The sequence below is a fragment of the Mustela nivalis genome (assembly GCF_964662115.1).
Source record: "Mustela nivalis genome assembly, chromosome: 12".
NCBI lineage: Eukaryota > Metazoa > Chordata > Mammalia > Carnivora > Mustelidae > Mustela > Mustela nivalis.
In genome coordinates this window covers 8,737,837-8,809,925 of record NC_139031.1, presented here as the reverse complement: position 1 = coordinate 8,809,925, position 72,089 = coordinate 8,737,837, and the positions used below count along the sequence as shown (strand labels likewise).

The following is a 72,089-nucleotide window of genomic DNA, read 5'->3' as shown; positions in this document are numbered from 1 at the left end:
TCGATGAGGTAGAAACCAGCGATATAGTAGAACATATCAACAAAACTAGAAGCTGGTTTTTTGAAAGAATCAATAAGATCGATAAACCATTGGCAACACTAATCCAAAAGAAAAGAGAGAAAGGTCAAATACATAAAATTATGAATGAAAAGGGAGAGATCACAACGAACACCAAGGAAGTAGAAACAATCATCAGAAGTTATTATCAACAGTTATATGTCAATAAGCTAAGCAACCTAGATGAAATGGATGCATTCCTGGAAAACTATGCTTTATTTTTTTAAAAACTGTGTTAAGTGATATCATCAAGATGGTGTCTCCTGTTCCTCTGGACTCCAATCCTCCACTCAAGAAGACCAACTAGCAACTATACATGGACAAAACACCAGAATTAAAATCCTAGAACACAGGTGTGAGACGGAAACAATCCCCTGGCCAACAGAGACTAAGAAGGACCACAATGGAAGGAGAGAATTGGGACACAGAGATCCGCACAGAATACAATGTGAAGACACACAGGGACAAGATGGCCTGCTATAAGCCATAAAAAGAGGTCTGGAACAGATTCCCTTTCTCAGCCCTCAGATGTCAACCCTCTGACACCTTATCTCGGACTTCTATTCTCCAGAACTGTGAAAAACCATGTCTGTGTCCAATGTAGTGTCCATGAGTGTTTATATTATTGCTGGTCTTTCTACCATGTTAGACATATCATTTTAAAACATTCAATATTTCATGGAATATTTCAGATCAATTGTATATGGGAGGGGAAAAAAATAAGGAGAAAATATTCCTCCAGCCTGGACTCAAGGAAGTCCTGTGTCAGCATTCCATGTTGACTCCAAAAAGCAAAATGGTTCTGAATCTGCAACTCTACAGTATGACACTCAACGATATGTCATAGTTAGACAAAATGAGACATGTGAGCAAATAAAATCAGCTTCCAAAGGCTGAGGGAAATTTTTTGCTCATTACTCCATCATTTTTGTGGAATATTTGTCAATGGATAACCTCCTTAACAATCAAGAAGTAATTCAAAATAAGAAATAACTCTAAACATTTATACTGATGTTTCCTCATCTCTGAAGAACAAGTATCATCTCAATGTGTTCATATTAAATAAAAACCCACATATATATATATATATATATGTATATACATAAAGTTAAATAAATATTGATTCTTTACCTTTTTTCTGTGTATAGCCACCTACTATAAATATCTGTAAAAACTTTGTAAATTCTAAATGTAATTTTTTTCCGTCTTTCTCTAAGCCTACATCAACATCTTGGGCATCTATTTGAAAACCTACAAATTTAAATCCCTATATTGAACAAATAAAAATGTTTCCCATAAAGTTCATACAAATTTTCCATCACAATATGTATTAATTATATGTAGGTGATAGCATTTTTGTAGATGTAAGAGGTAGCTCTTATGTCCATTCTTCAAGATTTGAAAAGCTTCTTAAAAGTTTATTTCAAAGACCTATAATCATTTCTAACTGCTTGAGCATTGGTTCATAGATAGTTCTCTTCAAACAACTCCAACATTGATTTTGAAATAAAAGGTTCCCAATGGGATTCAGAAGGTTTTACAGGGACTCAGTGTGAAGCAATAAACCTGAACTTTTAGGAATTTGTTTTATAACCTTGAGGTGTCTTAGACATACACGCTTGTAACCCTGGTTGATAGACCCTGTTGACACTGAAGCACTCAATTTGTTCTATCTTTTTTCTTTAGGGGACCAAGCTGATTCACCCTGAGAAACAAGTTTATTTGATTTAGCTGGATCCTATTGTGCCTTACATTTACAGATCCAAACACACACACACAAATGCCTTTTAAATAATTGCGCCCTTCAGACAACTCCTCTTGGTCTCAATTGCTTTGACAATTTAAGCATATAATAAAATAATTAAACAATCATCAAGAATATTTTTAGTATTAAATTCATTTGAGGAATGTACAGCTATAAAATGTCTTCAAATGCTTATTTAAATTGATACATTTTATATTTAAATTATTTGCATGTTATTTATGTCATGCTAAAAATAATTTTTTTAATTTTTTTCTTTTAAATTTATTTTTTTTCAGTGTTCTAAGATTCATTGTTTATGTACCACACCTAGTGTTCAATCCAATACGTGCCCTCCTTAATACCTACCACCAGGCTCACCCAACCCTCCCCTCAAAAGCCCTCAGTTTGTTTTTCAGTGTTCATAGTCTCTCATGGTTTGTCTCTGCCTCTGATTCCCACAACTCACTTCTCTTCTCCTTCTCCCAATGTCCTCCATGTTATTAAAATAAAATTTTTAAAGTGTTGAAGATTTTTTAAAAATACAGTAAAAAGAAAGAAAAAAATGAGATTTCCCTCATTATTCATTTAATGCAAAATTTATAAAGGAAAAAGTGATTTTACAAGAAAGTCATCTAATAGTATTTTGTTAAAGAAAATATAGTAAAATTGATAAAATAGGCATAAATGTTGACATATAAATGTATGATACATATTTTCTCTGCACCATTAGCCAGAAAATAATAGATCCTATCTATGTTTTATTATGAGATAATAATAATTTACATTATTGTCAAAAAGCAGTAACTAAGAAAAATAAAAAAGCAATGGGCAAGAAAGATATAAATTGACTTTTTTTGGTGCTCAATGTAGATGCAACTGGAAGGTATTATATGCTAAGTGAAATAAGTCAATCAGAGAAAGACAATTATCATATGATCTTTTTCATATGAAGAATTTGAGATGCAGGTCAGGGGGTTGTGGGGGGAAGGGAGGGGAAAAAAATGAAACAAGATGGGACAGGAAACAAACTGAGGTTTGCTGGAGGCGAAGAGTGGGGAAAGGGATAGGGTACTGGGTGATGAATACTGTGGAGGGAATGGGTTGTAGTGAGCACTGGGTATTCTATAAGACTGATGAATCATAGGGCCGTACTTCTGAAATAAAAATTATATATTAATTAATTGAATTTAAATTAGAAAAGCATAGATAATAAATAAGTAAAAAGCAAGACTTGAATAACTGGACAGATATGATGGCAAAATACTAGATGTCTCAAAGTACAACTCCAACAAAATTTCGATCTAGAAGTATAATAAATAACACCAAAAAACTCTGTAATGAGATATAAAATATAGACAAATTTTTTTAGAAAAAAACTACACTTAAAGGGAGACAAACTTAAAGATATATTAGTCCAGATAAAGAAGATTAAAAAATGATGATAAAAGATCTCATGATACCATGATAAAAGATCTTATGAGAAATGGGCAGAAGACATGAACAGACACCTTCTCCAAAGACATACAAATGGCTAACAGACACATGAAAAAATGTTCAACACAAGTTAGAATGGCCAAAATTAACAAGACAGAGAACCAGCAAATGTTGGCGAGGATTTGGAGAAAGAGAAACACTCTTACACTGTTGGTAGGAATGGAAGCTGGTACAGACACTGGAAAACAGTGTGTAGGTTCCTCAAGAAGTTAAAAATAGAGCTTCCCTATGATCTTGCAATTGCACTACTGAGTACTTATCACAAAGATACAGATGTAGTGAAAAGAAGGGACACGTTCACCCCAATGTTCATAGCAGCAATGTCCACAAAAGCCAAACTGTGGAAGGAGCCAAGATGTCCTGAGATGAATGGATCAAGAAGATGTGGTCCATATACACAATGGAATACTATGCAGCCATCAGAAAAGATGAATGCCTACCATTTGCACTGACATGGATGGAACTGGCGGGTATTATGCTAAGTGAAATAAGTCAAACAATGAAAGACAATTATCATAAAGTCTCACTAATATGTGGAATAAAATGAATAGCAGAGAAGACCATAGCGAAAGGGAGGGAAAACTGAACAGGAAGAAATCAGAGAGGGAGACAAACCATGAAAGACTCTGGACTCCAGGGAACAAACTGAGGGTTACAGAATGGAGGAGGGTGGGGGATAACAGGTTGATGGGCATTTAAGGCAGGCAGGTGATGTGATGAGCACTGGGTGTTATATGCAACTAATGAATCACTGAACTTTACATCAAAAACTAATGCAGTACTATATGTTGGCTAGTTGAACTTAATTTAAAAAATAGATCTTATGAGGACTATATAATTACATAAAATATACACAAAATTTCATGGGGTTATGGACATTGAGGAGGGTATGTGCTATGGTGAGTGCTGTGAAGTGTGTAAACCTGGAGATTCACAGACCCGTACCCCTGGGGTTAATAATACATTATATGTTTATAAAAAAAAAAAAGAAGTTATTTTTAAAAATGTACACAAAATTTCAAAAAGAAAGTTTTATTATATGTAAAACAGATACAAACACTTTGAGGAATTGAAAATCCAGCATCACTCAGAGAGATTTCAACACTAGTCCCTCAATTATAATTACATGCTAGATACACAAGATATTGAAGATATGGGAGACTTGAACATCACAATAAACAAGTCTTATCCATTGGCCATAAACAGAGCTAATTTCAGCCGTCATCTCTGGGTAGGTTATACATTCCTCAGCTGTTGTGACTAAACTTACATTTTGGTTGGCTAGATCAACACACCACTGGTTTTCACATATTTTGTATATTGTCTCTGAGCAATATGTAAAACCCAATATATGAAGATTATATTCTTTAATGAATATATAGAATATCTAAAGTATCACCACAAAATTTAGGCCATTGAGATATCAACACATTTTATTAATATCAACTCATCAGTATTGTTAAACCATGTCTTCTTAATAAAAATGCCATCAAATTAGAAATGAATTTGAAAAATAACACTGAGGGGCGCCTGGGTGACTCAAGGAGTTAAGCCTCTGCCTTCAGCTCAGGTCACAGTCCCAGGGTCTGGGACTGAGCTCCACATCAGTCTCTCTGCTCAGCAGGAGCGTGCTTCCCCCTCTCTCTCTGCCTGCTGCTCTGCCTACTTGTGATCTCTCTCTGTGTCAAAAAATAAAGTCTTTAAAAAAAAAAAGGAAAAATAACACTGAATAATTATGAAATGAAAATACTTCTAAATGTCTCATAAATTCAAAAATAAATCATAATTTTAATTTTAATTAAAGGGAGTTTTCAGTAAATGTGATAATTACTGACAATGAAAAAAAATTGCAAATGGAAAACAGAGGCACAGGAACCAACACCGTCTTCAGAGATCAGAATATTTTTTTAAATATTACTTTGAAAAACTCTGGAAGGAAGAGAAGAAATTGCTCAAGAAGGAGTGGAGCATACATGAGACACCTAATGCAGAATATATGGCAAGATAATTATTTACTTGTTTTTTGTTTCCTGCTTTTTCTCATCCAGTAGCAATTATTTTATTGGGAAAGATTAGATTTTTTTTAGGATTGGAAAAAAAAAAGTCTTTTTTTTTCTTCTTTTCTTAGAAAGTCAAAGGAAACTTTTAAAAACCAGATTTTCAGATTACAAGATCCAGGCATTCAAAAGTTAAAATGCGTTCTTTATTCTAACGTTTAACTCAAATGGTAAAAATTCAATGTGCAGAAGACTGAATTTATGCTTTTTTTCTTATGTCAGACTCAGGGGCTAAGTTCACTGACTATGTTGTTCAATTACCCAGAAGATGCCTGCAGTCTGGTCAAGGAGGACAGTTTGTGGACCTTACAACTGGATATCATAGCAAATACCATGGACAAGACAATAGTGATATATGCCTATTCTCAACAGATATAGCAAGCCACAGCAACAACAGATGCTGGGGAAGAAGATGAACCAGAGACTAAATAAATCCATTAAGATACATTGGAGAGGCCACCACTGGCCTCCATGACAATTCAGGACTCTATACGCCCTTCTAATGCCGCAAGGTTATAAACATTTTCCCTGCAGCTTAGAGAGAGGCATAAAAGGAACGATTATTAAGAGGGGACAGTATCTCTGATAGTAAGTTTAAATTTTAAATTGACTAAGATTAAATGCAATACTGATTGAGAAATTAACCTTAAGAGACTGTTTTAACTTGAATGGCATAGGGTTTCCTGAAAGAGGCCAGATTCTATTCTCCTCCATTGAGTGGAAATGAGAGTTTAGGAGCAAGTTGATTGCAATTACAGAAAAAGAAAATCGCAGTTCTGCACATCAGAGTAGTAGCGTATAAATTTAAAACTCATGGCTTATGTAAAAAGTAGAAAGTGAACACTTAATGTAGAAACTTGCATTCTGAGTTTAACTGAATGTGAGATTTGGTTAACAAATCAAGAAGGGGAGCTTAGATAAGCTAATCAGAGTAAATTATAAAAGACATATGTTATGTGGTAGAATGTAGATTTCATTCTTTGGGCAATGCAAAATCATTTAGGATTTTAAAGAGTGGAATAACCACATTATTTAAGAGTCAGATTTATTGAGATATAATTTCCATAACACATTTTACTTTTTGCTGTATGGTTGTGTAAGTTTGGACAAACGGACAGAGTCAGACATACCAACAGTCAAAGAAGAATTCCATCCCCCAAGAAGTCCCTTGTCCTCTCTTCCATCCCCAGGTCTTAGTGCTCATTGACCCATTTTCTGTAGTTATAATTTTGCCTTTTCCAAAATATCTTATTAACGGACTCACACACTATGTAGCCTATTTAATCAGGCTGCAGACTGACACATTCGAAATTCATCCATGCTGCTGTGAATCACTAGTCTGTTTCTTTTCCTGCTAAGTAACAATAGCATTGACACACCACCAGTGAAAGGCATTAGCTTGTTTCCAGTCTTTGTGATATAATGGATATAACTATATATACATATGTGAACCTAAGTTTTCATGTCTCTTGATTCAATATATAAGATTGGGATTGCTGAATCATATGTTAATTACATATTTAATAGCAACTGGCAAAATATTTTCCCAAGTGGCTGTGCCATTTTGCATCTGTACCAGCAATCTAGGAGAGCTCCAGTAGTCCTGGACCCAGTAGGCCTGGATCCATGGAATGTCTTTTTGATTTTAGGTACTCTAATAGGTATGTAGAGGTATTTTATTGTGGTTTTAATCTGCGTTTTCTTAATGATATTGAGTATCTCTATTTTGTTATTTTCCTTTCATGTATAGTGTCAATATTAACATTATTAATGTAGATGTTATTATATGCCATTCATATACAGTTTTGAAGTGTCTTCCAACCTTCTGCATATTGTATTGGGCTATTTGCTTTTCCTGTTATTGAGTTTTTAGAGACTCTTATATATACACCAGATGCAAATCCTTTCTCCTATTTGTCTTTAGCCAAAATCTTCTTCAAGTTTATGACTTGTCTTTTCAGATCAGATAGGTGTGTTTGAAAGAGCCTGGGTTCAAGTTTTACAATCAACTAAAATGAACAAAATTGAAGGCAGGAAGACTATGTGGTTGCATTTAATTGGAAAAACTGAAGAATATAATGATACTAAAGAGACAGAATCAATAGAAGGTGTTAATTTAGACTTCCCAGGAGATAGAGGAAGAATAAATATATAAACTAAACCTCTTTCCCAAGCAAATGGAAAGAAAATGTATGAATTTAATAAACATATTCCCATAAGACATTTTTTCATTTATTTATTCTATTTTCATTTTTATTTTTATTTTTTTTATCTTTATTTTTTATTCATTTTTTTATTTTTTATTTTTTATAAACATATATTTTTATCCCCAGGGGTACAGGTCTGTGAATCACCAGGTTTACACACTTCACAGCACTCACCAAAGCACATACCCTCCCCAATGTCCATAATCCCACCCCCTTCTCCCAAACCCCCTCCACCCAGCAACCCTCAGTTTGTTCTGTGAGATTAAGAGTCACTTATGGTTTGTCTCCCTCCCAAACCATAAGATACCTAGGAATAAACCTAACCAAAGAGGCACAGAATCTATACTCAAAAAACTATAAAGTACTCATGAAAGAAATGGAGGAAGACACAAAGAAATGGAAAAATGTTCCATGCTCCTGGATTGGAAGAATAAATATTGTGAAAATGTCTATGCTACCTAAAGCAATCTACACATTTAATGCAATTCCTACAAAGTACCATCCATCTTTTTCAAAGAAATGGAACAAATAATTCTAAAATTTATATGGAACCAGAAAAGACCTCGAATAGCCAAAGAGATACTGAAAAAGAAAGCCAACGTTGGTGGCATCACAATTCCGGACTTCAAGCTCTATTACAAAGCTGTCATCATCAAGACAGCATGGTACTGGCACAAAAACAGACACATAGATCAATGGAACAGAATAGAGAGCCCAGAAATAGACCCTCAACTCTACAGTCAACTAATCTTCGACAAAGCAGGAAAGAATGTCCAATGGAAAAAAGAAAGCCTCTTCAATAAATGGTGCTGGGAAAATTGGACAGCCACATGCAGAAAAATGAAATTGGACCATTTCCTTACACCACACACAAAAATAGACTCAAAATGGATGAAGGACCTCAATGTGCAAAAGGAATCCATCAAAATCCTTGAGGAGAACACAGGCAACAACCTCTTCGACCTCAGCCGCAGCAACATCTTCCTATTTTCATTTTTAAAATGTGAGCTATTATATGAGCATTCATTTACTAGTGTCTAACTTTATTTTTACCATCATGCTTGATAGGATCAAATTTTGACATGCACCACGGTTATTATCCTATTCTAGGAAGTGAAAACTCCCCAGTCAATAAAATGTAATTTTTTTTTGATAGCCAGTCTTATTTGTGCATTTTACCTCATTGCACCAGTTCTGAGAATACTTAGCATATAGGAGGTACCATGTGATTAATGAAAAAAATGTGAATCTAGGATTAATGTCATGTATTGACAGGTTTACATATTCTTGACCATGTCCTGACTAACATTCTGATATCTGCATCAAACCCAGCTAATTCCATGTACATCCTCTATCCTATTTTTTCAGCTTGCCTTAAATTTACACAATTCTTGTTTTTTTTTCCAATACCACTGGATCTATATAGTGTCCTAAACTTATACCCCATTGCTTCTCCTAAAATTTGCTTTTATGGATGTCAAATACAATTATAAATCTATCTGAGGTGAATTTTTATCGGTTTCTTTTTTTTTTAATATTTTATTTTTTTTAATATAATTTTTTATTTTTTATAAACATATATTTTTATCCCCAGGGGTACAGGTCTGTGAATCACCAGGTTTACACACTTCATAGCACTCACCAAAGCACATACCCTCCCCAATGTCCATAATCCCACCCCCTTCTCCCAAACCCCCTCCCCCCAGCAAAATCGGTTTCTATGTTAATAATTTCACCTAAAACAAACTTCATCTAGTATCCAAAAATCAACTCACTTTGGACAGAATGCAAACATCAAAAAAGAAAACAAAGAGCAAATCACTAAAACTGTTTAATGTATTACCATGTGTTTCTGTCTTATCAGAAAAAAAAAAGTCATATTTCATTCATGTCAAAGGAGCTCATGTTACAGGGTAACATTTTACTCTACATTTTAAAGAACTGACTGAAATCTATTTGCAATACTCTTTTAAATAAATAAATAAATAAATAAAGAAAGAAAGAAAGAAAGAAAAGGGCGCCTGGGTGGCTCAGTGGGTTAAGCCGCTGCCTTCGGCTCAGGTCATGATCTCAGGGTCCTGGGATCGAGGCCCGCATCGGGCTCTCTGCTCAGCGGGGAGCCTGCTTCCCTCTCTCTCTCTCTCTGCCTGTCTCTCCATCTACTTGTGATTTCTCTCTGTCAAGTAAATAAATAAAATCTTTAAAAAAAAAGAAATCTATTTGCAATATTTTTTACCAAATTATCAGAGCATACTCTATTTGAATGGTACATGTTTTTGAAAATTACATATAAAGAAGTTTTAAAACAGATCTGAAGTGATAAAAATATTCCCTGAAAACACTAAAATTTTAACTTAAGAACATCCAAGTGCTTATAGAAAATTCCCTAAATTCCAATCTCTTAAGTTAGTTCTTTGGTCTATTTGATCAAACTATAAATTATGATATTCAAAAACACATGGAAAAATCAAATTAGCCAAGTAAATTCAATGGAGATTAGGGACATAAACATGCTTAATAAGTAACACAGATTAAAACAAATGTGAGTATCTTAGAATCAATGTATAATCACATTTTATTCTGTTTCGTCTTGTGTCTGTAGCCTAATCCATACTGTGAAATATTATTGGCACATTTAACATTAAAAGAAAGAGGAAAACACATAAATATTCTGTTGAATTATCCCACTACTTTAATTTGATGGATTTGATAAATGTTTCCTGTTAAAACTGTAAAATTGTGTTTATTCAGCTTTCCAGTCAAAATAAATGTTTTTCTCAAAACTTACAGGTTCAGTGAAGCTTAGGGAAATCAAACAAAATCCTGCCTCCTTCATAAATTATAAGCAAAATCTGTGAGGTAATGGAAACCATATCTTATTTTGGAATGATTCGTGGTGGCAATGTGAAATGTCCATGCAAACAGAAGTTGAAAAAGAGCACAGTCTTATTTTCCTAAACTAGATGGGCCCTCTCAGGGTAAGGATAACAGAAAATAAATGAAAAATCATTCTCTATTTCTTCCAGTCAAACTAAGCATGACCAGAAAATTGTAAAGATGAATACAAGGGTATAATGGTACATCTGTCTTTATGCCCAATTATATGCATCATTTTATAGGAGGAAAACTAAAACCAACCTATATTGACAGAGTATCAAAGTCAGGAGCGGAGCTATCTTTAATCATTTGTTTGAACCTTTTACACATCATCTGCTAATACTTTGGAAGTCCATCTACATTACACTGGTAAATTTTTTAGTCATAAAGATACAGTGACTTTTATCCTCAATATTCTAGAATACACCATAAAGAGCATGAACACCAGAGTTATTTATTTCTTAATATATTACCAGCCTCTGGGGCTGTATCTGGTGGATAGAAGGTGTTAAATAATCATGTGATAATGAATAAATGAGTTTTATCTTTGATAGAGGAACCTTAAAAAAAACTCCCTATTTTTAAAATTATACATCATGCAATTGTCATTAATTAATTTATTAGGGTAAACTTTTTAGACTTTGATTGCTTTTTTATTAAAAAGGCAAAACTCAGGCACCTGGATGGCTCAGTTGGTTAAGTCTCTGCCTTTGGCTCAGGTAATTATCCCAGAGTCCTGGGACTGATTCCCACATCAGGTTCTCTGCTCCACAAGGAGTCTGCTTCACCCGTTGCCCCTCCCCTCACTCATTCTCTCAATCTCTCCCTCAAATAAATAAAATCTCAAAAAATAAAAAAGGCAAAGCTCAGTTATCAGTGAAAATTCCCACTACTACCTGGCACAGCAAAAATACAAACCTGTAAGTATATTCACTTATATTTATGTCCATACCACATATGTAGCTATGCAAGTAGATTTTTTTAATTTTTTCAATAAAACGGTTTCAAAGTTTCACAAGATCGTAATTATTTCTGGTAAATTAGCAAGTAAAAGTAAGAACTGAAGCTGAATATTGAGCTAAATTCACTCCTGGTGCTGATTCTTACTAAAATGTTTAGCATGAATTAGAGGGAAAAAAGATAACTATGAATAATTAATGTACTTTTTAATATAAGCAATAGATATTTGAACAACTAACTAGAAAACAACATTTCATGGGCAAGAATAGATGAACAGCCAAACACTGAAATTTGTGCAGCTTAATTAATTTGTACCAATTGATTAATTTATGTAGATTACTTTGTGCTGAGTAATGTATCTGGGAGAAGAAAGGTAAGAGAGGGCTCCATGTGAAAGTTTGTGCCTTAGCAACATTGTCAAGATAAATAAAATAGAAACACAATGTGATATTGTTAAGTTTGGAAAATCAGGTATTATGCGATATTACTAGGAAATAAGGATTAGAAATAGAAGTAGTAAGAAATTGTCCTGGAGTCTAGGCAGTGGTAAGATGTTGTAGAAAGTTACATATCTCATTACAAAATATGGATTTTCAATATGGATATTTCATTTTCAAAAACTGAACATAAAAACAACTATATAGTAAGCTAGAATGAGATCAATGCCATCAAACATGTTTTCACGAAAGGAGAGCACGGGAAGTTAGATGTATAACACTAATGGTTATAATGTCTATGCACAGATTAAAATTTTAAGAAGGTGGATTAGAGCAGGTTTTGTTGACAAGGTGATATTGACCACTGTTAGGAAGTGAGGTGCTTAGCTATGAAAACATCTCCTGAAACGGTATTCCAGAAAGAGAGAAAGAACAAGTACATAGTGCAAAAAACACAAGTTCAAAATCTCTAAGGTCAGCACAAGCTTGGTGTTTTTAGTGATAGCAAGAAAGGTTAGGCAGCCAGAGCAAATTGAGTAGGGAATACTAAATAATCTGGTCTTACTGGGAACAAAGAATCCAGATCGTGTGGGATCTTGTAAGCCATAGTAGGTATTTAGGAATTTATTCCAAATTAAATAAGGAACTATTGTAGGTTTTAAATAGAGAATATTTAGCTTTTGATTTAAAAGAATTGCCCTGATATGTTAAGACCCAACTATACAGAAGCAATTCTAAAAGCAGGGAGGCCAGTTAGGAAGTCTTTGCAGATAATCAGGGGAGATGATGGTCTCTTTGGACCAAGGAGTCAGTAGTGGATTTGGGAAGAGATGTGCATATTCTGCTACATTCTGAAGGTAGAACCAGAAATATTTTCTTATAGATTTGAGATGGTATGTTAGGCACTAAAAAGAGTCCTATTTGAGTACAAGGTTTCTAAGCCCCTGCAAATGAATGCATGGAATTACCTCAATTAGCATAAAATGACTGGAAGTAGAATCCACTTAGAGTTAGAATATCAATGTGGGGCATTAGACATGTAATTAGAAATGCCAAATAGGCATTTCTTGAATATATATGCTGGAGGTCCGCAGAGATCTGGACTGCAGATAGAAATTTCTGGGTTATTTGTATATGGATAAGGCTGATGATATTATCAAAGAAGTACACAAACATGTGAATAGTATCAAGGACTGAATACAGGGCACTTCAACATGAAGAGGTCAGGAAACAGAGGAAAATCCAGTAAATAGGTCTGAAATGTAGTAACAGGAAGAGAAACACAAGAGTGTGGTATTCTGGAAGTCAACTACAGAATGTGTATGAAGGAGAACAACGTGTTTAACCGGGCCAAATGTTGCTAATAGGTCAAACTAGGTAAGGACTGGGCTCTGAGCTGGATTTAGCAGGTGAAAGTTATTTGTCCCTCTGGCAATGCATGTTTGGTGGAATCCCATGAGTGAAACAATACTGATTTGGTTTTAAGAAAAAAAAAAAAAAAAAAAAAGAGGTTTCCCCTTCCCTTCCTGAACAATTCAAACCTGAGATCATTAGGAGGGGCTTGACAAGATAAGTGTCTACCTTGGTAGGAAGATAGTTAACATGGCTGAGATCAAGGGGGCTGATCCTGATCAGGGTGGAAGAGGTGTTACGTGGGAAAATGGTCTAGGGTACTAGAGCATGTGTAGAGATTTGAGTACATCCTTGGGAAATAGCACCCAGCACTGAGTGTCAGCCTAAGGGTGGAATGAGGAATACATTTATATGTTTAACAGCCGAGGGTAGGTGTTAAAGCCAAAGGGCATGAGGAGGACACATATTCAGGGGAGGAACAATGATGGTTAGGAGAGATAAGACATACACAAGGGGACTTCTAAAAACATATTTTAAGATACATAGGAACCACGTTTCACACCATTAGGAAAAGGAGTAACAAATAAACCTAGAATAAACCCTGGTATTAGACTGAAATTGGAGGTATTAGTGTGAACTCAGTTTTCAACAGCAACAAATATATAGAGAAATAAACAGGCATAAAAAGGTGCGCGTGCGCGCACACACACTCTCTCTCTCTCTCTCTCTAGAAAAAGAAAAGCTAATAGAGCCTAAAACCAGCAGAAGGGAAATAATAAGGATTAGAACAGAAATAAAGGATATAGAAAAAGAAAAAAACAGATCAACAAAACTAAAAGCTGGTTCTCTGAATTAACAAAATTGATAAACCCCTAGCCAGACTTACCAAAAAGAAACTAGAAAGGACCTAAATAAAATCATGAATGAAAGAGGAGAGATCACAACCACCACCACAGAAATACAAACAATTATGAGAAAATATGAAAAATTATATGCCAACAACCTGGGTAATCTGGAAGAAACGGACAAATTACTAAAAACACACAAACTATTAAAGCTGAAGCAGGAAGAAATAGAAAATTTGAACAGACCCATAACCACAAAGAAGTTGAACCAGTAATCAAAAATCCCCCAACAAACAAAAGTCCAGGGCCATCTTGCCTCCCAGGGGGATTTCTACCAGACATTTAAAGAAAGTTAATACCTATTCTTTTCAAATTGTTCCAAAAAAAAAAAAAAATAGAAAAGTAAGGAAAACTTCCAAACTCTGTCTACAAGGTCATTGTTACCCTGATTCCAGAAACCAAACCACTGAAAAAGAGAATTACAGGCCAATATCTCTGATGAACATGAATGCAAAAATTCTTAACAAGATACTAGCAAATTGATTCCAACAGTACCTTAAAGGAATTATTCCCATAATCCAGTGAGATTCATTCCTGGGCTGAAAGTATGGTTCAATATTTGCAAATCAAGAGAGGATTAAGAGCCATATGATCCTCTCAATAGATGCAGAAAAAGCATTTGACAAAATTCAGCATCCATTCTTGATTTAAAACACTCAAAGAATTAAGGATAAATGGAACATACTTCAATATCATAAAGTCCCTATGTAAAAAATCCACAGCTAATATCATCCTCAATGGGGAAAAACTGAAAGCTTTTCCTCTATGGTCAGGAACAAGACAGGAATGTCCACTCTCACCATTACTATTTAATACAGTACTGGAAGTCTTACCTTCAGCAGTCAGACAAGAAGAACAAGTAAAAGTCATCCAAATTGTCAATGAAGAAGTTGAAATTCCACTATTTGCAGATGACATGGTACTCTACCTAGGAAATCTGAAAGACTCCACCAAAAAATTGCTATAACTGACACATGAACTCAGTAGAGTCATAGGATATTAAATCAATGTAAAGAAATCTGTTACATTTCTATACACCAACAGAGAATCAACATAAAAAGAAATCAATGAATCGATCCCATTTTCAACTGCACCAAAAACCATAAGCTACTAGGTATCTTCTGAAAGAAATTGAAGATGATACATAGAAATGGAAAAATATTTCATGCTCATGGACTGGAAGCACAAATATTGTTAAAATGTCTATACTCGCCAAGGCAATCTACACACCTAATGTAATCCCCATCAAAGAGCCACCAGCATTTTTCACAGAGGTAGAACAAACAATCCTAAAATTTTTGTGGAAAAAAGATTCCAGATATTCAAAACAATCTGAAAAAGAAAAGTAAAGCTGGAGGCACAATTCTGGACTTTAAACTATATGAAGACATAATCAAGACAGTACGGTACTCACACAAGAACAGACACGTAGATCAGTGGAACAGAATAGAGAACCCAGAAATGGACTAACAGTTATATGATCAATAAACAAAGCAGGAAAGAATATCCAATGGAAAAAAGTTTCTTCAACAAATGGTGTTGGGAAAAGACAGCAACATGCAGTTAAAACTGGACCATTTTCTTACACCATACACAAAAATAAACTCAAAATGGATGAAACACCTAAATGTGAGGCAGGAATCGATTAAAATACTAGTGGAAAATACAGGCAGCAACCTTTTGACCTCAGTCATAGCAAATTCTTACTAGACTTGTGTGGGAGGTCAGGGAAACAAAGGCAAAAATCAACCATTTTTATCAAGATAAAAAGCTTCTGTGCAACAAAGGAAACAATTAACAAAACTAAAGGCAACCTACAGAATGGAAGAAGATATTTGCAAATGACATATGTGAGAAAGGATTATTAGCCAAATATATAAAGAACATTTCCAACTCAACAATCCAAAAAATAATAATAATAATAATCCATTAAGAAATGGGCAGAAGACACGATTAGACACATCTCCAAGATAATATCCAGATGTCTAAGAGACACAGGAAAGATGGTCAACATCACTCATCATCAGAAAAATACAAATCAAAACCATGATGAGATACCTTCTCACACCTGTCAGAATGGTTAGAATTAACACAAGAAACAAGAGGTGTTGGTGAAGATGTAGAGAAGGGGAACCCTCTTGTACTATTGGTGGGAATGTAAACTGGGACAGCCACTCTGGAAAACAGTATGGAGGTTCCTCAAAATATTGAAACTATAACTACTCTATAACCCAGCAAATGCATTACTAGGTATTTATTCAAAGGATATAAAAATACAGATTCAAAGGGGGCACATACAACCCCAATGATTATAGCAGCATATCAACAATAGCCAAACTACAGAAAGAGCCCAAATGTCCTTGGGATGACTAATGGATAAAGAAGATACAGTAAACACACACACACACACACACACACACACACACATACATACACATACACACACAGGAACATTACTCATCCATCAAAAAGAATGGTGTCTTACCATTTGCAATGATGTGGATGAAGCTAGTGTGTGTTACACGGAGCAAAGTACATCAGAGAAAGACAAATCCATATGATTTCACTCATGTGGAATTTAAGAAATAAAACAGATGAACAGATGGGAAGAGAAAAAAAGGAAAAAAAAAGAGGGAAGCAAACCATAAGAGACCCTTGACAACAGAGAACAAACTGAGGGATGATGGTAAGAGGTGGGCAGGGGGTTAGGCTAGATGGGTGATGGGGACTAAGGAGGACACTTGTTGTGACAAGCACTGGGTGTTATATGTAAGGGGTGAATCACTAAATTCCACACCTGAAAACAATACTACACTGTATGTTAACTAACTAGAATTTCAATAAAAAATTAAAAATTAAAAAAAAAAACAGAGTTATCACTTCCACATTGGAAGAAACTAACTTAGAGGAATGCAACTGGAAACTAACCATGAGAAACCTCACACAAGTGCAAGCTAAAAAACATCCTGTAAAACTAGTGTTATGTATTTGCAAGTGCCTGGGTTGTAAAAGTTAAAGGAAGACTGAACAACTGATCCTGACTGGAGAAAACTAGAGACATGACCACCCAGTAATGCCTTGCAGTTCTAAATTAGGTGCTTTTGTTAAAAATATCCTGGTCTGTAGGAAGGACATATTAAACTATATGGAGGTGATAGTTGCTACTTGCTACTTGCTATCAGCTACTTGCTATCAAATGGTTCTGGGGGGTGGGGGGAGTTTTCTGTATTATACCTGTAACTCGTTGATAAGTTTAAAATTCTCTCAAATAAAAATAGAAATAAAAAATGAAAAGAAGAAATTAGAAATAGTGAGTATAGAAACTTATTGAGAGAGTTTCAACCTGCATATAAAAATAAGGACAATCATCCTGGGGGTAAAGATAACAAAGCTCATTCACAATGATGTTGAAGACCAGATAGGGATGTGTGAGGTACTTTAGGAGAGATCTCTAGATTAAAAGATAAAAATTGTGAAGTCAGGAAAATAGAGTAATTAGAAATATAGAATGGGTATGAGTAATCTTATTGATGACTCTGACTTGTCAAGAAAAAATTATAATGTATTGATTTTCTAAGGTAGTTATACATAAGAGTAAGACAGTAGTAGAGAGTTCCAGGTCTACATCATGTTTCTGATTTTTTTTTTTTTGAGGTTGCCCCAATTAGAAGTTTATTCTTTTGAAATAAAACATGGTCTCCTTTCAAATTGGAAGAGATTACGTACGTATTATCAGTTATTTTACAGTGTGAGTGGAATTCCAATCGTTTTTTGTTTTTGTTTTTGTTTCAAATTTGGCTTTTATTTAGATTCTGCATATAGGTTATATCATACAGTATTTGTCTTTTTCTTTTTAATTAATTAATTATTTTTTTAATAAACATATAATGTATTTTTATCCCCAGGGGTACAGGTCTGTGAATCACTAGGTTTACACACTTCACAGCACTCACCATAGCACATACCCTCCCCAATGTCCATAACCTCACCCCCCTCTCCCAAACTCCCTCCCCCCAGCAACCCTCAGTTTGTTTTGTGAGATTAAAGAGTCACTTATGGTTTGTCTCCCTCCCAATCCCATCTTGTTTCATTCATTCTTCTCCTACCCCCTTAACCCCCCATGTTTCTGATTTTTAATCCTGGCTTCACCCATCTAGGTATGATCGGTGACAAGTTTTGTAATGAGCCTATGCTCCAATTTTTACATCAGTAAAACAGAGATAAGAATAATCTGAGTTTTTTAAGATGATATTAGTTAATTATAAGCAAAACCTTTAGGTTCTGTAACTGACATGATGTGAGCCCTCAGTGTTATCTTTACCAGAGTTGTTATTCCTACAATTTTCAAGACTAACAAAAATCCTCTTCTTGAAATTAATGAATCAATTTTAAAATATACTTAGTAGTAAAACAGTATCAGAAATTTTATAAGATCAAATTGGTTATTTTCTCTATTTATCTGCAACTCCTTAGAGAAATATGGTGCTATTTCTCTGTACAGAAATACAGCCAGTAGGTCTTGTTTGCTTAAAATGAAAACGAGCAAGCATATGAAAATAAAAAAGGATTGTTTCTTCCATCTATTTCAGTAAGCTTCTGCTGAAGAAACTGATGGAAAAAGTACTTCCTTTTTGGGATCTGAGCAGCAATCATGACAGGTGTATCTTCAAGTAAGCACAGGAATATGAAGCTCTCCAGATGTATTCTCACCAGCACATCACGAACAGTTTAAATACTGGGAAATTTGAGAGGACTACAGCCTTAATTTGAATGAACAACAGCTGAGAATTATAACAGTACATATCACATAAACATGGTGGTTGATTTTGCTTTCCATTCGTGTTGGTTTAATTTTGGAAACATATATGTATTTTACTGGTAAAATGTCTATTTCCATATATTAGCTGTTATTTCCTAAATTTATCAGTACTATTTGAAGCTGTCACCAGCATTCATTTCAGTGCACATGAAAGTTTTATTTAAATAAGAAAAATTTTCTGAATTCTTACATTTTCTGTATTTCACAAAGTATTAGTATACAATGAATATTCATATTTCAATTTTCTTTTCATATAACATCAACCATATGTAACATGCTAAATCGATATGAATTTTCTTTGAAAAAATATTTTAACCAAATGAGGAAAATGATAATTAACAGTAATTAATACAGTTCTGATTATAAAGTGAAACCTAAAAAATATGCATTAGTTTACTTTTCTACATAGATCATACGTAAAATAAATGAGCTGCATTTTCTGGAGAACGCCTTAGAACTTAGAGATTCTAATTCCAGCCATCTTGTAATAGAAGACAAACTTGCTCTCCTACCAACAACAGCAACTAAACCAGACAAAAATATATGAAATAGTAGTTTTCAGGACAGCAGACAACAGGCAATGAAAGACACTAATCCTTAACACATAGAGAACAAATGAGGTTAGTTCGACTGTTGCCCCAGTTCACAGATTTTAGAGAATTTTAAGGCAGCAAGGAAAGAAAAGAAAGGCAACAAAAAATATTTGAAGAAATAGTGATCAAAACATTTCAAATTGATGCAAACTACAACCTCATAGATCCAAAACTCTTAATGGATTCTAAACTCAAGAAATATGAAGAAAATGACACCAACATATACTGTAACCAGATTTCTCAAAATAAAATGATAAGGTCTTGAAATCAGGCAGAAAGAAAAATGCATGTTACTTACATGGAACAAATTTAAGAATATTAGCAGATTTCTCACTGGAAACAATGCAAGTGAGAAGACAGTATATTAAAATCTCTAAAGTCCTGAAAGAAAAAAATTTTCAACATATAATTTTTCCATTCAGAAAAAAATGTATTTCAAAAAAATGAAAGCAGAAATTTTTTCAAATGTAAAAAAGCTGACAGAATTTATTTCTAACAGATCTGCACTACAAAAAATCTTAAGAGAAATCCTTTACGTAGAAAAAAAATGACACCAAATGGAAATAGGAATCTTCACAAAAGAAGAGAATTCACTAGAAATGTTACCTGTAAGGTTATGGTTCTGTATGGTTAAATTTTGGTTAAATTTATCATTAAATTTTATGTTTCTTATTTATATTTCTTTTAAATATGACTATATAAACAAATGTTATGCATGCACAACATATGTAAAAATAAAATATGAAAACAAATGCACAGGGATTGAGAAAATATGAATGGAATTGTGTTTGATGTGAGATGGAAGACAAAACTTACTTTTCTTTCTATATGGATGTTTATTTGTTCAAAGCATCACTTACTGAAAGAGTATCAATTGAATAACTTTGGTAGTTTTTCAGATGTAATTTAAATTTATGAATTAGACCAGGGACAGATGATTAAGTTACTCAACTTAATAATGTTGAGTAACCTTATACAACATGTTGGTATGCTTTTCCCTTTATGTCCAATTTTATATTTCCTTACATAGGGCATATATGTTAGATTTATTCCCATGTAATATAACTTTATTTTGCTGTTGTGAAAATGTCTTATCATCTTGTGGTATTTTCTATCAGGTTGATAGTAAACATGAAACCAACTGCTACCTATACATAAATTTTTATGCCACTGTACGTATGCCATTTAATTATTTGTACCATTTTTGAGATAAATCTCTCACTCTCTAGGGTTTGCTACATAAATGATTCTATCATTGGCAATTTTCTGCTATTTCTTCCCATTTTAATACTTCATTTTACTTCTTTGCTTAACTAAATGTTAACATTTTCAGTTGAATTGTTAGTAGTTTTGATAGAGACAGAAGGCACTTTTCTTAACTTTAAAGTGAAAGGCAATTTTTTTGAAGTAAATGTTCTAGATTTGAAAGACAAAAGAAAAAATGAAGTGAATGACATTTTTTCCCCCATTAAAAATTTTCTGAGGGGCGCCTGGGTGGCTCAGTGGGTTAAAGCCTCTGCCTTCGGCTCAGGTCGTGATCTCAGGGTCCTGGGATCAAGCCCCGCAATCAGGCTCTCCGCTCAGTGGGGAGCCTGCTTCCTCCTCTCTCTCTCTGCCTACTTGTAATCTCTGTCTGTCAAATAAATAAATAAATAAAATCTTTAAAAAAATTTTTTTTCTGAGATGGATAAGCAAATATCAACATATATTTGATGCATTTTTTAAAAATCAAGAATAAATACTGAACTTTTAAACACAGTCTTCAGCATCTATGGATATAATCGTGATTTTATTTTCTCCTTAGAATTCATAGGTATCGAATGGACAGAAAGTGTTATTTTCTTCCTATGGACAAAGCCCACTCTAGATTTCCAAAATAAAAGACTGATACCCAAAATATGATAATTTTAGCTTTCTCTTATTTTGAAAATATTTAGAAAAAAATGTTGTTTCCCTAAGTTGACACAAAATGTTACATTACTTTCAGGTGTAAGACACAGTGATTAACTTCTTTATACATTACGCTATGCTCACCACAAGGGCTGCTACCATCTGTCACCAAGCAATGTTGTAACAGTATCGCTGGCTATATCCCTCTATTCCTCTGACTTACTCATTCCATAACTGGAAACCTGTATCTTTCACGTCCCTCCCCCATTTTGACCTCCCCCTTTACCCCTTTCCCATCTGGCAACCAGCAGTTTGTTAGGTCTGATTTTGCTTTTTCCTTATTCATTTATTTTCTTTTTTAGATTCCACATGAATGAAATCATGTAGTATTTGTCTTTCTCAGTCTGACATATTGTCCCCCCCTTTGTTTCACCCATTCCTCACCTACTTCCAGACGTGTTTGTGAAAATTATGTTCCATAATATTTAAACTGGTGATAGGTATTCTATATACTAAACGAAAGATATATTTATGATTTTTCACATGAATTTTTCCAAACATGTTTTTTCAGATGGCCAAGATATGCTGGAACTTTCACAATCTGGAAAAGCCACCACCATACTCTGGCACCGACGAAAGCATGCTTTGTAGAGGAAAGGACCTAAGCTTGATGTTTCTGAAGGAATCAAATTTTGGTTCCACTCTTTTATAAATCAGTAAATGAGGGCAGTTAACTTAATCACGATAGGCTGCAATTTCCTAAAGTAGTAACAAGAGAAGCAAATACACTCTGTTATTATTATAGTCGCCTCCTTACTATGGTCATTTTAGTTTATCCCTTCAAGTCTGCCTTCAAATATTCAAGCCTGCATTTTGCATTTTAAGAAATTTTCTGTTCTTCTTTCTTATAAAATCCTATGACAGACTCTTGACAGAAAGTGCTTTCACAAAAACTGACAAACTGTGTCTAAATAGAAAGTTCACAGTTACAACATGTGGCTTTGTTTGTATTTCGTTGAGCTAAGTGGGAAGATTCAACCACCCAAGGGGTTGTCTGCCTAGTCAGCAGGACTGCAGGAGCCAAAGGCAGAGAGAGGGAGGCAAGGTGTGAAGGAAGAGACACCCTGTCAATCAGAGCACTGCACTGGAGAACAAGGACCTGGGAAGAGTGACTATAGCACCGGGACAGCATGAGGAAGTCTGGCACAGGTAGGCTTCCCTGGTACTTTGTGTATTGAGAGACTCTAGGACTGTAGAGAAGTCAGGGGCATTACACCTTTTGGTTCTCTTTAAAATCCTCTGAAACTGCATACACACACACACACACACACACATTCATGTTGTTCTCATGTTTTTCTTGTCATGTTTAAAACTTAGCTACTGAATTGCATTTTCTATGTCACTATAAGCTACTGTTCCTCTAGCGGCAAAATAGCAGTTACCTGGCTTTTGTAATCTCAGAGTAAATTACTTATGAGTAAACTAATAATCACTGATACAGGAAATGTGCCCCCAAAATGTGGAGGAGCATACATTAGGACCTAACTCACATTGCTCTTGGAGGAATAAAAAGTTATTTATTTATTTATTTATTTATTTATTTATTTATTTTTTTAGTATATGAACTTGGTAAGTAGGTAAATACGGGTTTTAGAAGCCTTTAAAAGTTTTTTTTTTTTCTTCCCCATTGGTCTCCTGAATTGGCTACTGTGATTTCAGACAAGGTAACAGACCTTATTCCAATTTTCTTTAAACTTCACGCATGGAAAACGATGAATCAACACTTTCTTCCCCAAAGGAAAAAAAATGCTCATTTTTAGATTAATCAGTAGAATAAATAGTGGTGTCGACTGTCTCTCCCCTCTAAATTCCCATTCTTAAAACCAGGACGAGTATTTCATTCCTCAATGACTGTATCTATCTGGCAGTGGACATTGGCCCTTCTGGACCATGGCTTAATCACCTTAGGTTCCCATCTTTGGTCATTTGGGCAGAGGCAGAAGCAAAAGAGTTCAGCCGTAGCTCGATAAGTACGTTATAAAATCCAGCAGGCCAGGATAGCACACAGTCTCCCAAGACCAGGAATCAATTCTCATTCAGCATTTCTCCTAACCTTCCCTGCTCCAAGATCGTTAACATAAGAGACGCGGTTTTATGTTTACATGGGCTTACTTACACCTAAGTTCAAGTCATTAAAAGTAGCTGCCTAATTCTCATTAACTCAACCATTTTAATTTGCTGAGACAATATTTACTAATCCTTGGATTAATGATGCTCAATACAACATGATTACGGTTTGCTAACCAGAACTTTTATGTAATAACGGAAAACTGACATTTGCTCTTGTACCTTTTCTCTCCCCTGTACAAGAGTGTTTATTGGCAACTCAGGGAAATACCCTTCAGAACTGAAGGAGAAATAAAGACTTTCAGACAGACAAAAACAGTGAATTAATTGCCAAAGGATTTGCCCTGAAAGAAATGTTAAAGGAGACTTTCAGGCAAAATGTAGCGTAACACCGGACAGGAACAAGGTTCCTCACAAAAATATGGAAATGGAGGAAAATAAATAAAACATTCCACTAATTACAACTGTTATAAAAGAAAATGATTTAAAGCAAAAGAGTAGCAGGGTACTATGTGTTGGTAGCACATGTAAAAATAAAATAAGGGACAAAAAATGTACAAAGGATGAAAAGAACCATTGGGACTATATTATTGTTAAGGCCCTTAGCACCACATATGAAGTAGTAGAATACTATTTGAAGATAGATTTTTTTTTAAGATTTTATTTATTAATTTGACATAGAGAGACAAAGCAAAAGTGGGAACATAGCAGGGGGAGTGGGAGAGGGAGAAGCAGGCTTCCTGCTGAGTAGGGAGCCCCATGCAGGGCTCAATCCCAGGACCCGGGACCAGGACATGAGCTGAAGGCAAATGCTTAATGACAGAGCCACCCAGGCACCCCTTGAAGATAAGTACTTATTATTTAAGGATGTACACCATAAACCCTAGAAAATATTTAAAATATTTGTAAATAAATAGTATGATAAAACTGAATTTTTAAAAATCTAATTAACCAAAAATGACAGAAAAGGAAAAAGAAACAAAGAAAAGAAAAAATGGGAAACAGCTATCAGGATTGTATTTTAATCCAACCTTATCAATAATAATATTAATAATATAGTACCAATTAAAATACAGAGGTTGTCGTGTGAGATAAAAGATAAATATCCCACTGTAGACTCTCGTTAAGAAAGCACTTTAAAAATAGAGCCATGAGGGGCACCTGGGTGGCTCAGTGGGTTAAGCCTCTGCCTTTGGCTCAGGTCATGGTCCCAGGGTCTGGGATCGAGTCCCACATCGGGCTCTCTGCTCAGCAGGGAGCCTGCTTCCCCACCTCTCTCTGCCTGCCTCTCTGCCTACTTGAGCTTTCTCTCTGTCAAAAAAAAAAAAAAAAAAAAAATAGAGTCATGAATTGGTTAAAAGAAAAATGATAGAAAAAATCTAACGTGTAAATCCTTAAAAAAAAAAAAAACCTAAAACTGTTATATTAATTCAGAAAAAAAGACTTCAGAGAAAGAAATTAATCAGAACTAAAAAGGTATATTACACAGCAATAAAGGGGTCAGCTCTCCAAGAAGCCTAAAGACTCAACTCTATAGGCTAATGAGAGCTTCAAAACAAATGTAGTGAAAGTTGCTAGAACTGAAAGGAGAAATTTACCTGTCCACAACTAGAGTTGGAGACATCAACCTCTTTCTCTTTCTCTTTCTCTCTCTAATTGATGAATATGTACACCAAAACTCTCTGCCAGGAAACATTTCCTATTCTCACTTACTCAGACATAAAATCTCCTATCTTCTCTACCTTTCCAGTATCTCATCTTTACACATTTACATACTAAATGGCCCACTTTGACTTACTGGAGGAACGAACAGGTGTCTAACCTCCAAGAATCATATAAAATTGGAAAGCCACACCTGTGTATTATCATATCTGTTAAAGGTTAAAACCAGCAGATATATTAAGCAGCAATTATTAGAAAACAAGGTTATAACTTGCGGGAAAAAAGCACATTTCTCTCAATCTGTTTCATCAATTTGATCATGCAGAGTCAAGCATATGAAAACAGTACTCAGTCTTCATCATTGAACGATTGCTGGTGTCTTGGGAAAACGTCATAAAAAGTCACTAATACTAAAATTGGAAAAGCTACTTGTATTCCAGGTCACTTTGAACTGTTCTACTGACATCAGCATTGTGTTCCCATTAGAAATGTAAACCTCTTCAGTTATCTGTAATAGCACGTCCTATAAGATAAGAACATGGTCACTTTATTTTTCTTAGCTGTGTATACCAAAAGGAATGGAAGAAGTTTAGATTGACTTGTTTCACTTTAAACACTTGAGTGATGAATCATCATTTTATAAGTTTTTCTTTTTCGTTTGCTTTTGCCTTTTGGAAACAAACTAGCAACCTAACTTTCCTTATGACAATATGATTTCTTCTGGGTTAAAACAATGTGATGAATAAAGGCAACATCTCTCTCTGAACTTATCTGTCACTAAAAGATTCCAAAGAAAATCTTGACAAATGAAATTTTTAAGAAGTCCTACAACATTTTGGGGATCTTTAGAGTAGTTTACTTCTGAAAAAGAAATATACACAGTCTACACAGAGATTGGTAAAGAGAATAGTTTATCTCTGAAAGCAGAAGTATGGAATGGACAGGAGAGTTCATAAAAACCAAGTTTATTGCTAACCTGGATAGCAGACTGACAATGTCTTATCACGAGGCGACCGAAGCTAGAACAGTTTCCCTGTATCAGAAAGAGAGCAGGGCAGCCAAGGCAATAAAAAACCAGGCAGATGACAGAGAACTCTGACTCTTACTTAAAAAAATAAATAAATAAGTAAATAAAGCCATCTGTGATTTCCCCTCTCTCTCTCCATATACCTTACTTCATTCTCCAATTCTCTCCTGGTTGATTCAAACTCTGAGCTCCAACTCTTCTATTTATACACAGTATCATTATATATTATATATTAATATATATATCATTATATATTAACTTTCCAGCACTCAGATTGAAATTAACACTCCCTACCTGCTCCTGCCCTCATTCAGGTCTCATTGAAAACTTCATAGTCAGTGGTTACACACTTCAGATAAAACACTTAGGATAATGTCACACTTGACTATGTGTCAAAATGTTCTTTTTAAAATTCTTCAAAGATTCTCTTTATTTATTTAAGAGAGTAAGCAAGAGAAAGAGAAATGGGGCAGGGGCAGCAGCAGGGGGAGAAGGAGAAGCAGACTCCCTACTGAGCAGGGAAGCCTACATGAGGCTTGACCCCCCGGGACACTGGGATCATGACCTGAGCCAAAGGCATGTTTAAAGCCATGTTTAACTGACTGAGCCACCCAGGTGCCCCCGTTCTTTTTAAAATTTAAACTCTTTAAAGTCTGGGGTTCTTTCATTTGTGTATTGTTCTGGAACAATACCTAGCATACAGTAAGTACTTACTAATATCTGTAGAAGACACTGAACATGTAGTCAAACAAGGAAGGGGGTCTGTTGCTTGGAAACAGGTATTCTGAGACAGAATACAGGATGTTGGGAGTACAAAACAGGTACCAACTACCTTGATTTCATTGCAAAATGGAGCGGTTGGCATTTATGATATTTAGAGTTCTGAAGTTTTAAGTCTTTATGTGTTTCCTTATACACCCATTTAATTATGCACCTGGTAATTTGAATTTACAAATCAAAAAAAAGTCATAATTTTTAAAAGTAAAATATAAAAATACAAAATCAATATATAGAATAAAAATACTTGGCACTTTACATTTATAACACAAATACTATTTTATGTTAAAATTAAGTTGAATTTTATTCCATTCAATAAACTTTCTTTCACTCAGAAAAGTGTCCTAGCTACAAAATAACTTGTAACTACTTCACCTACATCTGCGATGATGTCTAATTTTATGAGCAAAATCATAGCGCTACTTAAATATTATTTCCATAGAGTCAAGTAATGTTTAAACTTAATGATATCATTTTTTATATATCGTGATATAGGAAAGGTTTAAATTTCACATTATTATTACCATGATATGGTTCTCAATCTCTTTATTATATAATGTTTAAAATCCATAAGATTTCTTAAAATAACAGGCTGGAGTTCCCATGCCTCAAGTTTTACATTATAAAGTTTACCTAACATATTGTATTTTTAACTACCAGTGTCATAGATCTTATCTAAGCCTCAAGAGATATTATCCACACATTACCACATTTGTGTTCATAAAACAGAAAATGTCTATCTTGACTGAACATGCTTCACTGAACACTGGCGAGTAAGAAAGCCAATGTGAGAAGGTAGGTAGAAACTTTTGTGTTGTCTTGTTATAATCTGGTAAAATGTGGCTATCCAGAAACTTCAGTCAATAGAAAGCTTCCCTTGCAGTAACAAAGGTTTTCTTTTGGTATTTTATACCTAAATATTAATACCTTCAATTGTTTTAGAAGCTTTTTCAGAACATTATGACCCTTGGGAAAATATGGAGATGGGTCCGATATTGTAATATTCTGGTCTTCTTGCCTTTTGTTTTCTGGCTCTTCAATTTAAATTGTTCAATATCTATTTTAAATTTTTAAATTTCTGGCTGCACATTCCACTCAATACAACTATTCTGTCATGTTTAGTGAAATGCTTATCCTCCCTCATTTTATTTATTTTTAATTTTTATTATTTTAAAACTATCATTTCCAGTGGTAGTGATAGTTGCAAAACTACAACACCAACTTTTTCATTTAGAAATTACTCTAAATAATTAATAAGAGACTGCCTGCTAGAAGTAACTTTTTTTTTAATAAAAAAAGGACTAGTCCTAATAATAATGACAATAATAACACATACTATCAGTAGGTGCTCTTCTAAGTACTTTCTATGTTTTTCACAATTTCAGCTTCATAAAAACCCTATGAGTTATGTACTATTATCAGCTCCATTTCACCTGTATGGAAACTGAGGCATGAAGAAGTTAATGACATAAGCGTGAGATCACCCAGCTGTGGACCCATATTCTATCCTCATTGAAATTTAAGATATAAAAGGTTGACAGCCATATAGGAAGCTTTCTTCTAATACTGAAACATTTCCCCAAGTTATGTTTTATGGATCATCTCAATTTTACAAACATTGCTTATTTCTCATCTAGAACTATATTTGTCTAGGCATTACAAGTGTTTTGTTGGGTCTATGTGATGGCTGATTGTATGCCTTGACTTGGCGTAGACTATGGCTCAGCTGTTTGGTCAAATATTAGTCTATATGTTGCTGTGAAGGTAGTTTGTCTAAGTGATTAACATTTACAATCCAGTTACATTTAAGAGGACTACTCCCCATAATGTGAATGGGCCTCATCCAATCAGTTGAAGGATCTCGAGAGGAAAAATTGCTATTTCCTGGAAAAAAAAAAAAAAGGAATTCTGTCTAACAGAAATCTCTGAGTTTCTAGCTACTGATCTGCCCTACAAATTTCAGATGTACAACCCTCATAATCTTGCCCAAAATCTCTCTTTGAAAAACCCTAACCTGGAAGCCTTCCTTGTACATACATATAATCAACCTTCAATCCTTGTTGAGTAAATATTATCTTTAAGAACAATTTTAGAGTTAAAGCAATATACCATGAAGATGTACTGTGACTATTACTATATTTGTACTTAGAAATTCTGTAAAGTATCAAAATGAAGATTCCTCATTTTTTTTTAATTTTTTATTTTTTAAAAGCACTTTGTATTTATCTCTCACCCAACATGGGGCTTGAACTCACAACTCTGAGATCAAAAATCACATGCTCTACCCACTGAGCCAGTCAGGAACCCCTCATTCCTCATTTTTAAATCTTAAGTTTGGATTTACTAGTATAGTTTTTTAACACAGCTAGAAACATCATCTGATTAAATATTAGAAATAATAATACACTAAGAAAATTAATCTAATTGTGAAATCTATTTTCTTTGATACAAGTTAATTTGAACGATTTTATTTCTTCCTCATTTATTTCCTCTGCATGTGATTATTTATAGAAATTACAAGAAAAGGAAGCCAGGATGGCAGCCCACAAATTGGGTTCCAGACTTTGTCTTCTCATTCTTCTTTTATTCTCATCATTATTTTCACTAGGAGGTAAGTTTGACTTCTCTTTCTGGCTTGATTATCCTTTTCCCTTTATAAAAGTAGCATTTGTGTGAGAGTGGAAAGTTTTATTACTGAACAAAATCTAGGATGGAAAAGATAAGCATAGCTGACCATATTGGTCCCCTAATAAAGTTTTATTAGGTCTACAGCCTCTGCCTGTTAAAATAATGGAGCTACCCTTAACAGGGAGCATTCCAAATTTTCATGCCCTCACTTTTTTATTTTTCTGACCATGAAGGGAGATTTTAAATCTAGTACGGAAAAACTTTAATTCTTTCTTAATAATGTGAGCCTACTCAGTGTGCATCAGTTTCAGGGGACACTGGCATTAGTGTTCTCATAGGGTGGAGGATTCTCTACTTTACATAATTGAGCTATCCAAAAACACACAAGCAGCGGTATTGTTATACACATACATGGTATGTATTTTAAGCCATTAAATGTGTTGTAGATAAAATAGAGGAAAAAAAAAAAACCTTAAACATACCACCACTGGGGTGCCTGGGTGGCTCAGTAGGTTAAAGCCTCTGCCTTCGGTTCAGGTCATGATCTCAGGGTCCTGGGATGGAGCCCCACATCAGGCTCTCTGCTCAGCAGGGAGCCTGCTTCCCCCTCTCGCTGCCTGCCTCTCTGCCTACTTGTGATCTCTGTCAAATAAATAAAATCTTTAAAAAAATAAATAAATAAACATACTGCCACTGTCCTAATAGCCAGTAACTTTAATTTTTTTTTAATTTTTATTTTTTATAAACATATATAGAAATGAAATCTAGCCAGTAACTTTAAACTAATTTATTGGCTCATGATTTCAAATAAATACTGCATATGGAGAACAAACACAAAAATGTCTTGACATGTTACAAAGGTATAGCAAAAGGGTTTATAATGGAAAAAAAAAAGAAGTTTCTGTATACTTGTTAAGAAGAGTTTAAAGGAAATCATGATCCTACATGACTGCTAGAAAAAAAAAATAGAAAAGTTCAGGTGCCTCTGAAGATGTGGATAGTTGCACCCGAAGTCTGAAACAGGCATGTGTAGGTCTTGGACGGAAGTACAGGAATGCAGGTTGCAAAGGGAGTTTGTGGGGAAATCTGCAGTTCCCACCACAAAGGCAGATTGGAAGCTAGAGGGTAGGTCCCAGAAGCTCCCACATTTGCCACATGGGAATTTGTGAAGTAAACTGCACAGCTGCCAAACGGATGAGACCTCGAGGAAATCGCTCGCGACCTCCCAGTGGTTACTGTCTTACTTCTGCTTTGTGAATCCCGAGGAAATTCCTATCACTGGGCATTTCTAACTAACAACTATACAGAAAACGTGCCCAGGGAGGGATGGAAGTAGTGATCATGGTGCCAACTTGACCATGGGTAGCCGGCTACAAAGAATCTAGCTGTCTGTTTTTCGCTTGTTTTTTATTTATTTATTTTTTTTTTGCATGTTGCAATAATTCTAGGAGCACCAGAGTTATGAAACGTCTAACACAAAATACAAAACCTGAATAATTACACCAAACAGCCTCAGAGGTAAGGCTAATTGGGAAATCACAATTAAAGTCCCTATGGAGGAGTTTTTTGTTTTGTTTTGTTTTACCATAAGAATTAAATGAGGCTGAAACCAAGAGAAGCAGATACGAAAATCAGGTTATACTAGAAGGAAAGGAAAAGGGTAGGATTCGTGTCTCACAGGACTTGATTGGAAATTGTGCTCTGCAACCAGATAAATTTGTTAGACCCCTGCGGCACATTCCTCTCCTTGTTTTATCTGGTAAATGTGGATTTCTGGTACTTGCAACAAAAGGTACATTGACTAAGGAAATGTCCTGGCTAAATTATGTTCATTTTCTATCATGCAATTAAAATCACTGTTCTGTTTGTTAAAGGAACTGATAAATCAGCATAAACTGTAAATGGACAAACCATAGAGACAAACTATACAGATTAACATCCCAACTCTGCCACTTAGCAGAGTGACTCTGGGAGAGTCATCTACTTACCTTATCTACCTCTGCCTAAGTTTCTCACTTATCAATTGAGGACACCATTATTGGAGGGTATTAAGAGGCTCCAATGATTCATTATTAGCACAGTTTTTCTAAGAGTGCCTGGTGAGCTGTAAATGATTTTTGAGCTAATATAGATTCAGATATGAGCCATGAACTCATTTTTTTTAATTCCATCTCTGAATACACGGGAGACCTGGATTCTTATCACAAGTATTCCAGAAAAGTCAATCAAAACAAAATAATGAACAGTGGAGGACCTCATAGTCACTATCTATAATTTTTCTTTGCCATGTTGCTGTGCCTTTCAAGTGTGACGTGTACATCACTTAGAAACAAACAGGCCACTGAAAGAGACCTCAGCCAATGAGCATGCTCCCCTCCTTGAATCACTATGGACCACCAGTGCTACATGTTATCAAACAGCAAAACTGATCTCAACATTAGAAAGCTGGGTACTTAAAAGATTTTAGAGATAATAAAATAGATTTTGTGGACTCCTGTATTTCATAATAGATCACTCTTTTATAATGTTATTTCTCACGAAGCTCTAGATTCTAACTGAATACCATCTGTAAACTCTTAAATGTGCTAATTAACACTAAAAACTTAGTACAGATAAAATTATGAACTATAAATCAACATTTGTTAATATGTTCTTGATTCAATGCACATGCACACATTCAGTAAATGGTATAATTAAGACCTAATGTTTTGCTAGTTTATCAAAGGTTTTTTTTAAATTATTATTTTTCAAATGTTTTATATAAGATATCTGGTTCTCGCAGTGGAAGGATCCACTCTTCTATCTCACTTATTATTGGAACTGGAATAATTTACTTTCTTTTTCTCTCTCCTTTTTTCTTCTTGATCTGTAAGACTGCCAAAGAGATAAACTTAACTTTTCCCAAGTATTTGTAAACTTGCCAATGTATTCTAATAAAATACTTTTCACCTTATAGGTTGATCCTATCTTGTTAGTTGATTTGCTTTTAAGTACATTACTGATACATTATTTTTTGTGTAATGTTTGAACATTTTCTGTTATTCTTTTACTTTATTACTATTCTTCATGTTTGAGTTTATATTATGATATTATACTGGCTTTCTCCATTTGCTTCAAATTCAGATTTTTAATTCTTATGCTTTTTATCTTTTTTTTTTTTTTTAATTTGGCCCCTGTAAAGACCACAAAGATTTTTTTTCTCCTTTAGAAATCTAACCTGAGGATTTCTCATTTTTAGTGATCTGGTTTCTATTTGATATCCCAGAATGCACAGAGCAGGTGCTTCTACCCTGCATTGCCAGCACAATGTGGAGTACTAAAGAGACTATTAAGAAATTAGGGGCTTAACCTTTGTTCATTTACCAAAATTATTCCATTCATATTCAATCTCTTAATTCTCTCACCTTCTTTACTTCTGTCTCAAATAGAATGAACCTTTTGTACCTCTTATGTATATTAAGAATGTGAGCTTAATGCACATTCAATTTTTTGCATTTTTTAATATAGTTGATGCAATGCATTAATATCAGGTGTACAACATAGGGATTCAACAAGTTTACACACTACTGTATGGTCACCACAAGTGTAGCGTCCATCTGACCCTGTATATCACTATCACCATACTATTGAGTATATTCTTTATGCTGGGCCTTTTATTCTCGTGGCTTAGCCCTTCCAAAACATTAACTTATTTTCTCTAAAAAAAAAATCTCCATGTATTTATTATGGGCCTATGGGTATGTTAGCATATTAAGTTAAGAAAAACAGAAATATCTGTACTTCCTGGATTCAGACTGGGGGGAAGAAAACTAAGATAAACAAATTGCTACAATTTGAGATACATTCTGCAACAGAAGAAGCTTTAAGTAACTTTCAGCTTCAGGAGGGGAAAAAAAGACAGCTGTGGTCTCTATGCTGCAGGGGAATTTACTGAGGTGGGAGGTAAAATGGATAGGGAAGCCTTCACAAGAAGGCACTGCCTTCGTTGATCTGTAAATGATGAGTGCAATTCTAGCGGACAGATAAAAGGAGCTCTCTCTGAGAAAAGGCCACTATATGCAAACAATATGAAAGAAACCAGGGAAAGATGTATAAACTGCAGTTGGAGACTTAGAAGTTAGATCAAGGATGGTCTAAAAGCCACATCTTGGGGATGGAATCTGTCCAGTGATATGTTCCCATCAGTTTGTAAGACACTATTCTGTGTACATCTTTGTCTTTCCAACTTGAATTTCAGTTAGATCAGGTTAGTAGCATGAAATAGGCTATAATTTGAGCAGTTATAACAGTGAAATTGGCAAACACTACAGACCAGAGCTTTTTATCCCAGAGATCTAGTTGTTAAACATTTACTAGCACACTAATGACTTTATCTAAAATGTAATGAGGAATCACTAAAAGACTTTAAATTAGGGTGCTGATATCTGGTTTGCTATTGTAACAATTTGCCACACACTTGGTAGTTTGAAACAACATTCATAATCATACAGTTCCAGAAGTCAGAAATCCAAAATGGGTTTCAGTCAGCTAAAATCAAGGTACCAGCAGGTCTGCTTTCCTTTTGGAGGTTCTAGGAAAACACTGGTCTCCTTGCCTTTTCTACATTCTAGAGGCTGACCACATCCCTTGACGCATGTCCCCTTTTTAAAATTCAAAACCATCAAGGTCTGGAAGAACCTTTCTTACATCACATCACTCTGACATTCTAGTCTGCTTCCCTGCTCCACTTTGATTACTTTGGACCTGTGTGGATAATCCAGATTCACCTCCCGTATCAAGGTCTACTGACTAGCAAACTTAATTGCAGGTGCAAACCTCACTCCCTTTTTCCATGTAACATATTTATAGGCTCTGGAGATCTGGGGAACCATTCACACCTACTGCTACATTCCATAGTTTGTTCTGCAAGTGGTTTGGAAGACGGGCTAGATGCTAGTAAGAAGCGTAGGACAATACCTCAGGGAGATAAGATGAGAGCTTGAATGAAGTTAGTGGAAGTTAGAATAAAAATGGTGAGGGTAATTGATGACTTCTTTGTTGGACATAATGCAATAGGGGAAATAAAAGAACCCAAAGCTTTAACATAATGCAAAATTGTATCAACAATGAGTGATATTGTTTCCATTTCCATTACAAATAAAAGTTATCAAATAGAATTTATATTTTGGTAAAATTGCCTATTTTGTATTAGATTGCAAACCAAAACAGTACTGTAATAGAAGCTGTGTGCAATTTATCAAGTCCTAGCAAATACAATGCAGTTACCTTGACTCTTCAGATTTTTCTTCTCTTTCCTCTTGTTCTATAACATTCTGTCCACAGCTTTGAAATAAGTAACGATGGATTGGAGAAACGAATATTGTTTACTTCTTTATACATTTATATTCTAAATACCACTCTCGAAGAATTCACAGCAACTTTAAGTGGTTCCTAGAGGGGGCATACATGTTTTGCTTCTCCAACACATTAGCACAAACTACCTATGAAACAGTTACAGAAATGAAATATTTGCCACTAATATAAGAATGCACAATTACATTTATTCCTAAAATAGTAAGATAAAGTAACTTAAGTCAGGGAAAAGAAGAACTTGTGTCTGGCTCTTGCCATTTAACTGAGGGAAAGACTGATTAGGTATTGTCTATTGCTTAGAAGCTTAGATGAGTTAAAAACAAAAACAACAACAAAAAAAACTTTTGATTTAAAAAAACGCCAGTTGTAGTATTCCTAAATCTTTTAAAAGTGACTAAAAAGGACTAAGATGCCAGCACAAAGTAGAAGTCCAAAAAATTAACATAAAGCAAAAGAAGTCTTTCTCAAAAATCTTTAAAGCTCCAGAACTACGCACTGTTATAATACCATATATTTATATTTATGGACCTTGAAATTTGGCCAGGGAACACTAATCCAAGTCACTGTGATATGTACAAGTGTCACACGTTTCCCAAATTTTCTCTCTGCTGCCACTCTTGATCCTCCCTTAAACCACATACATGCAAAATCATTATTGGTAAAATCAAAATACCATCGTAATTCTCCTGCATGAAACTCTGTAGGGGCTTCCCGTTTCACTGGGAACAAAATTCCTAACCCTTGCTCTCCAGGGATTATCATGGCTAACACCCATTTAGACGGTGGACTCCAAATCTGCTTGGAACATGCTACCCCAGATCTTTGTCTCTTACCTCTGAAGAAAGTCTCTCCCTAACCACCTTATCTAAAGTAATCCCCCTTCCCATCCTGTCAAGTTATCACCTCATAATATTCATGGATCTTAAATCTCTTCAACCTATTAGATTAAATCTATTACTCTTTATCTATATTTACATTGCCTTATTTTTGTTTTACTTCCTCCTCCTCCCCCATTAAAATGTAAGTGTTGTGACTGCAAATTGTTTGTGTTTTTGTTCATTACTCTATCTTGGTGAGCCCTCACCAAATATTTTTGTATGATTTAATGCATGGATTACCTCTAATTGCAATGTATACAATCTTACGTAATTATCAATTCATAGGATTCATATTGCCTGATGATTTAGAACGGACACCATCTCACACATCCACCTCCCTTAAAATTTCACATGAATGAGACTCCCATTCACAGTTCAGGCAAGAAATACATAAAGCATGGTTTTGCTCATTTAGTTCTCTTTCTCCACAGCATCTTAACCTTCAGCAAATTCTGTTGGCTTTGTTTTCAGACTTCCCCTATACCTCTAGTACCTTAATCCAAGGAGCATCAACTCTTATATAGACTACCATAAAGAAAAAATAGTAATTTTAGCTTTGTGAAGTTTGAGAGGGCATTTGCATATATATATCACATAGGAAGAGAGTTATGTTAAAACAGGCTTAGTGGAAAGCATATTAAAATATAAAATTTGGAGGTTTTATTCTGACAGGTGTAAGGTGATTTTTCATTATGGTTTTGATCTGCATTTTACTGATGGTAAGTGATGTTGAGCATCTTTTCATTTGTCTGTTGGCCATCTTTTTTATTTTTTTTTTTTTTTTGGAAAAATGTCTATTCATCTCTTTTCATTTTTTAAATGGATTGTTTAGTTTTCTGGTGCTGAGTTGTATAAGAATGAAAAAGACAAGAAATAATAATAAGTGTTGGCATGGATATGGAGAAAAAGGAATGCATTTGCACTGTTGAAGGAAATATTGATGAAACCTATGGAAAACAGTATGAAGGTTACTCACAAAGTTAAACGTAGGAATACCATGTGATCTAGTAATTCCATTGCTGAGTATTTCCCCAAAGGAAGTGAAAATACTAATTCAAAAAGAGATATGCACCTCTATGTTTACTGCAGCATTATTTATAATAGCCAAGATACAGAGATTATCCAATTGTCCACCAACAGATGAATAAATAAAGATGATGTGTGTGTGTCCATGCATACATACACGTGTGTGGTGGAATATTACTCAGCCATAAAAAATGAATTCTTCCCATTTGCGACAAGATGGATGGATCTAAATAATACACTGCTAAGTGAAGTAAGTCAAAGAAAGACAAATAGCATGTGATTTCACTTATATGTGGAATCGAATAAACAAAACAAATGAATAAAGAAACAAACAAAAAAAACAGACTTTTAAATACAAAGAACTGGTAGTTATCAGAGGGGATGGCAAAATAGATAAAGGGGACTAAGAGGAACAAATTTCTACTTATAAAATAGTGAGTCATAGGGATGAAAAGTACAGCATAAGGAATACAGTCTATAATGTTGTAATAATGTTTGGTCATAGATGGTGACTACACTTCTCATGGTGAGCACTGAGCAATGTTAGAACTGTCCAATCATTATATTGTACAACTGAAAGTTATATAATATTGTGTGTTAATTATATTTCAATAAAAGAATTGAAATTTTTCAGCATATACATGGTGTTAAAGCCATTTAAGAGATTTAGTTCAGATTGGATGAAATGCTACTACACTTGGAATTTGAAAAGGGGAGGAAGTCCCAGGAAAAGAGATTAAGAAGTCAGAGTCAATAAGATTTATGGAACACCAATAAAATGTATTCACCTAGAACCAAAATTAGCAAGAGTTTCAAGAAGGAGCGACTAATCAACTATATTACATACACTGACAGACCAATTAAGAGGAGGGCTGAGAGTTGAACATTGGATTCAGTAACTCTGACAAAAATAATTTCAGTTTAGTGATCAGAATCAAAGCTTGGATAGAGTGAATTCAATAGCTTAGTCACCTTGCATAACTGACAATTTACATCAACTGAACAGCAACTCCTCATTTCCCAATTCCTTCAGGCCCTGGCAATCACCATTCTATCTCTTCATGGTCCTGATTTCAATTTTTCTGAATCTATATCCTGAACAAGTTCTAAAGATCTGTTGCATAAAATAGTATCTACAGTTAACAATAGTACATTTGCACTTAAAAGACTGTTAAGAGAGTAGGTCCCATGTTAAGGGTTAACAAGCAAACAAAAACAAAATTAAAGGGCCATAAAGAAAGATATGATGGATAGGTGTAGTACTTTGATGGTGCTAACAGTTTCACCAGTATGTGCATATGTCCAAAATCATCAAATTGTATACATTAAATATATACAGGCTTTATCAAATATATCTCAGTAAAGTGAGGGGTAGGGAAGAACATTATAGGAGAGAAAACTTAGCAGGTTATCTAGAAAAATATTAAAACACCTTTGCCATAAATGAGGTTATATTTACTCTGCTTTCCTCATTTTTCACAATGAATGGAGAATAATTTTAATCCGCTTTTGAGTAAGGGGTGAAGGGTTTGGAATTTTTACCTTTGCCCTTTTTTAAAATGTAAAAGCCGTTAGATAACTATAGAACATCCATTCCCATTCTTTGAAAGTTCTTTAAAGTGTTGTCAATCCTGAATTCATCAGATAATACTAATGTATGTAAACAAGATTGTATATCTCACACTCCTATTTAAAAGTAAGATTTGTTTGAACATTCAAAAATGCCGTTACCAGGAATTATTTGATATTTCTTTCTTCTTTAGTATAACAAGAAGCTAACTGTTGTTAGCTGAATTCTCATTCACCCTCTACTCCATATTTAGTGGGGGGGGGGGGAATTTTTCCCTAGATTTTTTTTAACTTTTGGAAATTATAGCCCTTAGTCCTGTAACTACTAAGACGTGTCCTTCTGCAGTGCCTTGGTAGCACCATCAGTTAAATGTCTGATTCTTGATTTTGGCTCAGATCCTGATCTCAGGTTTGTGGGACTAAGCCCCACACTGGGCTCCCAACTCAGTATGGAGTCTGCTTGAGATTCTCTTCCCCTCTTCCTCTGCCCCTCCCCCACGTGCTTTCTCTTGCTCTCTAAAATGGAAAAATTAGATTTTGGAAAAAAGATGTGTCTTTCCTCTCTACCAAACAAAAACAACAACAACAACCTCACAAATTTTTTGACAGATTTATTCTTAAGAACTATTTTTTAAGAGTAAATCTATTTTGGGGCACCTGGGTGGGCTCTCTGCTTGGCGGAGAGCCTTCTCCCTACCCCCCACTGCCTGCCTCTCTGCTCATTTGTGATCTCTGTCAAATAAATAAATAAAATCTTTTTTTAAAAAAAGAGTAAATCTATTTCAATAATAAACTCATCTTGCATGTTATTGAATCAGAACTAGAATTTAAGTGACTGAAAAACAGGAAATGATTGTTTGATCTTACCAAGAAAAGCTCAACGTTAAGTAACTTATGATTAGTATTTATCCAAAGATTTTCCCTTCCTCCTGTAGGTCACAGGATGACCTGGATTAGACCTGATGTCTTATGAAGCTTTCCTGTAACATAGTTACAGTTATGTGTCCAAGACATTTATTTTCTTGATGGTCTCAATCTTGTTATTAACATTCATTGAAAGGCACTACATTTTTTAACTGAACACAAATGTTAGATGCAATGTCTGGTGTTGACTATACAAATAACTACATAAACTCATAGATAATCAAGATATATTCATGTTTCAATTCTCTCTGACCTCTTGTCTGCATCACTAACATCGAAATGGACATCAGTACTGCAATAGATGTAAACAGGATTCCAATCTATTATATTTGGTGTTTCCTTTTCTCTTTATGGTGATAGGACATTATAATGTAGAAGATATCTTCACTGTTATCTTCCCCCGTTGACTAATTGTGTAATAATTCTGTAATTCCCTCATCTACTCAGTCCTTCTGTGCTCCATGCATTTAATACCCTCAAGTTTAACCATTCTTGCTTTCCTTGCCTATGATCCTTTAAGCACCCTGTTAAAAAGTTTCATATTGCTCTCTCAATATTGGTAACAACAGAAGGACAAAAATTGCCTTTCTCACAGTCCAGAACAACTTGGTAATGTTCAGCTAACCAGCAATACCATCACCTCAAATTTAAGATCTGTATTAGTTTCTTTTCATAACTGGTCTTAGCAAAAAATTTTCTGTAGTTATTACTGGCTATAACTGTGCTACAAAGGATTATATCATCATCCAATAATCTAATTAAACACGGCGTTAGTAAATTCTCACTGTTGTATAAAAGGCATGTGAACCTGAGCCCTACTGCAAGACTCTTCTGTTTTAGGACAGAATTCTCTTCATAATGAGGACTTTATATTAGTTAAGACAAGTTAGATTGCAGTTGACAGTGTGGTAGATTGCAAATATAGCCATAATTCTCCACCAATCTTAAGATTAGGCTCCTTTAAATTGTGATTTTTAAGTTCTATGCATCAAGAATTGGAATTTGGGAGATGCCTCAGGGGCTCAGGTAATGATTCCACAGTCCTGGGATGGAGTTCCACATCAGGCTCTTTGCTCAGCAGGGGGTCTGCTTCTCCCTCTGCCCCTCCCCCTGCTTGTGCTCTCCCTTGTGCATTCTCTCTCTGACAAATGGATGAATAAAATCTTTTTTAAAATGCCAAACTGTGGAAAGAACCAAGATGCCCTTCAACGGACGAATGGATAAGGAAGATGTGGTCCATATACACTATGGAGTATTATGCCTCCATCAGTAAGGACGAATACCCAACTTTTGTAGCAACATGGACGGGACTGGAGGAGATTGTGCTGAGTGAAATAAGTCAAGCAGAGAGAGTCAATTATCATATGGTTTCACTTATTTGTGGAGCATAACAAATAGCATGGAGGACATGGGGAGTTAGAGAGGAGAAGAGAGTTGAGGGAAATTGGAAGGGGACGTGAACCATGAGAGACTATGGACTCTGAAAAACAATCTGAGGGGTCTGAAGTGGCGGGGGGGGGGTTGGGGGAACCAGGTGGTGGGTATTATAGAGGGCACGGATTGCATGGAGCACTGGGTGTGGTGCAAAAACAATGAATACTGTTATGCTGAAAATAAATTAAAAAATAATTTTAAAAAGTAAAAAAAAAAGAATTGGAATTTGGGGCACCTGGGTGGCTCAGTCACTTAAGTTTCCGACTCTTGATCTCAGCTCAGGTCTTGATCTCAGGGTCATGAGTTGAAGCCCTGCACTGTGCTCCCTGCTGGGTATAGAGTGTACTGGAAAGAAAAGAAAGGAAGGAAGGAAGGAAAGAAGGCAGGCAGGCAGGCAGCCGGAATTTATTTCTACATCCTTTGGCTCTGTGACTTCCTTTCCCAAGGGAATGGTGTTAGATAGAACAGTATAGAAGTCCCAAGCCTAGATTTCAGGTGGCCCTGCTCTCTTCCTTTCCTTCTTCTAGAGACCTTCTAGCTGTAATTTGAACAAGCACAGACTAGCTTTCTGGAGGTAGAGAAACTATATGGTGCACAGAAAAGGCATCCACCAGAAGCTGTCCTAGTCTAACTAGGGATTAGCTGATGTTTTATGTGACTACAAAGATGTGGAGGCAAGTGCAGCCAACATCAGAGTGCCTTCCTAATGTTAGATCAGCAGACTTGCCCAGTTGACTCACTGAGTCGTAAGCAATAATAAAATATTTTAAGACAGAAGGTTTTATGGTGCATGTTAAGCAACGAAAGCTAACTGACTCAGGTAGAAAGAAACCCAAGAAAAGGGGAAAAATTACTGTAATCTTAGTGAGATGCAGTATCAGGTACGGGAATGTCAGTGAGGAATGCCCCTTGGGAATGACCAGAACCAGGTGTCAGATGTTCTTAGGACTCTTCTGTGTATGGGTCAACTAAGGCTAGGGTTACATTGCACAAAAGACAGCTCCTTAGAAACACTACTGAGAACACCACCAGAAAAAGAGGTTTAGGAAAGAAAATCACTATCACAAAATCTTGTTCAGGTATGAGAAGACCTGTGGTGTTGGTCACAGATAATTCATTATCCATTAATATCCATCCTTGCTACTATACAGACCACCCCTGTGGTTCCTGATATATATTTCTATTATACCATCCTCTGATGTGAACCTGCCTATGTATCTGAATTTCCTCTCTCACCTAGTTCCATACTTTAATACTCTTCCAACTCCCAACTGATTTTGGCAGAAGAAAGTTTCTCATACCATATGTGATAATCTTTCATGGTAGCAAAATCTAGAAAATAGAAGGATCCCTTTTTAATATTCAAGAGTCTAGAATCCATGGAACTGAAGAAAATAAAATTACCTACTATGTGCAAGGTAGCCAGTTGAAGGAAATATACACATTCTTTGAATGCTTTGTCAATTTATGTTCTGGCTCAACTAATTTTCACCAAGCATATGTTTCATAAAATTCATGTAAATCCAGGAAAAAATAAAGAAAAATTTTTAAGTGTAATACCTGAATGAATCACTGACTACATTCTTCCTGAAAATGAGTGAGTTATCGAGCTTGCTGAGGTATGACCTAAAAAAGTATGGGGGCGCCTGGGTGGCTCAGTGGATTAAGCCGCTGCCTTCGGCTCAGGTCATGATCTCAGGGTCCTGGAATTAAGCATCGAGCTCTCTGCTCAGCAGGGAGCCTGCTTCCCTCTCTCTCTCTCTCTCTGGCTGCCTCTCTGTCTACTTGTGATTTCTCTCTGTCAAATAAATAAATCTTTAAAAAAAAAAAAAGTATGTTAAATTGTTTTATTATAAAATATATTTGTTACACAAAACCAAGCAAGAATAGAAAGACATTTTTAAAATTCCCATTATTCATGAACTTTAGATTTGAAAAATTTTAGGTTAAAAATGATAGTTAAGGGGCGCCTGGGTGTTTCAGTGGGTTAAGCCGCTGCCTTTGGCTCAAGTCATGATCTCAGGGTCCTGGAATTAAGCCCCGCATCAGGCTCTTTACTCAGCAGGGAGCCTGCTTCTCTCTCTCTCTCTCTCTCTCTCTCTGTCTACTTGTGCTCTTTCTCTGTCAAATAAATAAAATCTTTAAAAAAATAATAAATTTATCTCTAAACTTAAACACAAAATCAAACCTTTGAATCTATTATGTTTCTGATAGGGTATGAATAAAGATTGCATTTTTGGTGGCTCCATCAATGTTAATGAATGGTAGTCACTCTTGTGCAATTCAAGGATGGTAATCAATTTTCAAAAGAGTAAGGTATTCCTAGATTAGACGGTTCTGAAAAGATACATGTTGCATGTTTTTTATTTCATTTTGGAATTGATGATCCATCTAGAAAATAATAAAATAATAAAAATATATTCTATACATACTTGTACTCTAGAGGGTTCATTTCATATTATTTTTAAATGATCAGTTTCATCTAATGTTTTTTTACAAGATCAATTTTTACAATGTACAGTAATTTCAAATTGCTTAAATAAACAATAATGAGAAGTTTGTGACAAAAATTGAATGTATTATATCTGTTGTAAAATCCTACTTCCAGCTTGAGCATATACATTCACAAAATAAATAAACAGACACAATACTACTTAATATTGCTTTCCTCTTTGTGAATATTTTCTGTTTATCTGTTAGTTCATTTATACATCATTATACATTACATATAATGTGTAATAATGTATATTTGTGTAATTACACACACATTATACATCAAAGCATATATCCTTCAAGTAATTTGAACAAACTTTTTTCAAAAATTTGAAAAAAAAAAGTACTTTGTTAAACAAGTGGGTTTTTTGCCTTTTTTTTTTTTTTTTTTGAGAGAAAGAGAGTATGAGTAAGGGGAGAGATAATCTTAAGGAGGCCCCAAGCTCAGTGCAAAGCCCAGGGTGGGGTTTGATCTCACAACCCTGAGATCACAACCTGAGCCGAAATCCACAGTCAGTGGGTTAAGTGACTGAGACACCCTGGCACCCCAAAACTAGTGGAATTTCTAATCAAAGTTATTTCACTGCTAATTTTATCCAAAACCACAGTGTTTAGAAACAGGAATCTGGGAACTCCATGTGTGCAGTGTTGCTGAGACCTACTGTCATCGTACTCTTACTCTCTTGGAGGCCAAACTCTGCCTTTTGGGGCAATTCGTACATAGGAGAGGATTTTTTTTTTTAAAGATTTTATTTATTTATTTGACAGAGAGAAATCACAAGTAGACGGAGAGGCAGGCAGAGAGAGAGAGAGGGAAGCAGGCTCCCTGCTGAGCAGAGAGCCCGATGCGGGACTCGATCCCAGGACCCTGAGATCATGACCTGAGCCGAAGGCAGCGGCTTAACCCACTGAGCCACCCAGGCGCCCCTAGGAGAGGATTTCTTATCTTTCCTTCAGAAGTAGAGAATCTCCACATTTCCCTCCCCTCAGCCGGTGGCAAACATTTTCTGGATTTTGTTTTGTCTTCCTTTCCTCTCTTCTAGCCATGTAGGATCTTCCCATGTGCTCACAGAGACCGCAATCCTTCCCCGATAGCTTAAAGTGTGTGTTCTGTAGAGAAGAACTATCTGTCTGGGCCATTTTTCTTCCTTCAGTATCAGTAAATTTTATTCTTTAGGCCTACCATAGAGGGAGGCTTTCTTCAGTGCCTGTCTCACCCCTAACCATCGTCCTAAGTAGCCAGTAGAGATCTATGAAGAAAGCCTGCCAAAGCACCCTAACTCCTATTGTGTCTGAAGTTCACAGGGGTTCTGTTGTCTCCACACTCAATGTTTAGCACCCTTTAAAGTATTGTGTCTACATTATTTTCATCCAATCATGTTGTGCTTGGTGTCCATTGGCTCATGCTCTGCCAATGTTGGTGTTCCATTTCTCTTTGAAGGGGCTGTTTTTGTTTTTGTTTTTTCCCCCAAGAATTCAGGCTACTTGTTTGCCCTGAAACCTTTGTTCTTCAATAATCCAAAGAAAACTAATTATTTTTAATCCAGCTTTTTCTTGTTGTGAGGGCAGCAGTGACGGGTCTTACCAGCTTTCTACATCCTTTGTGAAAGTAAACCCAGGAAGACAATTTTAAGACTTATTCCACTAAGTTTCTTAGAGGACCCCAGTTAGATTAAACCCCTATTGCCCACAGCATAATACCTACTCTTCGATGACCCTTTACCGATATTTCAAACCTTCCTGTCACTTTCTCCACTCCTCACATCTTTACGGGATTTCCTCCTCCATAAAAAATACCATCACTGGTGGGTGGAAAGGATTTGGCTTAATATCAGCCGTAAATTAATCAGCTATCTCTCTAACACTGTTCTAAAATCATTTGTTGGATATATTGCCTGGCCCTCCATATTCCTGAACTGTGTATTATTTCTTATAATTCTGTCATAAATCATATTCTCTTTTACTTAAAATTTTATGTATATAAAGACCTATAGGAAAGATGTTTCTGAGTTAAATAAGAATTTCATTTAACTATAAGCACAGACCTTAAAAACAACCCATTCCACCAAATTCTCGTATAAATAGCTACGTCAGAAAAAGGCTATGCACTAGGAAAAAATATGTAACATGTTTTCTATAAATTTCATGGATTATGGCAGCAAGCACATAAACCTGAGTTTTCGCATTGAATTTTTTTGACAAGAGGCTCAGAGCTCAACTCTTTTATCTGAAGTTCTCTGGCCTTGAAAATATAGTCCTATGTTGTGAGAAAGGAACTTCCCAGAATGTTGTAAATGCATTTTGGCTTGAAATAGATCTGAAAAGGTCTAGGAATAGATTGTCTGGGCTTTAGAATTCTATCCTTAAAGTTAGATAAAATAAAGAATGAGAAACAAAAATAACTTTAGATTTCCAAAAAATATTTTTGGGTAAATTATCTCTTATATCTTAATGTAGAATTTGTATTTAAAGGGGCGCCTGGGTGGCTCAGTGGGTTAAGCCTCTGCCTTTGGCTCAGGTCATGATCTCAGGGTCCTGGGATCAAGTCCCAAATCGGGCTCTCTGCTCGGCAGGAAGCCTGCTTCCTCCCTCTCTCTCTGCCTGCCTCTCTGCCTACTTGTGATCTCTCTCTGCCAAATAAATAAATAAAATCTTAAAAAAAAAATAAAAACTAAGACTTATTTAGAATGAATGTTTTGAAATTCAGAAAATATCCTACCTATTTCTAATTTTAAACAGTGTATGGCTGGGGTACCTGGGTGGCTCAGTGGGTTAAGCCTCTGCCTTTAGCTCACTTCTCATGATCTCAGAGTCCCAGGATCAAGCCCTGCATCAGGCTCTCTACTCAGCGGGGAGCCTGCTTTCCTCTCTCTCTCTCTCTGCGTGCCTCTCTGCCTACTTGTGATCTCTGTCAAGTAAATAAATTAAAAAAAAAAAATCTTTAAAGAAAATAGTGTATGGCTACAATAATTTATTAAAAATCTGACCAGGGCACCTGGGTGGCTCAGTGGGTTAAAGCCTCTGCTTCAGCTCAGGTCATGATCCCAGTGTCTTGGGATCAAGGCCTGCACCGGGCTTTCTGCTCAGCAGGGAGCCTGCTTCCCTTCCTCTCTCTCTGCCTGCCCCTCTGCCTACTTGTAATCTGTGTCTGTCAAATAAATAAATAAATAATATTAAAAAAAAATCTGACCAAATTATGGCTATACCTTTCTTCCATCTGAAGTCTGCCTGAAATCTAGATATAATTTTAATGTAATTATTTATAAGAGAATTAAGAAGAGTATTTGATTTTGCTTCACTTGGCTTAGCTTAGAAAGCAAATCAAACTTTTAAGTAGAAGAACATTTTGTTGCTTATATAATCAGGCATTTCCATAATGACCAAATAGATTTAGAGTCATAGGGAGAACTGGCAGTTGATAATTTGGAGAGAAGCACCGGATCTCACTTCCTGTGATTTACAAAACTAATAAATTTCCTGATTTTTAGAGAGAATTAATTTTTTTGGTACAACAAACACTGACTATTTGCATCAACTCTTCAGTTGGAAAATTTAAAATAATTTTAAAGGAACTAGAAGATAATTAATAACTATATTTTATTTCTTAAATATGGCTTATTAGTTTTCCTCATCGTGTACATCCCATTTCACATAATTTAAATACATGATCCAGCCATAGGTTACTCTTTCTCTTGAGGCTAATGATAAAATCTGAATTGATACTGAACATTCTGCTACAACAAAAGAAAAACACAGCAGAAGGGCAAAAATAAGTGGCAAAAACATAGACTTTTTCATCCTCTATGTCAAGTTATTCCTCATCTGAAAACAGATTTTGTAATGTGATTTATTCTTATCAAAATGGAATATAAAATATATTTAATATTATGAATGTAAGTTTCTCAATGGAGATTTAATTTTGCCTTCATTATCCGCACAAAATTATTGTACTGATTTTTACTATTTTTTTATTTTTTATTTTTACTATTTTATTTTATTATTTTTTTTAAAGATTTTATTTATTTATTTGGCAGACAGAGATCACAAGTAGGCAGAGAGGCAGGCAGAGAGAGAGGAGGAAGCAGGCTCCCTGCTGAGCGGAGAGCCCGATTTGGGACTCGATCCCAGGATCCTGAGATCATGACCTGAGCCCAAGGCAGAGGCTTCAACCCACTGAACCACCCAGGCGCTCCTATTTTTACTATTTTAATAATGAGCTTTGCATCAAAGACAAAAAGGACAGCACTAATAATGGTGATGGTACAGCATAAAGAACTAGAGAGAAACATAGAGAAACAAATTTAAATGGTTATGAAAATTACTATGTTGCTTACCTATATACATTAAACATGGAATGACTGAAAAATAATTTACCCTAACCTTACAAAAGCTCTCTGTGTTACATTCTGAAAATCATTTTCTGCAATTAAGTGAGTTCATGTTCCCACAGAGAATTTATGAAGCAGGACAAGTTACATGAAACAAAAAGAAACAAAAAAACCACTTTGGGTATTACATAAAAAAGGTCTGATTTAGAATTTACTAAATATAAAAACAAATGATACATCCAATTTTGTAACTCTTCTGTCAACAAGCAGAGAGAAGTTTCTGTATTTGTGTTTCACAGTAAGAGGATGAATTAATAGGAAAGAGAAGACTGGCAGCCAGTCAAACATCGAAAATTTTCACACCCATAAATATATGATTACACACCAGGACACACAGAGATCCATACACAAAATACTATTTTGGGAATTAAGTATTAAACCAGTTTGTTAATTGCATAATGATCATCTATATAATAATATCTAAAATAGTCATTCTTTAAAGTTATATATCAGAAATTAGCTATAGTGAATATTTTTCTCACAGCAACATGTGTTTTTCATAGTAACACAGCACTTGTTACACCTATAATTTTAACATTTTTTGTCACTATTTACCTAATATCTCTTTATTCTTAAAATCATTGGTGATACGGATCATAGTCATGTCTGTCCATCATTACCTCAATGTGTAGCCTAGTGCCTACAACATGTGGACACTTAATAGGTATCTACTGAATAAATCTGAATGTTTAAAGAAATTAAAGGATGTGGTCTTGAATGCATCACAGTTTTCCAAACAGTGATAGAAATATAAATAATTTTTCTTGGTATAAGATCAGCACTGAGCTCTAGGTTAAAATCCATTGTTCAGTAGATATTTCTAACAGAATACCTCACAACTCAAGACAGTAAAGTAACTAAAGTCTTTGGATTAAATTTGAGATGCTTATGACTCAAGAAAAATGAACAACTACTTTTCTACTTTCACAGTATAAAAAGGAAATATTGCTATGAAAACAGCATGAGTTTTTGTAAGTACTAGGTATTATTCCCCTTTAAGGAAATATTATGCTCACTATTATATAGTGATTGAAATGTTCAGTTATTATCTTGACTGTATGTACATGTATGTGTATATATGTATATATATCTATGCACATATATATATGTGTGTGTATGTATATGTGTGTGTATGTGTGTGTGTGGCATCTATCATTTGCTTACAGCAACTTAATATTCAATGACCAAAACAGAAATCCTCAAAGAATGAAGTTTGACTTCTAGCAGACTAAGCAGACAATGACCAATAAACATAATCAATAAGTTGTATGTCAGAACGTGTCACGTACTACAAAAAGGTAGAGTTGGATTGAGAGTTCAGTATTGGAGGGAAAAGGCTTCAGTTTTTAAAAAGATAGTGAGACAACTTCAAGAAGGTTCATTTGGACACAAACTTGTAGACAGTGAGGGTGTCAGCCATGTGAATATTCAGGAGGAGTCTACGGCCATACCACCCTGAATGCGCCCAATCTCGTCTGATCCCGTGAATATTCAGGAGAATAGGCCAAGTAAAGTAAAGCCAGAGCAAAGGCCCCATGTTTTGTAAAAGCAACCATGATGTAAACAGGGAAGCCTACATGGCTGGAATTGGGTGAATCAGCGCAATCATGTGGGAACTTCTGTACTTTTTAAATCTTCTGAGATATTTTTCTTAGTTGTTAAGACACTGATAAAAAGAATTAAAGCTATATATTTTCTTCTAAATTATTTAATATTCAATTTTGTTTGTATGTCTCATACACTTATAAAACACCAGCAGTATTCTAAAAGAACTTATTTCTGATGTTTCTTCCGTAAGTCATAGAGGTTCATAGGATTTTCTTTCACAGCATCCTGTCTTTTAACTGATACTATCTTCAATCAAACTTACATCCTCCTCTAACAATCCAAATTTATCTCAGAGTTTCCTGTTTGGCGATGGTCGGGTAAGAACAGAACAGCATAGCTGTCTTACACGTTTTTGTCTCCCTAATTACTCTTACCAGTTTAACCATCAAGACTTGCTCAGGTATTCTCTAAAAACAGTCTTTTTTCATTCTCAGTTCTAATTCTTTAGTGCAGTTTTTATCCCGTAACACTCTATCATAACAGCCTTCATAAGCCTCCCAGCTTCCAGTTCACAGTCCACTTCTTTTTTTTTTTTTTAAAGATTTTTTATTTTATTTATTTGACAGAGAGACATCACAAGTAGGCAGAGAGGCAGGCAGAGAGAGAGAGAGGAGGAAGCAGGCTCCCCACTGCAGAGAGCCCAATGCGGGACTCGATTCCAGGGCCCTGAGATCATGACCTGAGCCGAAGGCAGCGGCTTAAACCCACTGAGCCACCCAGGCGCCCCACAGTCCACTTCTTACACCACTTTCCCATTCACTGCGGTTGAGTGTACCATCTTCCATTAAACTATTCTAGCAGGACAAACTGGTAACTGGTGTAAGGTGTTACAGCAGCTCTTGAATCTCATCATCCATCACTTCCCCCCTCTTCCTTTACTGTCCCCTATTAACTGTAGTAATTTAGCCCTGGCTCCAAGTGGGGCTTGGAAGGGCCTCTTCAGCCAGAGCAGCCCCACCCTGGTTGAACTGCCATTTTGTTGTAAAACTTAAATTAACCTTGCCCCCCGCCAGGGGAACTTACTTAAAAGCAAGTCAGGGAAACCAGTCCCAGGTAACAGCCCAAATACAAGGGTGGGTCAGGTCAGGTGGAGACATTCAATCAGTGGGGGCGCATACTGTCTCCAGCTACCAAGGTGATGGGCTAGTTTCCATGGCTACTGTGGGGTGAATTGTAATTCAATTAGCCACCTGTGTGTGGCCAGGCCCAACCACATGGCCTTTGCTCTATAAAAGTTAGTCTGGAAAGCAAAGAGGGGTCATCCTCTCTGTAAGGGGCGGCCCCGACTGGTGTGTTTGACCGTCAGTCTGATTCTTGATGCTTGGCATGAAATAAAGCTTTGCTTGACCTTTGCTTTGTATCAGTCTCGCTCCTTTGACCATGGACCCATTGGACCCATTATTGGGGGACCCAACACTGGGGACCCAACAGGGCTAACTGTATGTTAACACACACCAGCTTGGTATTTTTAGTGGCTTTTCAATATTCTTAAGCCAAAATGCTCACTTCTAGTGCTGACCGAAGCAGGAGAAAAGTAATGAGAAACCAGATCTATGACCATATTTAAGAGACAAGATTGTAAAGGTGAGAATAATTGTTGGGTGGGAAATCTGCAGGATAAACAGAGTTAGGAAGTAAAGGTTGATGCAACACACCAAAAAGTGACATCATTTCCTAGGGAAACCAAAGAAGAGCAAGGTGCCCAGGTGTTTCAGAAGAAAAGACAACATCTTTTTCCAGCAAAGATTGGATTACATTTGTTTGCAGTGATTTTATGAATAAGGTATATAAAATATCCCATAGCTTGAAATGTCAAAGATATAAAAATATCAAATCTATAAAAAGAAAAGTCTAGAATAAAAGAGGTATAGCTGTGCCATTGTCATATTCCATTAAAATTTAACTGAACTTGAATTAAATTTCTAAAGAAAAGGTTGAATTAAGTTATAGAAAGACACAGACAGAGTTACTTTCCATTCACATAAAAGAGAAATCAGTTTCCAAGAGGTGGATGATTTTTCATTACATGACTGTTTTTTTACCCCAAATATTCAACCATTCTATATCTTAGAACTTAACCCATGATTTATAACCTTCAAATAATTTGTGCTATATAACCAGAGTTATAAAGTTGAATGACTTGGTAAGCTAGCATAATGTCACAAAGACCAGGATAAGCCACATGGCCTAGATTTGAGAGTCAAGTAAATGTAATTTTACGCAAGACATTTTATCTTCATAGGTCTCACAGATTTACATTTGAAGTGATTATGTTGCTTTGTTGATCTCTAGGGCCCAGTCCTGAATAGTGAGTGGCCTTGAGAACAAAGAAAGAAAAAAAAAAAGTGTGTGTGTGTGTGTGTGTGTGTGTGTGTGTATTCTTTATATGTATATATTAAAAGCCACACAATTCAATTGGAAAGTATAACACAGCTCACTTACTTCAATTATTTGTATTAAATCAAGGATTTGTGGATCTGTGGTCAGGCAATTCTCCCAAGGTCATTGTTACATGTAATGTTCACTTTATGTGAAACCAAACAGTAATTTAAGGAGCTCCAGAGTATGTGACTCCATTACAAAAATTTACTTGGCTGCATTTGTTACAATTAAGAATGAGAAAAAATTAATATTTCCTGCAGAACATTAGTTTCTGAAAATGCTAAACACACAAATACTTCTGTTGTTTTTCCTATCCTATCAACATGGTCATAATTAAGTTACTGCCTTAAATTCAATATGGAAAAAACAATTCAGTATGGATGGCATGCATATTCATGAAAGTGATCTAAGTCTCCTCAACAGGAGGATAGAATATATATCTTATAATTTTTTTGTCAATTATTAAGTTAAATACATTAAAAATAGACATGTATATAAAGTTTTTATAACTGGGGTAAAAACTATGTGCAAAAATACTATGTTACATTCTTGACTATATTACAAAGTTAAAATACAGAATTTAAAAAGATTATTTTAATATAATTTTAATGATTTTTGGAAGCATGTGGTCTGAAACTCTCTCTCTCATTCTCTCAGCTCTCTATGGGGAAGATTCAAACAAAAGCCATAAGGAAAATCTTAAATAACTGGGCCACAAACCCAACCCACAGAACACTTCTGTGGCAAGAAGAATTCTAAGATGGACCCACCCATGAGCTCCACTTTCTGTTATTACATCCATGATTGGTATACATTATATGATAAAAGATATTTTGCAGATGTAATTACTGTTACTAATCGATTGACCACAAGATCAACAGATTATCTGGGTGGATCAAGACTAATCAGATGAATCCTTTAAAAGCAGTATTAAAAAGCAGTATTTCTCAGGCTGATAATGAAAGAGGAAGTAAGAGAAATCTAAGTTCAGGAAGGATATTATGAGAGAGAAAGAGGGAGGGAAAGAGATTTCATTGCTGGTTGAAAGATGGAGGAGGTTTATGGAAAGAAATAGAGTCAGTTCTAGAAGCAGAGAATGATCCTAGTTGACATCCAACAAGAAAATTAAGTCCTAGTTCCATGACAGATCTGTACTGAATTCTACCAAATAACCTAAAGGAACTTGAAAATAGATTCTTTCCCAAAGCCCCCCAAAGTAAGAGGCTATTCCAGTGACATTTGGGTCTCAAACTTGTGAGACATTAGGTAGAGCACCCAGTAATGCCCACTCAGACTTTTGACCTACAGAACTATGCAATAATAAATGGGTGCTATCTTAAGTTGCTAAGTTTGTGGAAAATTGTCAGGCAAAAATAGGAAACTACTATTACATCTACAGCCTCAGATACCACATACAAAAATAATCAGTAAATTAATTAGAAACCTAAGGGGGGGGCTCCCTTTAAAAAAAAAAAAGTATGGAAAAATGTCTTATAACCTCAGATTTTTTTTTTAAAGATTTTATTTATTTGACAGACAAATCACAAGGAGGCACAGAGGTAGGCAGAGAGAGAGGGAAGCAGGCTCACTGCTGAGCAGAGAGCCCAATGTGGGGCTCGATCTCAGGACCCTGAGATCATGACCTGAGCTGAAGGCAGAGGCATTAACCCACTGAGCCACCCAGGCGCCCCATATAACCTCAGATTTTTTAAAAAAGATTCTTAAAGAGAAAAATTAAGAAACACAAAAACTAAGGAAAACATTAATAAATTTGAGTACACTGAAAATATAAAAAAAAGTTATACTCAAAGTAGGAAGACAAATTATACTCTGTAAGAAGACAATTTAAACATATATTTAAAATGATCATTTTGTGATTATAATACATTTAAAGACATGAAAAATCATTAAAAGTCAATCCAATTGAAAAATTGGAAAATCATGCAGAAAGAGAAATTATATAAAAACTGTATTGGTTTCTATCTACATGAAAATTGCTCAATATCAGAAATGGAGAAATGCAATTTTTTTAGAAAGTGATATACTATTTATGCCCACCATATTGACCAAAATTGAAGTCTTTTGATGTGAAATAGTCGGGATATCAAAGAAAAACCTATATGATATTTTGGAAACTGAATTATTATACTTACTTTGGAATCTAATTTGATATTATCTAACAATGTTGAAGGTACCAATTTCCACTAGTCAACTATCTTATTTCTAGGTTACTCCTAAGAGCAACTCTGACATAGGTTCATGTGGAGAATTCCAACTTTGCTTCTAGTGAAAAACTGTTGCCTTCTTAAATTGTGATCTTCCACCAGAATGTGTAAAATAGGGATGCTATTAAGGTACAAGCACAAGACCCTGTTCATTTTAAGTAAGTCTCAAGATCCTAAAATTCTGAATACATTATTTTTGAGCATTACATGGGATTTTTTCCCTGTTTCTCTTTTAAATACAACTTTTCTAACATTAAGCCAGACACAAAAACATAAACACACACATACGCGCACACACACGTGCCTCTCACCAACAGCATATTTATCTGGCAAATAAAAGTACTTTATAATGCCACATAAATATAATTTTAAGAGGTATTCTGGGAAAGCTTTTCTCAAATCATGAGTCACAGCACCAAAGATTCATCACAGGACTTCCTCCTTTCCCTAATTATTCATGAAGGATAAAGGGTGGCATTGGGTATGGGTTAAATTGGTCTTTATTTGAATCATCTGAATTAGAAATACTTTGGACAATGGTCCATAAGAGTAATGGCAATTCTTGCTTAACAACCAACAATCTTTAATAGCTCAAATATTACCAAAAAATATTGTTTTGAGACAAGGTCTTATTTTTTATTATTTTACTATTTTTTGTTTAAGGGATTAAACTCATGACCCTGAGATCAGATCAAGACCTGATCTGAGATCAAGAATCAGACACTTAAACAACTGAGCCACCGAGGTGCTCCTGAGAGAAGGTTTTATTGAGGGAAGGTGAAGAGAGCTTTGGAAAGAAATTTTGAAAAATAAGGCAACTTTTAAAAATATAATTAAATGCAGGGTGAGAGGCACCAGGGACTCAGTAGGGACATGTCCTTTTTCAGGGCGTTTGCACTCTTTCTTCTTTTTATGGCCTCCTTTACCCACGTTTACTCCAGCGGAGGTATTTTGCTCTTAATCAACTCCTACCTCTTCATACAGAGTATAACAAGAGCCAAAGCTGAATACTCCTATGTCAATGCCACCAAACTCCTATTCAAGGGAACCAAGGCTAAGAGTAAGAAGAAAAAGAGTAAAAAGAAGAAGGAAATAAAAAAGAAAGAAAGAAAAAGATGAAGAAACTCAACTCGGTATTGTTGTAATCTGTTGGACCATAACAAACTTCAGTGAAATTTCAGGGACCAGAGTTACTGAAATGGATAAAGGAATGTACATACAACACTTGAGAATGGATGTTTTTCTACTGGGAGCACCACATAAAGAAAATGATGAGGGCCCTAGTCCTTCAGAGCAGTTTACAACTATCATCCTGCCTGATTCCTGAATTACACTGAAATCTGGCTGTGTCTCCATTGATACCTTGGTATCAGTGTATGTGGACTTGTTATGGGGTTGCAACTGGACCAAAACAACAATGGAAACTGGTCTTTTAGGATGAGAAAAAGGTTTTATTGGCCTCAAATAGCTGCTTTAGTAGATGCAATGAAGCAGGCAATATGGAGGCAAAAAGCAAAAACATCAGGAGAAGAAGATAAAGCTTAGATCCCGTGCTGAAAGAGAAACTAAGAAAAAAGATGATATTCCAGAAGAAGACAAAAGAAATGCTAGATAATGTGACATCAGTTGTGCAAAGAAATGTCAGAGTTTCTAAGACCACAAACTTAAAATAAGTAAAGAAGACAGTAAAATTCTCAAAAGGCCTAGAATGATGGATTTTTCATCAATCACTTCTGGACAGAACAAAACTGAAAGCTGATAGATACTGCAAATGACCAGAATTTTTGTTTGTCTCTTTTTGTTTGTTTTTCTCTGAATAAAATAGTCAGTGGAAGTGTTTTACAGGATACACACACACACACACACACACAAAATACACAAAATTAAATGTGAACATTTATATTCATCCTAGAGTATTTTATTAGCTGGCTCCAAATTTTTCAAGTTATCCTAAATAAAATTCAGAGTTTAAAACTTGTTTCTTTCCTCCACCCATGGAGGGTTCTTAGTAAGGTACTTAAGATCTACTTTATGAGAATTCATATTCTTAGAGTAGATAGATTTCTATTTCTCCTGATAATTATAGCTAAAACCCCTGAAGACACATTTTTCCCCCTGGCTTTATATAGGTTTTAAATATATAAAGGAAACCTAAAAAGAATTTGAAAGGTGGGAAGAAGGCAGAAAAAGCTAGGAATCTTGACCCTTGAGAAATGATATGTGATTATTTTCCTAGGATTTCTTTATAACAAGTATAAACAAGACTGGGTGCTATAGAGAAACTGGCAACATAGAAAAACCAAGAAACATAGAAAAAAAAAATCGCTCATGGTGTTACTTGAGTCATGTGAAAGCAGAGTTTCTACCCCCACCCAATAGTAACAAAATGCCCCTCTTGTTCCCACTGGGGTGATATCAAGGAGGCTGACTGAAAAGGTGGGACTTTCCCTACATTTTGGAAGTAATGACCCCCATTCACACAGCATCTGTGGAAGCAGTGTCAAGAGCAGTAACAAAGGAGTGGTACTGAGAGAAGCCTAGTGGGGGGTCTAAACGCTTAACCTGGCCCAACAGTAATGATGGTCCTCTGCCCACCACCTCAGGATATCAATGGAAGCTGAGCAGGAAACGTGGACTTCCATTCACATATGAAAGTAACAGGCATTTTTTTTTTCCTTCTTGAAACAACTGTATTAAAAATTAGAGTGTCTCATAAAATAAACAGACAGCCTTATTAAAGATATAGAAGATATAAACAAGAAACAAATGGAAACTGAAAGACCTAAAACCACAGTAACAAAAATTTTTAAACCCAATGGATGGATTTCACACAATGAATAGGACAGAAGAATAATTATTAGACTGGAAGATAGAATAGAAATTACCTAACATGGAGGACATTGGGAGATGGAGAGGAGAAGGGAGTTGGGGGAAATCGGAGGGGGGAACAAGCCATGAGAGACTGTGGACTCTGAGAAACAAACTGAAGGTTTTGGAGGGGAGGGGGTGGGGGGGTTGAGTGAGCCTGGTGATGGGTATGATGGAGGGCAAGTATTGCATGGAGCACTGGGTGTGGTGCATAAATTTTGGAACACTGAAAAAAAATAAAATAAAATTTAAAAAACTTAAAAGAAAAAGAAATTCTTCAGAAAGAAAATGCACTTTAAAACAAAAGAAAACAGGGGCGCCTGGGTGGCTCAGTGGGTTAAAGCCTCTGCCTTTGGCTCAGGTCATGATCCCAGGGTCCTGGGATTGAGCCCTGCATCGGGCTCTTTGCTCAGCAGTGAGCCTGCTTCCTCCTCTCTCTCTGCCTGCCTCTCTGCCTACTTGTGATCTCTGTCTGTCAAATAAAATAAATAAAAAATCTTTAAAATAAATAAATAAATAAATAAAACAAAAGAAAACAAAACAAAAACAAAAAAAGGACAGAGCTGGAGGGACATGCGGGACTATAACAAAAGATCTAAAATCCCAGGAGGAAAGGAGAAGAAAGAAGATGGGGCTAAAAATCCTTCAATAAAATAATGGTTAAGAACTTCTTAAATTTGGCAAAAAACAAACAAACAAAACAAAACAACAACAAAAAAAAATCCTATGGATTTAAGGAGCTGAGCAAACTCTAATAAGGTTAAGTCACAGCAAGATGCATTAAATCCAACTTCTGAAAAATTAAAGACAGAAAACAAATCTTGAAAGTAGCGGTGGAGGGGGCAGAAAACCCACCTTAACTCTAGCGGAAAATTAATTCTAATGAAAACAGAAAAGAAAGGACGGTAATAAAGAGGCACTGTATTTCCAAGTTACGAACTAAAGAACTATCAACCCAGAATCTTATATTCAGTGAAAATACACTTTAGTAAAGAAGGGAAAAATCAAGATATAATTGGATGAAGGAAAACTAGAATTTGTCATATATATGTATATATATTCATGCCATACACACATGCACACACACACACTAAGAGAATGGCTAAAGAAAATTCTCTGAACAGAAAGGAAATTATAATGAAACTTAGAACATCAAAAAGAAAAAAAAACATGAGAAACATGATAAATAAACATATGGATAAATACAACAAACTTTCTAAGTCTTGATATTTATAACTTATACTTGAAATATATATTTATAATATAGTAATAGATTAAATAAGTATATATGTGTAACACCTAGAGTAATTACTGAAAAAGCTACACAAAGGGATACACTCAAAAACAATAGTGCTAAATAAAAAGGGAACTGTAAATTTGTTTAAGGAACCCAAAAGAGAGGCAGAAACAATAAAACAGATAAAAACAAGCAAACAAAAACCATCAGAAACAGAAAACAAAAAAGCGAAATTGTGGACTTCAGTCCTAAAATTGTCAGTTATTATATTATACATAGATGTTCTAAATACAGAAGGTAAAAGACAGAATTGCAGAGTGGTTAATGACATGAAACTAACTAAATGTCTATCTAAGAAACTCATTTCCAGAAAATGAAACAGGGATGTTAAAAGTAAAACTATGGAAACGAATAGATCATGAGCATATTAACCAAAAGGAAGCATGAATGGCTATATTAGTCATGTAAAGTAGAACTCAGAACAAAGAAAATTACCAGAGAAAAAGAGGGACATTACATATTGGTAAGAGAAACTATTTACCAAGAAGATAGAGCAATCCTAAATGTGTATGCACCAAACAGAAGTGCTGCAAAATATGTGAAGTAATCACTGATAAACAGAAGTAGTAGAAAAATGCTCAATTATAGATGGAGAATTCCCTCCTCTCAAGAAATGTTAGAAAAACTAGAGAGAAAATTAGTAAGGATATAGAAGAACACAACAATACCATCAACCAACAGGTATCATAAACATTACAGAAAACTCCATCCCGCAACACCAGAATATACATTATTTTCAAGTTCCTATACAACAAATACCTAAATATACCATACCCTAGGCCATAAAACAAACCTCAGTATATCTGAAATAACTGAAATAATTCAGAATATATACAACTACAATGGAATTGGTCTAGAAATCAATTGAGAATGATAACAGAAAAATCCCCAAACACTTGGCCATTGAACAACATACTTCTAAATAACCCATTCATCAAAGAGCAAATTTCAGAAGAAATTTCTAAAAATGCATCAATGAATGAAATTGAAAACACAACCTATACAAATTTTTAAGACTCAAAGCAGTGCTGCAAGGGAAATATAGAACACTAACTGCTTACATTAAAAAAAAAAAAGTAAAATCCCTAAATAAGAATCTAAACTTTCATTGGAGAAACTAAATATAAGAACAAAATAAACCTTAAAATAAGCAGAAGGAATGAGTAAGAGCCCAAATTAATGAATTTGAAAAAGCAAAAAGTAAATGAGAAAATCAACAAAGAGCTGATTCTTTGTAAAGATCAATAAAATTAACAAGCTTCCAGCAATATTGACAAAGAAGAGAGAGAAGACAGAAATTAGCAATATCAACAATGAAATGGGTATCACTACAGACCCCTCATTATTAAAAACACAAGATAATAATAAAAACAACCCTACACAGATAGATTGGACAACTTAAATGAAGTGAAGTAATTCTTTAAAATAAATAAATAAATAAAATAACTTGGGGCACCTGGGTGGCTCAGTGGGTTAAGCCTCTGCCTTCAGCTCAGGTCATGAGCTCAGGGTCCTGGGATGGAGCCCCGCATCGGGTTCTCTGCTCAGCAGGGAGCCGGCTTCCCCTCTTTCTCTCTGCCTGGCTCTCTGCTTACTTGTGACCTCTGTCTGTCAAATAAATAAGTAAAATCTTAAAAAAAAAAAAACTTATTAAGTCACCCATTATGAAACAGAAGTTTTTTTTTTTTTTTAAGATTTTATTTATTTATTTGACAGAGAGAAATCACAAGTAGATGGAGAGGCAGGCAGAGAGAGAGAGAGAGAGAGAGGGTAGCAGGCTCCCCGCTGTCTCTACTTTTTATTAGTCTTCCTTTCCTATTTTTTTACTATTCATCAAAAAGTGCTACCTTGTGGTTTTTTATTTTCATTTACTTAATGACTAATGACGCTGAGCAAGTTTCCATATTCTTATTAATCCTTTGTCCAACTTCTTTGGAGAAATATCTGTTCAAGTTCTTTGTCAATATTCAGCTGAATTTGTTGTTATTGTGAAGTCATGAAGGTACAAAAGGGAATGAAGCCTTGATACATGCTACAGCATGGATGGACCTCAAAATATGACATTAAGTAAGAGAAGAAAGACACAAAAGTTCAAGTAATATATAATTCCATTTGTATGAAATATCCAGAAGAGGTAAATTCATAGTGACTAACAGCAGAGTTTAGTGGTTACTCGATGCTAGAGGGAGAAAGGTGGGAAGTGACTACTTAAAGGGTAAGGAGTTTTCTTTTGAGGTGGTAAGAATATTTTGGCATTTGATAAAGAATGATTTGACTTTACAACATTGTGAATATACTACCAGTCTTGTATTTTTTAAATGGCTAATTAAATGTTATTAAGTTTCACCTCCATTTTTAAAAGTAGGAAAAAAAAAAAAACAATAGTAGCTAATCTTAAGAGGTGGCAGAGTCTGAAAGGGAGTATAAGGAGGGCTTTTAGGGTGTCAGTGGGTGCTCTGTTTCTTAGATCGGGTAACTGAATTTCAGAGGATTCAGTATCTGAAATGCTCTATATTAATAATAGGTACACTTTTATATAAATGTCATCCTTTAAAAGTCCATTAAAAAAAAAAAAGAAAGAAGGGGCGCCTGGGTGGCTCCAGCTTAACGCTGCTGACTTCGGCTCAGGTCATGATCTCAGGGTCCTAGGATCGAGCCCTGCATCCAGCTCTCTGCTCAGCAGGGAGCCTGCTTCCCTTCCTCTCTCCTTCTGCCTGCCTCTCTGTCTACTTGTGAGCTCTGTCAAATAAATAAATAAAATCTTAAAAAAAAAAAAAGAAAATATTCCAAGGAAGTTAGGACTCCTTCCTTTTTTAAAATATTGAAATATCCATGTATAGTATCATACTACCAATAAGTGTAGCACCGAAATTTTGGCGTAATTCCTAAACTCTCACCATTACATTACTCTAGAGCTCAAAACAGATTCCTGTGGCTATGTTATCATCTATAGATTTTATACTGACTATTCTCATTAGGCTAGTTCTCAAAAGCTATAGCAGTTTTGTTTTTTACAGTTTTCAAGTCACTAATAAGTTTTGCTTATGAAAAATATTGCATGAAGATACATTCAAGTGTGGGTATGCACCAAATATTATGGAGTTAAAAAGAAAAAAATAATTTAAAATAAAGTAGAATATTGACTGGCGAATTTAATGTACTAACTGATCTTTTATCCATGGTTTCAACAGAGCTAGAGAATATGTTTTTCTTTCCATAATGGATTATGATCTGGCCTCAAATGCCTTATTTTTTTTTAGTTCAATTATTCTATTACTTTTGTTTGGTTTGTAGGGAACAGAATTGAACAGTTTACCTAATTAAAATTCCAAACGCAAAAAAATATCTCCCCAAAAGTACACTGCCACTCTCCTAATTGAGCACTCTACTTTCTCATTAATGCAGTTGGTTTAGATGAAAGTGCTATTGTATTAGCAGAATCCTCTTTGTTTCCTTTTCGTTGATTCCCACAACCATATCTTAGTTGGTAATTTCTCTTTTTCCCCAAGGCTGCTCCGAAAAAAGTAAGAACAGCTGACAACTTCCTTGAATTATTTGTATTAAATCCATCTTTTCTCATTTCATCTGTCATATATCTGCCTGAAGGAATGCAATTGCAGCTTTCTTGCAATGCTCTGCCTTAAGCCCGCACTTTTGTGTGGTGATGAGAGGAGCGTACCCCAAGAAAACTGGTAGTTACTAAGTCTTTAATTTCTGCACTTACACAATCGGCTTATGGGACACACACACAAACACACACAGAGGTTGTATGTGTACACAGGTGTCTGTGAATACAAAACCTATCATCTGTTTTTATGAACATCTGTACTTTTAAAATGGTATTGATGCCCTTGTAGGTTTCCAAGTGTTCTTAACTATGTATAGATGTGCTCACCTCGGTTACCCACAAATACTACCCACAAAGACAGGTTTCAATGTGGATTTTAAGCTATGAAATACCACGTTGATGTGATGATAAATAATTCACATGTAAGACCAACAATGTTTTATTTGGTTAGCTCAAGCAGGTCAATTTTACCTGGAATTAGAACAATAAAAACTGTTCTTATGTACGCAAGAGTGCAATCATTTGCATTCTCAAGGACTCAACAATCTAAATCCTTGAGGACAGAGATTATTTTTTCCCCTCTTTTACCTACCAGCATATTCCAAGAGCTTGAAACAAAGCTTTGAACATAGTAAGGACTTCATATGAAGTAAAAATTGTTTTTGTTGGGTGCCAGGGTGGCTCAGTGGGTTAAGCTGCTGCCTTCAGCTCAGGTCATGATCTCAGGGTCCTGGGATCTGCTTCTGCAGGGAGCCTGCTTCACTCTCTCTCTCTCTGCCTGACTCGCTGCCTACCTGTGCTCTCTGTCAAATAAATAAATAAAATCTTTAAAAAAATTGTTTTTGTCATGTTATATGTTCATATTTTACTACTCTTTTTTTTAAAAGATTTTTTATTTATTTATTTGACTGAGAGAGAGATCACAAGTAGGCAGAGATGCAGGCAGAAAGAGAGGGGGAAGCAGGCTCCCCACTGAGCAGAGAGCCCGACGCACGGTTCGATCCCAGGACCCGGAGATCCTGACCTAAGCGGAAGACAGAGGCTTAACCCACTGAGCCACCCATGCACTCCCATATTTTACTACTCTTACACACAAATAAAAATAAATAAAACATAATATTGAAGGGATTTCTAAATACTGCTGATTCAATTATACATAAAGATACATAATTCATATATATGATTATACACATTTTTAATTTAAATTATATATTATAAATATATAATTGATTGATCTTGTAAAAATACCACTGTTGTTTAATGCCCTCATGTCTCTTTATTAACTCTTAAAAGAGTCTTGAAAGTCTTTAACACCCAGTATGTAGATTGTGCAAAGATAGGGTGCAACTATACAAATTAGTCCAATCTTTACTTCACTTAGGGTCATGCAAATATGCGTGGCTTCTTCAGTCTGAGATATAAAAACTCGGGTGGGAATTCATAGCACCTGTTTATATCACCAATGGAATTTAGAGAGGTAAAAGAAGGATGAAAGAGAAAGAAAGCAAATTATATTTAAGTGAAAACTATAGGTATTAATGTTTTCTCACATGTAGCTATAACTAAATTCCAACACTATCTGTTTTATTTTATACTTTTATTTAATCTTCAGATTCCTCAATAGAGTCATTTTCATAGATAGTAAATTTTATTCATGGAAAACATACATATAAAATTCAGTATCCATGAATGACTCACTCCATTCATTCAGCCATATTAACCGAAGATAACACCAAGAACAGTATTACCCACAGTGGATTTACTGTCAGTTCAATTTAATAAAAGTGTTATGAAACTTTAAACATTCTCCTGGTTGTTTAAACACTTGACATGGTTCATCCCTGTTAGAAGTTACAATAGCTTGTGATGAAAAAAAAAAAAAGTAGATATAAAACAAATATTTGATATCATTCCTCCCTGCAAGAAGTTACACTATTTGGAAAAAGATGACATGTCAGGCACTTTCAACTTAGGAAATAATGCAAAAATACAGCAAGAAAAGTGCTAAATTGAATATAATCAAATGCTAAGAAGAAATCACATAATCCAAAGAACAGCCTCAAGGAATATAAATGCTGATTCTGGTTGTGGGAGGAAGCCTCCTGAAGGACGTAGAAAACTGATGAGTTTTAAAGAGGTTGAAGAATGGAGACAGAACTGTAAATCCTGTGCCAAAGAAGAAGAGGAGTATTTTTAGCTGTGAGAAACAATCTTTTCAAACCAACTTACTTTTGAAACCCAATTAATTAGCAGTCCCTGTTGGAACCCTTATCTCCTCAAACACTGACTTCCCTGCTCAAACACTGCAGGCAAGCCACCCTGGAAGAGCAAATCCTTAACTACACCGCCTTGCTCGGCGTTGGCAGAGGTATCAGCAAAGCGGGATCTCAGTTTGTCATGGCTGAAGCAGTTATCAGCTGGGAACTATGTGCTAACGTCTCCCTTCTCACAGCTGTCTTAACATACATATTAAATATTTCCATAAATTTTAACAATCCTTTATTTGTAAACAAAAAGCTATCCGCTAAATACCTATTTCAAAAGTAAAAAATCCTTCTACTTTTAATTCAGAATAACTCACCCTTCGTTTTAGTTCTTACATTTTGAAGTCCTATTCTATTATTGTTTTATTCATTCTATTTCTTTATTTTTATTTTTTTAAGATTTTATTTATTTATTTGACAGAGAGAGACACAGCGAGAAAGGGAACACAAGAAGGGGTAGTGGGAGAGGGAGAAGCAGGCTTCCCGCTGAGCAGGGAGCCCAAAATGGGGCTCGATCCCAGGACCCCGGGATCATGACTGGAGCCAAAGGCAGACACTTTAGGGCTGAGCCACCCAGGCACCCCACATTCTATTTCTTTAAAAACACAACTATTTTAGATTAATATAAATAAGGAAAAGGTGAAAGACTGAGGGGAAAACAAAACCAAAAAAACATCTTGGACACCTAGATGGCTCATTCAGTAAGCGTCCACCTCTTAATGGAGGCTCAGGTCTTGATCTCAGGGTTTTGAGATCGAGTTCTTCATGGGGCTCTGTGCTGGGCATGGAGCCTGCTTAAGATTCTTTCTCTCCCTCTTCCTCTGCTCCTCCCCACCCACTTGCTGTCTCTCTCTCTCCCCCTCCCTTAAAGAAAAATCAATCTAGCACACTCAAAAAAAAAAAAAAAGAAAGAAAGAAAGAAAAATTCATGCATGTAAGATTCTTTGAGCACTGCACTGACTTTAATTGTAGAAAAAAAAACTGTGAAACTATTTAAGAATAATTACATCAACCACTAGGGAAGAAAACACGATCAAAATTGAAAAAATATGTGAGTGATGGTTGTAACAAAGTTTTCCATTTTTTCTATTGGGAAAGTCATGGCAAATTGGCATGATCTTTTCAATAAAGCTCAGAAGCTCAACAGTATCTTCAAAGGGAAGCCCGTTGTTAACACTGGCTCTTCTATTTTCTGTGAACAGGCCAGACCATTCTCCAAAAAAACTAGCCCTTGGAAATTAAATAGCTTTTGAAATTAAATGAAAACATTCAAATTTGTCAAAATGCTATGCTTTTTTAAGAACACTGTTAATCAAACAAGATTACCAGATCACCCCTCCCCCCACCAGCCTGTACAAATAGGCCACTAAACCAGTTGAGAGATGTTAAATTTAACCTCTGATAAAGCATCACAATGACTACAAAAAAGGAATGAATTTATTCACAAGGAAATACAAGGAATATACTATGTTTGTGACATAGTCTGCTAAATACTACTTTCAAACAATTTAAGAAATAAAATATATGAAAAACTCCAGTGGGAATAAATCATTATAAATAAAAAGTCAAAGGGGAATTTTTGTGAGTTACAGTTACATGCAAACTATGCTACTCAAAATTTCCTTCATGAACCCTATTTAGGGAAAATTACCTAATGGAAGAGGCACTAATATAAGATACCAGTACACAACCGGTTGGGAAAAACCTGTTTTCCAAACACAACCTGTTTGGGAAAAAGTTTGGAAAGCAAACATTTTTATACATGTAGAGGTCAAAGAATTTGTTAACCTATTAGCTCTAGGCACCATGACTAGAGATTCTTTTCTAAGGAAAAGAATGCTGGTTCTGTTCCTCAAGTATCATTTCTCATTATTCTATTTGTATACATTTGTGCCCAAATCACACTGTATGTATTAGTAATGCTTTAGAGTAGGTCTTAGTATCCGGTAAAACATTCTTCAACATCCTGTTTTCATATGAATTCTGCAAATAGTTTTTCAATTTCCAAAAAAGACGAGCTTATATTTTGATTGAGATTTTACTGAATTTATAGGTAATAATATTGGGGAGAATCAGTATCTTTACATCTTGTAGGTTTCCAACTCAAGAACATAGCAGCTCATATAAACTGTATTTTTTTTCAGTTTACAGTTTTACACTCATGTCTTGTAAATTTAACATTTATTCCTTAGCATTTGAATTTTCTTACTCTAAATGGTTATCTCCATGGACTGGAAGAAAAATATCTACAACACATACAACTAATAATAGTTATAATATTTTATGGTATATAAAGAACCCCTACAAATCAGTAAGTAAAAAGTATCTGAGCCATGGGGGGGTGGACAAGTTATTCAAAAAAGGAATGTTTTTTTAAAATATTTTGAACATCCCAATAAGCATATGAAAACATATTCACCCTCATTACTCTTAATTATAAATTAAAATTAAAACTAAAAATAGACATGGCTACACACTTGCCAAGATAAGTAAAGTCAGAAAAATACACGATGGCAAATATTTGCAAGGTTATAGGGTAACAGGAACCAAACTACACTGCTAGTCAGAGTGCAAATTTGTACAACCACTTCAGAGAATTACCTGGCCTAACACACTAAATGGAATTTATACATTGTTAGCATCTCACTTCCCATTGACAAAGAGCCCAACACCATGCTCAGGCACACAAACATGACTGAACTAATTCTAAAATACTGTATCTTAGGGTTTATCTCCTGAGATCTTCCCCCATACCTACCCCCATACCTATCCGGTATATCATGTAGAATCTAGTCAGAACACAAAAACCACACCAGTAATCTGAATATGAAAATAAAATTCATATAAAACACAACAGAATAAAAAAGAATTTAAAGAGCAAGGAAGCAGCAGGAAGGAAAGGGATCCCCTCCAAAGAGAAGAGTCAAGCCTTCTGGGGCAGGCTGTGGCTACGGCCCATTGATACTGGAGAAGGTTACTGAGCTGCCAAAGCAGTTAGTCCACCAAGGGCCAAGTGGGACCAAGGCTGGCAAGTGAGAAACCAACTAGATGGAGAAGACGGTGCCTAGGTTGTCTCCTGCTAGAGCTGGCCCACAGGTACTCAATAAAGCCTGATGAGCAGAAGCTTCCTGCCAGACCTGGGTTGGCTGAGGTCCATGAGCAGGAACCACAGGACAGGATCGCTGGAGGACACTCCCGGGTGTGCACGCAGCTGGCTCAAAGGCTGGCTTGGTGTACAATGCCAGAGCTTGAAGGGGAAAAACACACCAGAACCAGGAGAACCCCCTTCCCCCTACAGGATCCCTCCAGCGGGCTCACTGACTGGGCTTCCCAGCTCAGCTGGCCAAAATAGCCCCTGAGTCCAGCTCCAGTACCACAACGCAAGGCAAGTAAGGGTGGACTGGGTCAAACAAGTGAATACCCGGCACCAAAAAAGAAAAGGGGGGAAGCAAAAAAAGTTATTTACCATAAGAATTTTGGAAATACAATGCCTGGGTGGCTCAGTGGGTTAAGCCGCTGCCTTCGGCTCAGGTCATGATCTCAGGGTCCCGGGATCGGGTCCCGCATCGGGCTCTCTGCTCAGCGGGGAGCCTGCTTCCCTCTCTCTCTCTCTCTGCCTGCCTCTCCATCTACTTGTGATCTCTCTCTGTCAAATAAATAAATAAAATATTTAAAAAAAAAGAATTTTGGAAATAAATTAATACAATTAGAAGAAACTAAGTAAACACATATGGATGTCGATTTTGAGAAGCCCGGGCTACTGAGGATCACATAGGACGTGCTTAATAATAGAGATGGACTGATTCCTCATCGCAGCACTACTAACACAGCACACAAAGGAAGGAGCAGAGAGAATGCGAAGAGACCAGTGAAAGACAATACAACGGAAGTCAGGGAGCAATACATTTTGAAGTCAAAGGGACAATAAAAGTGTCAAAAATTCTAAAGATAACAAGGAGAATGAGGGTTGAAGAAATGCTTCTGGTTTTGAACAGATATAAATCACTGAGGGCTCCTCCGTGTTAGCTGTGAATTCTGGCCAGATTTCAAGTGATTAAGAAAGAAATGATTGGATACTCAGCACAGTGAAAAATAGGAGATGGCATGAAATTAGCATTTAGCATGCACCTCTTAGATCAGATGCTGTACACGCACTGTACGATGAATTTTTTAAATCTTTTCAGCATCCCATAATAATAATTATTATTATTTCCATTTTATAGTTAAGAAAACTGAGGCTATGAGCAATTAAGGAAACTGCTAATGGTTGGGAAGTTCATATGTGACAGAGCCAGGACTTAAAGCCAAATTGATTAAATACCTGCCTGAGGGGATAAATGAATCCAGTGAAAGGAAGCCTGATTTTTAACATACAGCTGACTGTGACTATTTAATTTTTCAAGAGATGGATTTCATAAGAAAAATAATGAAGCTTCTAAGGGATGAAAGGTATATTCTTATGCTAAAAAATATTAGTAGTCTAAATAATAAAAGATGAGCCTCGAGGTTGTGGCAGATTACAAACAATAGAAATAAAGGAATTTTATGTTCATTAAAAACAAAACCCTGGTGTTTGCTGAGTGTATATTGGTCTGCCTCTTAATATCTATATAATCTTAGGCAAATTACATCTGTGTCTTCGTCTCCCATCTATACATTTAATTTTGTAGTTCTTACAAAATTAAGTTAATATACATTTACAAGTTACTGTCACACAGAAAGTGCTATATATATCAGTTATTTTGTTTTTTGTTTTTACATAACAGGGATACAAGGATACATCACATACTCTTTTCTCATTTTCTTGCAAAATGAGACCACTTTAAGAATATGTTCAAGGAGACAGTTTAATTATTGTTGAGTAAATTAGGGAATAAAAGAATTGTAACCCCCTCTAGGCCAGATTAAAAGAAGAAACAAGATTTTTAAACTTCTAAGTATATTCTACTCTGTCTTAGCATTCTTACCAATAAATTAAAACACACTACCACCTACTTCACTTTCTTCAACAGTCCCCTGGCCCTCATTCAAAGCTGGGTTAACACTCCTCTTTGACTTTCATCAAAAACAGGCTATGTCATTTAGCTGTTGCTGTGTAACAAATGGTCTCCAAACCTAACAGCAATAAACACACATTATTTTTTTATCTGTGGATCAGGAATCAGAGTTAGCTGAGCTCTCTTTCTCTGGGTCACTTACAAGTAGCATTGCAAGACTCAGCAGATAAAATACAGCATACACAAATAAAATTTTATTTCAAATAAACAACAAATAATTCTTAATGTATGTCCCCAATACCATCCTCTTTCAAAAATATTTCAGTGTTTACCTGAACTTCAAGTTTAACAGCTTTTTATGTGGTAGCTCTACAAGACTTATACCATCTCAAGTTTCGACAGGAAAGATACTGTTTTCTAGATCACTCACAGGATTGTTCATGAGATTTAATTCCTAGTGTACTGTTGGTTAGAGGCCTCTTTCAATTTCTTGCCACTAGACATCCCCATAGGGCACTTCACAGTACAGCCACTGGCTTTTATCAGACCAAGTAAGCAGGAGAGCAAGAAAGAATTCCAGAAAGAAAGGACCAGCAAGACAAAAGTTAGTCGTTAGTAGCATAATCACTGAAGTCACCATCATCGCTTTTGCAATATTCTATTAGCTAGAAGCAATGAACTAGATCCACCCACACTGAAGTGAAGGGGATTACAGAGAGCATGAATCCCAGACACTGGGGGATCCCAGGAGCCATGTTAGAAGCTGCAAATTACAACAATGATTCTGTCTCTCAATCCATCCCTTTTTTCCCTCATCTCCCACTCTAACCCCACTGTCTACACTGCTCTAGTCTCAGTGGTTCCTCTACTGATTCCTTGAACATGCCAAGAATACCCTTGTCATGGTATTTCCTACCCATTTCCTTCTGTCCAAAATGTCCTTCAGCCATGCCAACTCCATCCCTTAATCTTAGATCTATCCCTCTCAGTAAGCCCTACTCTAACCACTCAACATAAAACAGCATCCCCCCCAAAAAATAAAATAAAACAGCATCCCTCCTCACCTCTAAAGTCTCAAGCATTCCTTTTCCTGTTATTTTATGCACAGCTGTACCCCATTCTAGCACATTTCATTTACTTATTAATTCCCATACTCTTTATTGTCTATCGCTGCTTGCAGAACAAGCTTCATGAAGGCAAGAATATTTGTTTTGTTACTAAAGTATCTCTAATGCCTAGAAGTGTTTGGCATAGGAAATGTATTTTACCAACATGAACTGTTGAATAAATGATGAATAAATAAGTGATGTTGAATAAATTATGAACGCATAAATATTGCATTTCTTTTCAACCTTACGAGATTTCAAACGCACTAAGGGTAAGCTCTGGAACTTTAATTATTTGTATTCCTCTTACTACTTAGCATGGTGACATGAAAAGGACTGTAACTACAAAATCTTTTTTGAGGTGATCTTTGCACATTGACCTAAATTTGCAAGCATTGCAGAATCACTTTTTTTTTTTTTTTTTTTTTTTTGCCTGTAATGATCCTATTGACTTCAAAGTTAGTTTATCAAAGTAGTTCTATAATGGGAAAATTTGGGCTATCAAGTGTTTTTGGCATATCAGCTGGAAAAAGCCAATTTAGAAAGCTATTATAAAATGAATGAATAAAATTTCAAATTCAAAGTCATGGGTTATGAATTCAATTATTTAGGAAAGGAAATCTTTTGATTTATGCTTCAGTTCTGGGATATTATCTAATGGCAGTCTTTGGTTTTATCACACCACTTAGTTCAAGCACTACCTTGATTCAAATATGTAACATTTTTTCCAATAGAAAAATAATAAGCTTTAGCTTGGAAAAGAAAAATCACCAACCAGAGGTAAGCTTAAACAAAATGAACCTATTCTTCATCGGTCATCTCTTCCCCCTTCCCCCTCTCCGGCCCTGTCTCCCTTCCCTCCTCTTGGAAGTCTGCTCATGTTGAAATACCAACGTGGGAATCTCGCTGGTGCAAATGTCTTACTTCTAGCACCCTCCCTAAAATTTGACTGTGTCTTGCAGAACACCCTGTTTGATATCAGAATTTTGGTTCAGGGAGAATACTTTGTCTCCTCATTGTTTATCTCTATTTCACCTTCTTCCTCATGACAACATGTACATCCTAGTGATTTTATCTTCACCATGCCCTGCAGTCATAGAATTTCAGTAACTTTTATCTAACTCATTCAAGGATAACACTGATTGTGAACTGAACTAATTTTTAAATGACATAAATGTGGAAAGAATAGCAAAAAATAAAAATCCAATACAGATTGAAATAAGATGACATTTAATGGGGCAGCAAAAATGTCAAGTGCAAGCAGGTAAGGTATGACTTCACAACATGATACGTGAAAAATGAAATGTTGGGAATTTAATTCACTGTATTAAATAGGAGTCAAAACAGTATGGAAATGATGAACACAGAGTGCAGACCACTTTCAAGATTATAAAGTATACAAGAAGAGAAATAATCATCCCTCTTCTTTGGAGGGATGATTTAGCTAGTACTTTACTTAGTTTAGGCTTAGATACCATACCTGTTAAGAGCTGTTGTTATAGAAGATTTAGACCAAAAAAAAAAAAAAAAAAGAGTGAGTTAATTCGTGTTTTTGGAAGGACATAATTAAAAGATAGCTGACAAAATGGGAAAGATTTATCTTGAAAAAAGAACACCAGGAGGAAACCAAAGAGCTCCAAAACACTTAAATCTTTTTAACATGAGAAAGAGAGTAATATATTCTAGGCTGGCCCAGACAATAAAAGGGACTCAACAAATTCAGGTTATAGGGAAAGCAAATATAGTTTCGTATAAGGATCAAGTTAGGTCCTTAACACTTCATATTGAAAACCTGTGAGCTAGCCTTTCTATAGCTGGTTTCATCCTTCAATATACTAATAACAGTTTAGATGGTCATCTGTTTAGGGGCAATTTTCTAAAATAAGGTAAATGACTAGATAGTCCCATAGAGCATTTCAACTCAAATATATTCTGATGCTATGATCTCACCCTGAAAACTTAACTTGAGCTCCGACCTTCTAAGTTTCCTAACCCTCTGAGATGATGACCTGCACACTTTCACGATCACTACGGTTTTCTATTTCTCAGCACCACTGGCATGTCCTCCCTTCGTCAGTTTTTTGCAATATTCACAT

General features: G+C 35.4%; 1 pseudogene across 1 annotated transcript; it reads left to right on the top strand.

The window, feature by feature from the left end:
- The first annotated feature begins 22,498 nt into the window (after nucleotides 1–22,498).
- Nucleotides 22,499–56,805, top strand: LOC309844628 (protein FRG1 pseudogene; annotated as a pseudogene). Its single transcript, XR_014316540.1, has 4 exons — nucleotides 22,499–22,602; nucleotides 27,716–27,781; nucleotides 29,498–29,597; nucleotides 54,557–56,805. The product of XR_014316540.1 is annotated as a protein FRG1 pseudogene (transcript).
- The last annotated feature ends 15,284 nt before the right edge of the window (nucleotides 56,806–72,089 follow it).